The sequence below is a fragment of the Syngnathus floridae genome, unplaced genomic scaffold (genome assembly GCF_059516105.1).
Source record: "Syngnathus floridae isolate MCC-2025c unplaced genomic scaffold, RoL_Sflo_1.0 HiC_scaffold_60, whole genome shotgun sequence".
Lineage (NCBI taxonomy): Eukaryota > Metazoa > Chordata > Actinopteri > Syngnathiformes > Syngnathidae > Syngnathus > Syngnathus floridae.
In genome coordinates this window covers 174,087-245,694 of record NW_028284089.1, presented here as the reverse complement: position 1 = coordinate 245,694, position 71,608 = coordinate 174,087, and the positions used below count along the sequence as shown (strand labels likewise).

At 46.0% G+C, this 71,608-nt stretch overlaps 1 protein-coding gene and 1 long non-coding RNA gene across 2 annotated transcripts; both read right to left on the bottom strand.

The window, feature by feature from the left end:
• Nucleotides 1–48,366: 48,366 nt before the first annotated feature.
• LOC148378173 (janus kinase and microtubule-interacting protein 3-like) lies at nucleotides 48,367–53,634 on the bottom strand. Its single transcript, XM_088367990.1, has 4 exons — nucleotides 53,570–53,634; nucleotides 53,416–53,493; nucleotides 53,058–53,359; nucleotides 48,367–48,373 (listed from the first exon to the last, which is right to left on the bottom strand). The coding sequence occupies exons 1-4, from the start codon at nucleotides 53,591–53,593 to the stop codon at nucleotides 48,367–48,369; spliced, it is 411 nt and encodes a 136-aa protein (XP_088224116.1). The 5' UTR covers nucleotides 53,594–53,634.
• A 7,714-nt stretch (nucleotides 53,635–61,348) lies between these two features.
• LOC148378172 (uncharacterized) lies at nucleotides 61,349–69,289 on the bottom strand. The gene is made up of 4 exons (XR_015856124.1): nucleotides 69,219–69,289; nucleotides 67,286–67,374; nucleotides 61,695–61,724; nucleotides 61,349–61,504 (listed from the first exon to the last, which is right to left on the bottom strand). It is a non-coding gene; the product is annotated as an uncharacterized LOC148378172 (long non-coding RNA).
• Between the last annotated feature and the right edge of the window lie 2,319 nt (nucleotides 69,290–71,608).

Below are 71,608 nucleotides of genomic sequence, written 5' to 3'. Positions count from 1 at the left end.
TGAGTGCAGGGCCCTCGTTTTAAACTACTTTTTTGAAAAGGATTGGGAACAAGTAAGACGTATTTAATTTATTTAATGGGAAGTAGTAAGAGCTATTGAATTTAATCTATGTATTATATTCTATTGTATTGTATTCTGTTGTATTCTTTTGGATTGTATTCACACTAACCCCACTAAAACTTCAGCCCACAAAAACTCGCCTCTGGCGCCTAGCCTCTGGCACTTAGCCTCTAACACTTAGCCTTTAACACTTAGCCTTTAACACTTAGCCTTTAACACTTAGCCTAGAAGGTGAATAAATAGGGTTAAAGGTTGAGTGAAGGGACCTCGTTTTAAACTACTTTTTTGTAAAGGAGTGGGAACAAGTAAGACGTATTTAATTTATTTAATGGGAAGTAGTAAGACTTATTAAATTTATTTAATCTACTTTTCTTCCCAGGCAAAATTTGATGTGCTGCAATTCCAAATTTCCAAAGTGAATGAAGGAATGAAGTCCTTTAAATTATGATTTTGTATAAATACTAGGCATTAACACAAAATCGACGGCACAAAATGGGCAGACTTTACTTGTTTGAAAAGGACTGGTTACAAGACAGACTTTTTTAATTTATTTAATGGGAAGAAGACTTATTTAGTTTAATTGATCTATTTTTGTTCACTGCCAAAATTCGATTTGCTGCAATTCCAAATTTCCAAAGTGAATGAAGGAAAGAAGTCGTTTAAATTATGATTTTGTTTAAATACTAGGCATAGACACAAAATCTACGGCACAAAATGGGCAGACTTTACTTGTTTGAAGAGGACTGGTTACAAGACAGACTTTTCTGATTTATTTAATGGGAAGAAGACTTATTTAGTTTATTTAATCTATTTTTGTTCCCTGGCAAAATTGGATTTGCTGAAATTGTATTTTGCCAAATCTTGCCTTGAGACCTGATAGGAAGTATTAAACGCTTAGTTAAATCAATACAAGTTGGTAATAAGAGCGAGTAATGTTGGTTGAACCGATGAATGAAGGTTGAAAGCAATTTAAATTATGACTTTGTATAAATACTAGATATTAACAGAACATCTACTGCGCGAAATGGGCAGAGTTTACTTGTTTGAGAAGGAGTGGCTTATTCAAAACTAAGATTTATTTAATCTGTTTGTTCCCAGGCAAAATTGGATGTGATGCAATTCCAAATTTCACCACATGATGGTGCCCAATTTTGACTTCATAGGACATATTAAACACTTAGCTTGTTATTATGTTCAAGGTAATCAGATTTGTTTATTATTCTAATGGCCTCTTCAAAACTATTCTGGATTACTACTTTGGATCTATTCTACATTACTTGGCAACAACATACTCTGTAACAGATTAGGCAGTATAATCATATCTGTTAACTTGAGAGTGCCCACACTCAATCTACTTATCGTGATGTTTTAAATCAATTACTGTTAGACATTATTTGTCTGATAATCTACCAAATCTTTGAATTGAAGAATTTGTGATTTAATTAATAGCTTGTTGTTATGTTAAGGGTAATCAGACTTGTATATAATTCTAATGGCCTTCTTTTGAAAACTATTCTGAATTACAACTTTGGATCTTATATTACTTTGCAACAATCTACTCCGTGACAGATTAGGCAGTATAATCACATATGTTAACTTCAGTGCCCACACTGTATTTATTTATGGTTATTTGTTAAATCAAGTACTGTTAGACATGAAATAGGAAGTGTTTAACATAAATGTTATGGCTACTCACCATTGTAGCTCGCTCCTGGTCAATGATACGAGCCTCTTCTTGCAGTGGAAAACTTGCAGCCAACAAACACCGTGGAACCTAAAGGAATGAAATTAAACATTAACATTTCGCCTCGACCAATTTTCACACGTACAACGCAACGCGGCTACACTTCTGCTATTACAAACGTAAATCTCCTTAAACACAATGAGTGTTACTTACCGTGTACGCTCTAGACGGTCCAGTTGCAAGCAGAAAATAAAGATATTTCTGTTGATAATCGTCGCTGCTCAGTGGCTCACGGCCATCGCGCCAACAGATTTGAATTTTGGCGGAGGTTCGGGCAATTACGTCATATCCACGGCACATGACTGCGACGTAATACCCGCTTATCTGAAACGGCAGTTAAAAGTAGAGTTACATCAAGTTTTCTTGGAACCTAAACGAATGAAAGAAAACTATCATTTGGCCACAACCAACATTCACAGATACAACACAACGTGCGGGGTTGGGGTTAAAGATTGAGTGAAGGGCCCTCGTTTTAAACTACTGTTTTGAAAAGGAGTGGGAACAAGTAAGACGTATTTAATTTATTTAATGGGAAGTAGTAAGACTTATTAAATTTATTTAATCTACTTTTCTTCCCAGGCAAAATTTGATGTGCTGCAATTCCAAATTTCCAAAGTGAATGAAGGAATGAAGTCCTTTAAATTATGATTTTGTATAAATACTAGGCATTAACACAAAATCGACGGCACAAAATGGGCAGACTTTACTTGTTTGAAAAGGACTGGTTACAAGACAGACTTTTTTAATTTATTTAATGGGAAGAAGACTTATTTAGTTTAATTGATCTATTTTTGTTCCCTGCCAAAATTCGATTTGCTGCAATTCCAAATTTCCAAAGTGAATGAAGGAAAGAAGTCGTTTAAATTATGATTTTGTTTAAATACTAGGCATAGACACAAAATCTACGGCACAAAATGGGCAGACTTTACTTGTTTGAAGAGGACTGGTTACAAGACAGACTTTTCTGATTTATTTAATGGGAAGAGGACTTATTTAGTTTATTTAATCTATTTTTGTTCCCTGGCAAAATTGGATTTGCTGAAATTGTATTTTGCCAAATCTCGATTTGAGACCTGATAGGAAGTATTAAACGCTTAGTTAAATCAATACAAGTTGGTAATAAGAGCGAGTAATGTTGGTTGAACCGATGAATGAAGGTTGAAAGCAATTTAAATTATGACTTTGTATAAATACTAGATATTAACAGAACATCTACTGCGCAAAATGGGCAGAGTTTACTTGTTTGAGAAGGAGTGGCTTATTCAAAACTAAGATTTATGTAATCTGTTTGTTCCCAGGCAAAATTGGATGTGATGCAATTCCAAATTTCACCACATGATGGTGCCCAATTTTGACTTCATAGGACATATTAAACACTTAGCTTATTATGTTCAAGGTAATCAGATTTGTTTATCATTCTAATGGCCTCTTCAAAACTATTCTGGATTACTACTTTGGATCTATTCTACATTACTTGGCAACAACATACTCTGTAACAGATTAGGCAGTATAATCACATATGTTAACTTGAGAGTGCCCACACTCAATCTACTTATCGTGATGTGTTAAATCAATTACTGTTAGACATTATTTGTCTGATAATCTACCAAATCTTTGAATTGAAGAATTTGTGATTTAATTAATAGCTTGTTCAGGGTAATCAGACTTGTATATAATTCTAATGGCCTTCTTTTGAAAACTATTCTGAATTACAACTTTGGATCTTATATTACTTTGCAACAATCTACTCCGTGACAGATTAGGCAGTATAATCACATATGTTAACTTCAGTGCCCACACTGTATTTATTTATGGTTATTTGTTAAATCAAGTACTGTTAGACATGAAATAGGAAGTGTTTAACATAAATGTTATGGCTACTCACCATTGTAGCTCGCTCCTGGTCAATGATACGAGCCTCTTCTTGCAGTGGAAAACTTGCAGCCAACAAACACCGTGGAACCTAAAGGAATGAAATTAAACATTAACATTTCGCCTCGACCAATTTTCACACGTACAACGCAACGCGGCTACACTTCTGCTATTACAAACGTAAATCTCCTTAAACACAATGAGTGTTACTTACCGTGTACGCTCTAGACGGTCCAGTTGCAAGCAGAAAATAAAGATATTTCTGTTGATAATCGTCGCTGCTCAGTGGCTCACGGCCATCGCGCCAACAGATTTGAATTTTGGCGGAGGTTCGGGCAATTACGTCATATCCGCGGCATTTGACTGCGACGTAATACCCGCTTATCTGAAACGGCAGTTAAAAGTAGAGTTACATCAAGTTTTCTTGGAACCTAAACGAATGAAAGAAAACTATCATTTGGCCACAACCAACATTCACAGATACAACACAACGTGCGGGGTTGAGGTTAAAGATTGAGTGAAGGGCCCTCGTTTTAAACTACTGTTTTGAAAAGGAGTGGGAACAAGTAAGACGTATTTAATTTATTTAATGGGAAGTAGTAAGACTTATTAAATTTATTTAATCTACTTTTCTTCCCAGGCAAAATTTGATGTGCTGCAATTCCAAATTTCCAAAGTGAATGAAGGAATGAAGTCCTTTAAATTATGATTTTGTATAAATACTAGGCATTAACACAAAATCGACGGCACAAAATGGGCAGACTTTACTTGTTTGAAAAGGACTGGTTACAAGACAGACTTTTTTAATTTATTTAATGGGAAGAAGACTTATTTAGTTTAATTGATCTATTTTTGTTCCCTGCCAAAATTCGATTTGCTGCAATTCCAAATTTCCAAAGTGAATGAAGGAAAGAAGTCGTTTAAATTATGATTTTGTTTAAATACTAGGCATAGACACAAAATCTACGGCACAAAATGGGCAGACTTTACTTGTTTGAAGAGGACTGGTTACAAGACAGACTTTTCTGATTTATTTAATGGGAAGAGGACTTATTTAGTTTATTTAATCTATTTTTGTTCCCTGGCAAAATTGGATTTGCTGAAATTGTATTTTGCCAAATCTCGATTTGAGACCTGATAGGAAGTATTAAACGCTTAGTTAAATCAATACAAGTTGGTAATAAGAGCGAGTAATGTTGGTTGAACCGATGAATGAAGGTTGAAAGCAATTTAAATTATGACTTTGTATAAATACTAGATATTAACAGAACATCTACTGCGCAAAATGGGCAGAGTTTACTTGTTTGAGAAGGAGTGGCTTATTCAAAACTAAGATTTATGTAATCTGTTTGTTCCCAGGCAAAATTGGATGTGATGCAATTCCAAATTTCACCACATGATGGTGCCCAATTTTGACTTCATAGGACATATTAAACACTTAGCTTGTTATTATGTTCAAGGTAATCAGATTTGTTTATCATTCTAATGGCCTCTTCAAAACTATTCTGGATTACTACTTTGGATCTATTCTACATTACTTGGCAACAACATACTCTGTAACAGATTGGGCAGTATAATCACATATGTTAACTTGAGAGTGCCCACACTCAATCTACTTATCGTGATGTGTTAAATCAATTACTGTTAGACATTATTTGTCTGATAATCTACCAAATCTTTGAATTGAAGAATTTGTGATTTAATTAATAGCTTGTTCAGGGTAATCAGACTTGTATATAATTCTAATGGCCTTCTTTTGAAAACTATTCTGAATTACAACTTTGCCTCTTCTTGCAGTGGAAAACTTGCAGCCAACAAACACCGTGGAACCTAAAGGAATGAAATTAAACATTAACATTTCGCCCGGACCAACATTCACACGTACAACGCAACGCGGCTACACTTCTGCTATTACAAACGTAAATCTCCTTAAACACAACGAGTGTTACTTACCGTGTACGCTCTAGGCAAAATTGGATGTGATGCAATTCCAAATCTATCTGAAACGGCAGTTAAAAGTAGAGTTACATCAAGTTTTCTTTTTTAATCAACACAATCATTTACAACCGTTGACCAGAAAGAATCGTCGAAATTCGACGTCCCCCACAAACGCCACGCTCACTCGCTTTTCAGGGCAACAAAAGTACTTCTTTTTAAAAACGATGAGTTGTACTTACCGTGTACGCTCTGGACGGTCCAGTTGCAAGCAGAAAATAAAAATATTTCTCTTGTTAGTCGTATGTTACCATCCGCTGTGTCTTTGTCAACATCGCCGCCATTTTCCTACTTCCTGCTGCGAGCCACGCCCACGGATTTAAATTTGGGCGGAAGCTCTTTCCATTGGCGTCGTTTTCGCGTATAGCAAATCCGATTGGTTGGGAAGGGGGCACGGTTATGCAGCCGAGGAGTCCTGTGATCGGTGGGATGTAAAGTAGGCGTTGACGTCACGTCCGCGTCACCTGACCACGACGTGGCAGACGTCAAATAGCAACCGCTGTTTTGTTTAGTAGACTTACAGTTGTTATGCATTGACATAATGGCGCACACACCAAATAGATTTAAATAAATTAAATAATTCTTCTGCCCACTCTCTTTTAAACAAGTTAACTCTCCCCGCGGATTTGAATTCCGGCGAAAGTTACGCCCATCGACGTCACGTATGTCACGTGACCACGACGTGGCAGATGTCATATAGCAACCGCTGTTTTGTTTAGTAGATTTACAGTTGTTATGCATTGGCATAATGGTGTGCACTCAAAATAGATTTAAATAAATTAAATATTTCTTCTGCCTACTCCCTTTTAAACAAGTTAACTCTGCCCACGTCCATTGACGTCTTGTCTGCGTCACGTGACCACGACGTAGCGACGTCATATAGTAACCGCTGTTTTGACCAGTAGACTTAGTTATTATGCGTTGACATAATGGCGCACTGGTTAGCATGGCCACCTCTTAAGCATGATGATGCGGGTTCGACGCCTGATCAATGTTAGCATGGAGTGAGCTGAAGTGCAAGATTTGAATCTTTGAAATGCGCTGAGGTCTGACATATCAGGCAGAATGGTTTGCCATCACGTTCAACAAAAAATAGAAACTTTCCCACTCTGATTAAAACGTCCTGTGTTCATCTACGTATTTTCGTTTTGCTGTGCATCTTTTCCCTGCCATTTCGAGAGCCCAATTGACACTCATAGTTTAAAGAAATGTGTTTGCCCATCCTACTTTGTGGAATTTCACCACATGCGCTTTTGACCAAAATACCAAATTGAACTCAAGTGAAGCCAACACGCACAACCCCCCCCCCCCCCCCCACACACACACACACACACACACACACACACAAATGTTGATATGAACATAAAAGAGCCGCATGCGGTTCGGGAGTTGCGGCTTGGCCAAACCTGTACTATACAACTTTATTTGTATAAAATTTTCACAACAGCTGTCACACAAACAAAGCGGGAAAAACCGAAGACGTGCGTGTTCCGCCCACGCTGGATTTATTTGCACCTTTGAAAAGACACCGTATTGCCGCAGATGTGGCAAAGAGTACTTTTGGGCATCTGAGACGGAAGGATGTCCAAAGCATCACGTCACCTGCTCTGGTAGGCATGGTGGTGGGACGTTGAGGTCAACCGCTTTGGGGTTGGCTGACTCTTTGATCGCAGGATGCCACACACTTGAAGACAGAAGCAGAAAAGCAGAGCTAAATGCAAAATGTACTCACCGGTGATTCCAATTTTTTTCCCCCCTGAAGAAACAGCTGGACGGGTGGCCCCGGCTGGCCAGTGGGACTCTTGTTATTCTGACCCTTTTTAGTGCGCGTTTGGGGCAACAACCGTTTTTTGTGGCGCTCTCTTCTGGTTCAAAAGTGCCCTGCATGTGAATTTGCTTTTCCTGCCTTCTGATTGGATGAGCGCCGGTGTGACGCGGTGCCTCTGTCACCGTGGCGGGGGGTATACGTTGGCATCGGAGCGTCTGCCAACGTCTGAGACCGGCTGGCAGTGTATCGGAGGTGTCGAGTGCGGTGCCGCTGGAGCTCACTCACCAGCTGGTGTTAGGGCCACAGAATGAAGGCCAAGGAGAAGAATAGAAAGAGAAACAGAAACTTCTCCTCCAATTGTTTGATTTGTCTCTTCTGAGCTTCGATGAATTCTTTCAGCTCTTTGTTCCTCTAGGACGGACAAATGGAAAGTGGCATTCAAAAGCCAGTAAGCGTGCAAGTAAGTGCCGGGCTGGCTTTGGGCCCTTACCTGTTGCGCGCTGTGCAGCAGATCCATTCTCTCTTGGAGGATGCAAGCGTCGCGCTCCCTCAACTCGCACATCAGGGCTCGCTTCCATTGGTCCACGGCGCTCCTAAGCTCTTCTCTCTGATCCGCCGTCAGCACGTCATTCACGCCAGCGTGGCTGGCTTTTTCGCCGTCCGTGGCGGGGCAGTCCCGCTGCGGTAGCGCCTCGTACAACATGGCCTCCAGCTCCAGGATCCTCTGGGCCGCAATCCTCGTCCATCAGTGGTCCGGCGGGAGATTTGAGGGCGGCTTACCTTATGAGCCTGGTCCATGGAACACTTCCTGAAGTCCAACTCTTCATCCAGGTAGCCCTTCTGCTTGCAGAACATATCCTAGCACAGCTCAAGGTCAGAATTGTTGGGGCACATTGCCGGAGTTCCCCTTGGCTGATGTCGCGTGTCTGTCTACCTTCTCACTTTCAATGTCCAACATCTTCTGTTGAAGTGCTGACTTGGTCACTTTGATGTATTCTAACCACTGAGGAAAGGCTGCTGTCACATAAGCAGAATGCGAGAGCGTGCGTGGACGTGCGCGTTACCTTCTCGGCTAGGGTGAGAAGGGTCCTGGCGTGAATCACGACCACCTGCTCCTCGTTGGTGAGATTCTGCAAGAGCCCAAAGGCACAGCGTCAACAAGCTTCTTTCAGCGCAAAGCCTTCCAAAAGTCACATTTGAGCCGCCGAGTCTCGTGGAGTGCGAACATAAGGAGTTCGACATACACTTACGGCGTTATAGCCCAGGATGTCCAGCTTCTTCATCAGATCACTGATGACGATGTCCGGGGGAAAGGCGCAAGGAGCAATGTAAGGTGTTCTGGGACCTCGGGTTAAGGTTAGGGTTGCGAGGGACGCCTTACGTACGCTCACGCCCTCGGCCTCGCAGTAGATCTGCAAAGGGCTGAGGCCGTCTGGGAAACGGACTTGCAGAAACTTCAAGACGGGGGAGCGCCACTCCCTCTCCTGAAAGGCAGAGGCATGCATCCGTCCGTCCGTCCGTCCGTCCGTCACATCTCTGGCCTCAACACGCTTGTGCGAGTCTTCCCACCTCCAGCTCCAGGATGCGGAACTCAAGCAGTTCGTTTTGGTCTCGGATATCCTGGATGTGCTCTTTCAGACGCGCTTCTTCCGCCTCCATCCGCCTGACCTGAAAAGACAGTCAGACCTCATCTGCGGGGCTTCCCGACAGGTGTGACGCCAAGCGACTCCGCCCAGCGCCTTTCTTTCCGTCACCTTTTCGGCCAACTGCTGATTGCTCTGACGCAGCAGCTGCTTCTCCTCCACCCACTTGACATTCTAGAAGAGACAAACGCGTGGACAGCTTTGGAATGTTGTGTCATTTTCATCCACAAATTCTTTGGTTGACTGGAAAATGACATTTGCTTTTCTCCGCATTTTCCCAGCCACGTTCGGGGGGGGGGGGGGGGGGGGGGGTTGGTCCAGTAATGCCAGACGGATGAGTGACTGAAGAATGTAGCTATTTTGTCTGAGAAAAAGGTGTGCTCATTGATGAGCTTACCTGTCCTTGTTGCTTCAGCGCTGACTCCAGATCTGCTACTCTGCTTTGATAGTGACCCATTTCTACCATCAGCTTTTCTCTGGTCTGAAAGGAGGAGGAGGGAGGCTCCTCCTCCTCCTTTCAGACCAGAGAACACCCGAGGCTGGGTGAGAACGGGGAGGCTGCGACCCGGCCGGGGGTTGCGGGAAGGGGCGCCACCTTGATCTCCTTCTCGGCGTCGTAGTCCCCTTTCGCTGGTCTGGGCTAGCAGAGCGTAGGCTCGTTGCAGCGCTTGATATTCTTGCGTCAGCTGGCGGTAGCGAAGCTCCGCCTCTTCATGCACACACCAATGCAACACAGCACTAGTACCAGAATCAGTCAGACCGGCGACAAAGCACCCGCGACGCAAAGACGAGTCCGATTCCAGGCTGAAGAGGAATGTTTGGTGCCAATACGCTGGCAGAAATGGCGGGCTACCTCTTCGGGTTCCGTGTCGGGGGTTCTGTCGGTGTGAAAAGACAAGGACGATCCGTCCGAGTCCACCAACACGTCTTCGTCGTAGCCGTAAAATGTTTCGATGACCTGCGGGCGCGGAAGCAAACATCTCTCTGAACAAACTGAAGCGACACCTCACGATGAATCGACGAGAGGAACGATAGCGAGAAAAAGGCCATTTCATCTTGCGCAACACCAAGCAGCCGCAAACAAACAGACTCACCTTGCAGGACCTCACGCTTTGTTCCTCCTCAGAGATTCTCGACGTCGGTATCGTAGCAGCAAATCTCTCTCCTGTCGACACAAATAATCCGCCTTTGAGATTCTTTGGATGCAAAGGGAACGAACGGCTCCGGCGCAGAAACAAACGCGACTCACAATGACATTTCTGACATGAGCTCCTGTCTCCAGAGCCTGAAAAACACGTCACCGGCGATGATTGGAGGGACGCTCGTCTTTTCCAAAAGTGACAACTACAGGGTGTGTCAGGGTTTTCCAGATTATCTTTATCGTATCATTGTGTTGCTTTGACTTTGACTGCGACCTGTAATAAATAATATTATTTATCCCTTATTTATCCCTATCGCTTATCCCTTCCTACACAAAGTCGTAAAACACCCCTTGCTATGTTTTGACTAGAGGTCAAGGGCTTCCTCTATTCAATCCACTCTTACACCCACCCTGTTTCTCTTAATTAAAATGCTCGTGCAGGAGCCGAGAGTCAGACTTCATTCGTACAACGGATGGACTCTCCACCTGCAGGTGTCCAAAAGAACTTACTTGTCTCCCGTGTGGTTCTTGCAAAATAAGTTGGAGCGAGCGCAACTCTAACAGGGTGCATTTTGCCACTAGCTGCCTACGGACAATGACGTCGCGCTCGCGGCTCATGGTTGACGGGCTGAGCAGCCGGGCAAGTCCGTCGTTTTCAGCGCACAGCGAGTGGCAAAGGCGCTGACAAAACGGGAGCTTTGAGCTGCTGAAAACGGCAAAACAAGTCTAAAGCGTGTTCAAACGCGTGCGCACAATGCTCCTGCTTGAAAGGTCGGAATTTAAGGGGCCAATTTTTTGGATGGCGGCCGCCGGCCAAGCTTTGGACGGAAAAGGTTTCCTGGCGACAGCGAGCGAGCGCGGCGCTGCCGTACGTGCACCGAGTCGCCTGCCTGAAGACCTTGGACAAGTCGTCGATGATGTGCCGCTGCTCCACAACTTGAAGGAACTCCATTTCACCGTCCTGCTGGCCGCAACCGCGGTCCAGGTCATTGAGCGAACTAGGCCTTCTCTGTGGAACACAAATGCAGTGGACTCTGTTGGCACGCCGCCGTTGTCCGCGTCGACTTACCAAGCTTGCCATCTCCTCGTTCTCCTGGGTGACAAAGCGCACTTTGTTTTCAAGGCGACACAGCACCAGCGAGAGTTCTTCATTCTTCCTGCTCAGGCGTTTGTTTTTGTACAGGAGTGGCAGAAACTGGCTTTCTGTTTCTCTCAGTCGCTTTAGCTGCAAGCATGAAGTGCGGGATGTGAAAGACGCACAACACGCGGGCCAGAACGTATCCATTCCTTTTGCATCGGTTTGAACGGAATCGTGGCTTTGGCTCCCAATAAAAGACATCTACCAGGCAACCGACTCGCCGCGCCGCTCAACTAATAAGCAAGCGCAATGGGTGCCTCGCTGGATGGCGCGCATCAAACGTAGCGCAAACCTTCAAGCGTGCCGTCAATAAATTACCAGTTCATTGCGCTCTTCAGAAAGCAGGGCGTTTCGATCCTCCAGTTTCCTGATGACTGCGCTGAGCTCAGCGATTTTCAGATGAAACCGTCGCGTGTCCCGATCCTCCTGAGACTGAAAACGCCCCGCAACACACACACACAAGCACTCGTTCAAAGTTCAAAACTGTTTTTGTGCTACCTTCCTCCAGCAACGAACTAAGTCATGCGTACTGCAAGTGTGTGATGAGGTGGCTTACGCAATGAAGAGGATTGCTAGTAGCGGCGTTGACCCCACTTCCAGGGTAGTTTAGGCCCGCCCTTTGGGAATCCCTCAGGGCAGCGATCTGCTGCTCGGCAGCCTGAGTCTGCAGCTGAAGGCGGTGGACGTGGCCGGCCCCAGGGCTTCATCCAAAACACTAACCGCTCTGTCTTTCAGCTTGATCTCATCCGTCTGGATGTACAAACGGGGAGCGCTCAGGCAGGCGGGCAAACTCATTTGCCAGAATTGTGACAAAAACAAAGAGAGCAACCGGCCAATTTTTTTCTGGAATCGACTAGAACACCTTTGCTGTGACAAAAGCGAAGCGAGCAACCGGACATTTTCTTCTTGTGAAATAGAATAGAATAGAATGCCTTAGGTGTCATTGCACTGCAGGTATACAACGAAATTGGGAACATAGCCACGCACCGCGCATCTGATCAGTCCTACCAGTCGGCGGATCTCCCTCTCGCAGTCTCTCTTGGTTCGGCTCAGCTCCTCCCGATGCTGGTGATGAGCCGATCGGAGCTCGGCCGCTCGGGACTGCCAGGCCTGCTGGGCCGCTGCCAGGGCTTCTTCCGCGCTCCTGGTGGAGGCGACACCGCTCGGTCTCCCGACACCGCCGCGTCTCCTCCACCTCCGCCAGCAAAGCGCCCCCCCTCCTCACCTGAGCAGACATTGCGCCACACCGGGCCGTTGAGACCGCAACGGAGCGCCGCGACGCTTACTGGGGACAAGCTACACAATACGGTAGCGGCCGCATCGAAGCCCGACGTGGCGTGCGGATAGTCAGACACGGATAGAGCGGATCACCTTGTCCATGGAGCCGTCCCTCAGGCTGAGGACCAAGGCATTCAGTCGCTGGATCTCTCCATCTTTGATTTTGATCACTCTCATCAGCTCCATTTCATGCTGCCGCAGTAATGTCTCCCTGGTAATGGCTAACTCTTTCTGCTTCTCCTCATGGAGTTTGCTTTTGAGTTCCGTCATGGCGGCGGTGGCACGGTGGTGCTCCGCCCGCAGGTCCTGACTTCTCTCTCTCTCCAGACAGCTGACCTGACATGACTTAGACTTAGACAAACTTTATTGTCATCTTGTCTGCACATGGTGCATACAAAACGAAATTCCGTTGCATACGTCTTACAACAAAGTAGTGATATTGCAGTTGAATAGAAGTAACATATCCTATGAAAATATATATATATACATATATAATATATATATATATATATTAAAAATAAGTATAAAGTGCAGCAGTGATAATTATGCAATAGTGCAAGTAGGCAAAACAGTATTCAAGAGTGTGCAGAGGAATGCTAAACCATGTATTAAACTTCTATTTAAAGGGTTTATACAAGTTCAGTAAAGTTGGTAGTGCGAGATAGTGCAAGATAGAGGTCCGTAGTGTCATAAAGTACAGTTCTGTGAATGTGTGATGCAGAGTTCAGTTTAGAGCTCAACAGTTCTAGTGTTCAACAGTCTGATGACAGCAGGGAAAAAGCTGTTGCAGAACCTGGTGGACCTGCAGCGGATGCTGCAAACCTCTTCCCAGAGGGCAGCAGGGAGAACAGTCCATGGTGGGGGTGTGATGGGTCATTGATGATGTTACGGGCACGGGACATGCAGCGCTGAGATGAAATGTCCTGAATGGAGGGAAGAGGAGCCCCTATGATCCTCTCTGCTGTCCTCACCACTCTCCTCACGTTCTTCCAATCGGAGGCGGTGCAGCCTCCACACCACACAGAGAGACAGCTTGTCAGAATGCTCTCTATGGTGCTCCTGTAGAACGTCCTCATGATGGGTGGGGGCAGGTGGGCTCTCCTCATCCTCCGCAGGAAGTACAAGCGCTTCTGTGCCCTCTTGACCAGTGCCGTAGTGTTCATAGTCCAGGTGAGGTCTTCTGTGATGTGGACCCCCAGGAATTTGGTGGTGCTGACCACCTCCACAGCTGAGCTGTTGATGATCAGTGGAGCGTGGTGAGGCTGTTTTTTCCTGAAGTCGACGATGATCTCCTTCATCTTCTCCTCATTCAGGATCAGGCTGTTTTCTCTGCACCAGCCCACCAGCTGCTCCACCTCCTCTCTGTAGTCCAGGTCGTTGTTGTCTCTGATGAGCCCCACCACCGTTGTGTCGTCTGCTGACTTCACGATGTGATTGGTGGTGAACCTGAGGACGCAGTCGTGTGTCATCAGGGTGCACAGCAGGGGGCTCAGGACGCAGCCCTGAAGGGAGCCTGTGCTGAGGGTGATGACATCAGAGGTGTTCTGTCCGACCCGGACTGACTGAGGTCTGTTGGTGAGGAAGTCTAGCAGCCAGTTGCGAAGGGGGGTGTTGAAGCCCAGGTGTTCCAATTTTCCTACCAGATGCTGTGGGATGATGGTGTTAAACGCTGAGCTGAAGTCCAGGAACAGCCTCCGCACATGGGTGTTCTTCTCCTCCAGGTGAGCCAGGCTCAGGTGAAGAACGGAGGAGATGGCGTCCTGAGTGGAGCGGTTTTGCCGGTCGGCAAACTGGAACGGGTCAAATAATAGGGGGAGTCTGGAAACGATGTGACCTTTAAGCAGCCTTTCGAAGCACTTCATCATAACCGGAGTCAGTGCAACAGGCCGGTAATCATTAAATGAGGTGATTTGAGGTTTCTTCGGCACCGGAATGATGGAGGCAGTCTTAAAGCACGCCGGCACTGTGGCTTGGCCCAGCGAGGTGTTAAAAATGTCTGTGATGACCCCAGCCAGATGACTTGCACATTCCCTGAACACACGCCCAGGAATGTTGTCGGGGCCAGGGGCCTTACAGGGGTTGACTCTCCTCAGGGTCTTCAACACATCGGCGGAGTCAAGGCAGAGTACCTCCTCTTCCTGATGGGGGACAGTTTTAACTGCTGGAGTGCCGTTTAGTGCCTCGAACCTCCCAAAGAAGTTATTTAGACCATTTAGAAAGTCAGCATCAACTACACCCACCGGGGGGGGGGAGGGTGAGTTGTAGTCTGTAATCGCCCGTATGCCTTGCCACATACTCCTGATGTTTTTGACGTCGTGGAAACGATCTTGAAATTTTCGACTGCGGTCTCGCTTCGCTATCCTGATGGCACGGTTCAAGTTGGCTCTCGCTGTCCTCAGTGTCTCCTTGTCGCCAGACTTGAAGGCAGAGTTCCGCGCTCGTAGCGTTTGACGTACCTCCTCAGTCATCCAGGGTCGTTGGTTGCCCCGGGTGATGATATTCTTAGTGGTGCTGACGTCCTCGGTGCATTTGTTGATGTAGGCTGACACAGTCATGGCACACGCATGTCTAATCTACATCGGGAAAACTGGGAGGGAGGGAGGCAGGCAGGGAGGCAGGCAGGGAGGCAGGCAGGGAGGCAGGCAGTGTCTGTCTGTTGAGGTTTTCACCTTGTTCTTCTCCTGCTGAAGTTCTAACTGGACGTCCATCAGTTTGGTTCTCAGCTCGTCATTGGCGGCCTGAAGGGCGTCCGTTCGCTCCGCCTTGGCCCGCCCTGCCGGAGCTCGTTTGGACATCTCTTACTCGAGTCTCGCCCGGTCGTCAGTCAGAGATCACAACATTTGTACCTGGAGAGCACAAACGCAGCGCTGTTTTCCACTGGCTTCGAACTCAACTTCAATCGGTACCGTAACTTACAACATCATAAACATAGAACTAGCTTGACTTATTCATTGAATAAATGCATTTGGTTCTTCAAAACTGCATCACGCAACATAGCGTGACCGAGACGGCCGTTATCCACCTGCGTGAAGTTATTTGGTGAAATGAATGAGATGTTTAAGACACCATCGTTCTGTCTCTATGTAGATGAAGGGAAATAATCGATTGCTGAAGGTCCAAAGGTGTTGTGATAAACAAATAAACATATTAGTGATTAGTGACATATTTGTGATAAACATATTAGGCAGGATAATCACATATGTTAACGTGACTGCCCACACTGTATTTATTTATGGTTATTTGTTAAATCGAGTACTGTTAGACATGAAATAGGAAGTGTTTAACATAAATGGAAGACGAAAGGGGTACTCACCATTGTAGCTCCTGCTGGTCAATGATACGAGCCTCTTCTTGCAGTGGAAAACATACAGCCAACAAACACCGTGGAACCTAAAGGAATGAAATTAAACATTAACATTTAGCCTCAACCAACATTCACAGATACAACGCAACGCAAACTACACAAACGTAAATCTTTTTAAACACAATGAGTTGTACTTACCGTGTACGCTCTAGACGGTCCACTTGCAAGCAGAAAATAAAGATATTTCTGTTGATAATCGTCGTGTTTGTATCCGGTGTCTCGCTCAAGGCCATTGCGCCCACAGATTTGAATTTTGGCGAGAGTTCAGCCTATTGACGTCATTTCCGCGGTGTAATACCCGCATATCTGAAACGGCAAAGTTAAGAGTAGAGTTAAATAAAGTTTTTAGTCAACGCAATAATTTACAACCGTTGACCAGTCGAAATAATCGTCGAAATTTGGCGTCTGTGGCTGGAAGCAGACGCCGAGTTCGACATTCCTCCCAAACGCCACACTCCCTCGCTTTTCAGGGCTAAAAAAAAACAGTTGTAATTACCTTGTACGCTCTAGACGGTCAAGTTGCAAGCTGAAAACAAAAATATTTGCCTTGTTAGTCATCGTGTTACTAACCGCTGTGTCTTGTTTGCCAGAACTGCCGCTTTCCTACTTCCTGTTGCAAGCCACGCCCACGGATTATAATTTTGCCGTGAGTTCCGCCTATTGACGTCATGTCCGCGTCACATGACTGCGACGTAATATTATCTAAAACTGTTTGTGCGGTATTGTGTTGTTCTGTGCGGTATTGTGTTATTCTGTGCGGCGTCGTGTTGTTCTGTGCGGCGTCGTGTTGTTCAGTGCGACGTCGTGTTGTTCAGTGCGGCATGGTGTTGTTCAGTGCGGCATGGTGTTGTTCAGTGCGGCATGGTGTTGTTCAGTGCGGCATAATGTTGTTCAGTGCGGCATAATGTTGTTCAGTGCGGCATGGTGTTGTTCAGTGCGGCATGGTGTTGTTCAGTGCGGCATGGTGTTGTTCAGTGCGGCATAATGTTGTTCAGTGCGCCATAATGTTGTTCAGTGCGGCATGGTGTTGTTCAGTGCGGGATGGTGTTGTTCAGTGCAGGATGTTGTTGTTCAGTGCGGCATGGTGTTGTTCAATGCGGCATGGTGTTGTTCAGTGCGGGATGGTGTTGTTCAGTGCGGCATGGTGTTGTTCAGTGCGGCATAATGTTGTTCAGTGCGGCATGGTGTTGTTCAGTGCGGCATGGTGTTGTTCAGTGCGGCATGGTGTTGTTCAGTGCGGCATGGTGTTGTTCAGTGCGGAATGGTGTTGTTCAGTGCGGCATGGTGTTGTTCAGTCCGGGATGGTGTTGTTCAATGCGGGATCGTGTTGTTCAGTGCGGGGTGGTGTTGTTCAGTGCGGGATGGTGTTGTTCAGTGCGGCATGGTGTTGTTCAATGCGGCATGGTGTTGTTCAGTGCGGGATGGTGTTGTTCATTGCGGCATAGTGTTGTTCAGTGCGGCATGGTGTTGTTCAGTGCGGCATGGTGTTGTTCAGTGCGGCATGGTGTTGTTCACTGCGGCATAATGTTGTTCAGTGCGGCATGGTGTTGTTCAGTGTGGAAAGGTGTTGTTCAGTGCAGGATGGTGTTGTTCAGTGCGGCATGGTGTTGTTCAATGCAGGATCGTGTTGTTCAGTGCAGCATAATGTTGTTCAGTGCAGCATGGTGTTGTTCAGTGCGGCATGGTGTTGTTCAATGCGGCATGGTGTTGTTCACTGCGGGATGGTGTTGTTCAATGCGGGATCGTGTTGTTCAGTGCGGCATAATGTTGTTCAGTGCGGCATGGTGTTGTTCAGTGCGGGATGGTGTTGTTCAGTGCAGGATGTTGTTGTTCAGTGCGGCATGGTGTTGTTCAATGCGGCATGGTGTTGTTCAGTGCAGCATGGTGTTGTTCAGTGCGGCATGGTGTTGTTCAGTGCGACATAATGTTGTTTAGTGCGGCATAATGTTGTTCAGTGCGGCATAATGTTGTTCAGTGCGGCATGGTGTTGTTCAGTGCGGCATGGTGTTGTTCAGTGCGGCATGGTGTTGTTCAGTGCAGGATGGTGTTGTTCAGTGCGGCATGGTGTTGTTCAATGCGGCATGGTGTTGTTCAGTGCGGGATGGTGTTGTTCAGTGCAGGATGGTGTTGTTCAGTGCGGCATGGTGTTGTTCAGTGCGGAATGGTGTTGTTCAGTGCGGCATGGTGTTGTTCAGTGCGGCATGGTGTTGTTCAGTGCAGGATGGTGTTGTTCGATGCGGGATCGTGTTGTTCAGTGCGGCATGGTGTTGTTCAGTGCGGCATGGTGTTGTTCAGTGCGGCATAATGTTGTTCAGTGCGGCATGGTGTTGTTCAGTGCGGCATGGTGTTGTTCAGTGCGGCATGGTGTTGTTCAGTGCGGCATGGTGTTGTTCAGTGCGGCATAATGTTGTCCAGTTTGCCATAATGTTGTTCAGTGCGGCATGGTGTTGTTTACTGCGGGATGGTGTTGTTCAGTGCAGGATGGTGTTGTTCAGTGCGGCATGGTGTTGTTCAATGCGGCATGGTGTTGTTCAGTGCGGGATGGTGTTGTTCTGTGCGGCATGGTGTTGTTCAGTGCGGCATAATGTTGTTCAGTGCGGCATGGTGTTGTTCAGTGCGGCATGGTGTTGTTCAGTGCGGCATGGTGTTGTTCAGTGCGGCATGGTGTTGTTCAGTGCGGAATGGTGTTGTTCAGTGCGGCATGGTGTTGTTCAGTGCGGGATGGTGTTGTTCAATGCGGGATCATGTTGTTCAGTGCGGGGTGGTGTTGTTCAGTGCAGGATGGTGTTGTTCAGTGCAGGATGGTGTTGTTCAGTGTGGCATGGTGTTGTTCAATGCAGGATCGTGTTGTTCAGTGCAGCATAATGTTGTTCAGTGCAGCATGGTGTTGTTCAGTGCGGCATGGTGTTGTTCAATGCGGCATGGTGTTGTTCAGTGCGGGATGGTGTTGTTCAGTGCGGCATGGTGTTTTTCAGTGCGGCATAATGTTGTTCAGTGCGGCATGGTGTTGTTCAGTGCGGCATGGTGTTGTTCAGTGCAGGATGGTGTTGTTCAGTGCGGCATGGTGTTGTTCAATGCAGGATCGTGTTGTTCAGTGCAGCATAATGTTGTTCAGTGCAGCATGGTGTTGTTCAGTGCGGCATGGTGTTGTTCAATGCGGCATGGTGTTGTTCACTGCGGGATGGTGTTGTTCAATGCGGGATCGTGTTGTTCAGTGCGGCATAATGTTGTTCAGTGCAGCATGGTGTTGTTCAGTGCGGCATGGTGTTGTTCAGTGCGACATAATGTTGTTTAGTGCGGCATAATGTTGTTCAGTGCGGCATAATGTTGTTCAGTGCGGCATGGTGTTGTTCAGTGCGGCATGGTGTTGTTCAGTGCGGCATGGTGTTGTTCAGTGCAAGATGGTGTTGTTCAGTGCGGCATGGTGTTGTTTAATGCGGCATGGTGTTGTTCAGTGCGGGATGGTGTTGTTCAGTGCAGGATGGTGTTGTTCAGTGCGGCATGGTGTTGTTCAGTGCGGAATGGTGTTGTTCAGTGCGGCATGGTGTTGTTCAGTGCGGCATGGTGTTGTTCAGTGCAGGATGGTGTTGTTCAATGCGGGATCGTGTTGTTCAGTGCGGCATGGTGTTGTTCAGTGCAGCATGGTGTTGTTCAGTGCGGCATAATGTTGTTCAGTGCGGCATGGTGTTGTTCAGTGCGGCATGGTGTTGTTCAGTGCGGCATGGTGTTGTTCAGTGCGGCATGGTGTTGTTCAGTGCGGCATAATGTTGTCCAGTGCGCCATAATGTTGTTCAGTGCGGCATGGTGTTGTTTAGTGCGGGATGGTGTTGTTCAGTGCAGGATGGTGTTGTTCAGTGCGGCATGGTGTTGTTCAATGCGGCATGGTGTTGTTCAGTGCGGGATGGTGTTGTTCAGTGCGGCATGGTGTTGTTCAGTGCGGCATAATGTTGTTCAGTGCGGCATGGTGTTGTTCAGTGCGGCATGGTGTTGTTCAGTGCGGCATGGTGTTGTTCAGTGCGGCATGGTGTTGTTCAGTGCGGAGTGGTGTTGTTCAGTGCGGCATGGTGTTGTTCAGTGCGGGATGGTGTTGTTCAATGCGGGATCGTGTTGTTCAGTGCGGGGTGGTGTTGTTAAGTGCAGGATGGTGTTGTTCAGTGCAGGATGGTGTTGTTCAGTGCGGCATGGTGTTGTTCAATGCGGCATGGTGTTGTTCAGTGCAGGATGGTGTTGTTCAGTGCAGGATGGTGTTTTTCAGTGCGGCATAATGTTGTTCAGTGCGGCATGGTGTTGTTCAGTGCGGCATGGTGTTGTTCAGTGCAGGATGGTTTTGTTCAGTGCGGCATGGTGTTGTTCAGTGCAGCGTAATGTTGTTCAGTGCGGCATGGTGTTGTTCAGTGCGGAATGGTGTTGTTCAGTGCGGCATGGTGTTGTTCAGTGCGGGATGGTGTTGTTCAGTGCGGCATGGTGTTGCTCAGTGCGGCATGGTGTTGTTCAGTGCGGGATGGTGTTGTTCATTGCGGCATGGTGTTGTTCAGTGCGGCATGGTGTTGTTCAGTGCGGCATGGTGTTGTTCAGTGCGGCATAATGTTGTTCAGTGCGCCATAATGTTGTTCAGTGCGGCATGGTGTTGTTCAGTGCGGGATGGTGTTGTTCAGTGCAGGATGGTGTTGTTCAGTGCGGCATGGTGTTGTTCAATGCGGGATCGTGTTGTTCAGTGCGGCATGGTGTTGTTCAGTGCGGCATAATGTTGTTCAGTGCGGCATAATGTTGTTCAGTGCGGCATAATGTTGTTCAGTGCGGCATAATGTTGTTCAGTGCGGCATAATGTTGTTCAGTGCGGGATGGTGTTGTTCATTGCAGCATGGTGTTGTTCAGTGCGGCATGGTGTTGTTCAGTGCGGCATGGTGTTGTTCAGTGCGGGATGGTGTTGTTCAGTGCAGGATGGTGTTGTTCAGTGCGGCATGGTGTTGTTCAGTGCGGCATGGTGTTGTTCATTTCGGCATAATGTTGTTCAGTGCGGTATAATGTTGTTTAGTGCGGCATGGTGTTGTTCAGTGCGGGATGGTGTTGTTCAGTGCGTTATAATGTTGTTCAGTGCGGCATGGTGTTGTTCAGTGCGGCATGGTGTTGTTCAGTGCGGCATGGTGTTGTTCAGTGCGGCATAATGTTGTTCAGTGCGGCATAATGTTGTTCAGTGCGGCATGGTGTTGTTCAGTGCGGGATGGTGTTGTTCAGTGCGGGATGGTGTTGTTCAGTGCGGTATGGTGTTCAATGCGGAATGGTGTTGTTCAGTGCAGGATGGTGTTGTTCAGTGCGGCATGGTGTTGTTCAGTGCGGCATAATGTTGTTTAGTGCGGCATGGTGTTGTTCAGTGCGGGATGGTGTTGTTCAGTGCGTTATAATGTTGTTCAGTGCGGCATGGTGTTGTTCAGTGCAGCGTAATGTTGTTCAGTGCGGCATGGTGTTGTTCAGTGCGGAATGGTGTTGTTCAGTGCGGCATGGTGTTGTTCAGTGCGGCATGGTGTTGTTCAGTGCAGCGTAATGTTGTTCAGTGCGGGATGGTGTTGTTCAGTGCGGCATGGTGTTCAATGCGGAATGGTGTTGTTCAGTGCAGGATGGTGTTGTTCAGTGCGGCATGGTGTTGTTCAGTGCGGCATAATGTTGTTCAGTGCGGCATGGTGTTGTTCAGTGCGGCATGGTGTTGTTCAGTGCGGCATGGTGTTGTTCAGTGCGGCATAATGTTGTTCAGTGCGGCATGGTGTTGTTCAGTGCGGCATGGTGTTGTTCAGTGCGGCATAATGTTCAGTGCGGCATAATGTTGTTCAGTGCGGCATGGTGTTGTTCAGTGCGGGATGGTGTTGTTCAGTGCAGGATGGTGTTGTTCAGTGCGGCATGGTGTTCAGTGCGGGATGGTGTCTTTCAGTGCGGCATGGTGTCGTTCAGTGCGGCATGGTGTCTTTCAGTGCGGCATGGTGTCGTTCAGTGAGGCATGGTGTTGTTCAGTGCGGCATGGTGTTGTTTAGTGCGGCATGGTGTTGTTCAGTGCGGGATGGTGTTGTTCAGTGTGGCATGGTGTTCAGTGCGGCATGGTGTTGTTCAGTGCGGTATCGTGTTGTTCAGTGCGGTATCGTGTTTCTCAGTGCGGTATCGTGTTTTTCAGTGCAGTATCGTTGTGTTGTTCGTATTGTGTTTAACACTTAGCCTCTAACACTTAGCCTCTAACACTTAGCCTCTAGCATCTAGAAGGTAAATAAATAGGAAGGAAGGACTCACCGGTGACGTCTTCGCCCACGTCCAAGCGTTGTACTTTGTATTTTCATCCTTCTGACAGTGGAAAACATAGCCAACAAACACCGTGGAACCTAAACGAATGAAAGAAAACTATCATTTGGCCACAACCAACATTCACAGATACAACACAATGTGACGTGCGGGGTTGAGGTTAAAGGTTGAGTGCAGGGCCCTCGTTTTAAACTACTTTTTTGAAAAGGATTGGGAACAAGTAAGACGTATTTAATTTATTTAATGGGAAGTAGTAAGAGCTATTGAATTTAATCTATGTATTATATTCTATTGTATTGTATTCTGTTGTATTCTTTTGGATTGTATTCACACTAACCCCACTAAAACTTCAGCCCACAAAAACTCGCCTCTGGCGCCTAGCCTCTGGCACTTAGCCTCTAACACTTAGCCTTTAACACTTAGCCTTTAACACTTAGCCTTTAACACTTAGCCTAGAAGGTGAATAAATAGGGTTAAAGGTTGAGTGAAGGGACCTCGTTTTAAACTACTTTTTTGTAAAGGAGTGGGAACAAGTAAGACGTATTTAATTTATTTAATGGGAAGTAGTAAGACTTATTAAATTTATTTAATCTACTTTTCTTCCCAGGCAAAATTTGATGTGCTGCAATTCCAAATTTCCAAAGTGAATGAAGGAATGAAGTCCTTTAAATTATGATTTTGTATAAATACTAGGCATTAACACAAAATCGACGGCACAAAATGGGCAGACTTTACTTGTTTGAAAAGGACTGGTTACAAGACAGACTTTTTTAATTTATTTAATGGGAAGAAGACTTATTTAGTTTAATTGATCTATTTTTGTTCCCTGCCAAAATTCGATTTGCTGCAATTCCAAATTTCCAAAGTGAATGAAGGAAAGAAGTCGTTTAAATTATGATTTTGTTTAAATACTAGGCATAGACACAAAATCTACGGCACAAAATGGGCAGACTTTACTTGTTTGAAGAGGACTGGTTACAAGACAGACTTTTCTGATTTATTTAATGGGAAGAAGACTTATTTAGTTTATTTAATCTATTTTTGTTCCCTGGCAAAATTGGATTTGCTGAAATTGTATTTTGCCAAATCTTGCCTTGAGACCTGATAGGAAGTATTAAACGCTTAGTTAAATCAATACAAGTTGGTAATAAGAGCGAGTAATGTTGGTTGAACCGATGAATGAAGGTTGAAAGCAATTTAAATTATGACTTTGTATAAATACTAGATATTAACAGAACATCTACTGCGCGAAATGGGCAGAGTTTACTTGTTTGAGAAGGAGTGGCTTATTCAAAACTAAGATTTATTTAATCTGTTTGTTCCCAGGCAAAATTGGATGTGATGCAATTCCAAATTTCACCACATGATGGTGCCCAATTTTGACTTCATAGGACATATTAAACACTTAGCTTGTTATTATGTTCAAGGTAATCAGATTTGTTTATTATTCTAATGGCCTCTTCAAAACTATTCTGGATTACTACTTTGGATCTATTCTACATTACTTGGCAACAACATACTCTGTAACAGATTAGGCAGTATAATCATATCTGTTAACTTGAGAGTGCCCACACTCAATCTACTTATCGTGATGTTTTAAATCAATTACTGTTAGACATTATTTGTCTGATAATCTACCAAATCTTTGAATTGAAGAATTTGTGATTTAATTAATAGCTTGTTGTTATGTTAAGGGTAATCAGACTTGTATATAATTCTAATGGCCTTCTTTTGAAAACTATTCTGAATTACAACTTTGGATCTTATATTACTTTGCAACAATCTACTCCGTGACAGATTAGGCAGTATAATCACATATGTTAACTTCAGTGCCCACACTGTATTTATTTATGGTTATTTGTTAAATCAAGTACTGTTAGACATGAAATAGGAAGTGTTTAACATAAATGTTATGGCTACTCACCATTGTAGCTCGCTCCTGGTCAATGATACGAGCCTCTTCTTGCAGTGGAAAACTTGCAGCCAACAAACACCGTGGAACCTAAAGGAATGAAATTAAACATTAACATTTCGCCTCGACCAATTTTCACACGTACAACGCAACGCGGCTACACTTCTGCTATTACAAACGTAAATCTCCTTAAACACAATGAGTGTTACTTACCGTGTACGCTCTAGACGGTCCAGTTGCAAGCAGAAAATAAAGATATTTCTGTTGATAATCGTCGCTGCTCAGTGGCTCACGGCCATCGCGCCAACAGATTTGAATTTTGGCGGAGGTTCGGGCAATTACGTCATATCCACGGCACATGACTGCGACGTAATACCCGCTTATCTGAAACGGCAGTTAAAAGTAGAGTTACATCAAGTTTTCTTGGAACCTAAACGAATGAAAGAAAACTATCATTTGGCCACAACCAACATTCACAGATACAACACAACGTGCGGGGTTGGGGTTAAAGATTGAGTGAAGGGCCCTCGTTTTAAACTACTGTTTTGAAAAGGAGTGGGAACAAGTAAGACGTATTTAATTTATTTAATGGGAAGTAGTAAGACTTATTAAATTTATTTAATCTACTTTTCTTCCCAGGCAAAATTTGATGTGCTGCAATTCCAAATTTCCAAAGTGAATGAAGGAATGAAGTCCTTTAAATTATGATTTTGTATAAATACTAGGCATTAACACAAAATCGACGGCACAAAATGGGCAGACTTTACTTGTTTGAAAAGGACTGGTTACAAGACAGACTTTTTTAATTTATTTAATGGGAAGAAGACTTATTTAGTTTAATTGATCTATTTTTGTTCCCTGCCAAAATTCGATTTGCTGCAATTCCAAATTTCCAAAGTGAATGAAGGAAAGAAGTCGTTTAAATTATGATTTTGTTTAAATACTAGGCATAGACACAAAATCTACGGCACAAAATGGGCAGACTTTACTTGTTTGAAGAGGACTGGTTACAAGACAGACTTTTCTGATTTATTTAATGGGAAGAGGACTTATTTAGTTTATTTAATCTATTTTTGTTCCCTGGCAAAATTGGATTTGCTGAAATTGTATTTTGCCAAATCTCGATTTGAGACCTGATAGGAAGTATTAAACGCTTAGTTAAATCAATACAAGTTGGTAATAAGAGCGAGTAATGTTGGTTGAACCGATGAATGAAGGTTGAAAGCAATTTAAATTATGACTTTGTATAAATACTAGATATTAACAGAACATCTACTGCGCAAAATGGGCAGAGTTTACTTGTTTGAGAAGGAGTGGCTTATTCAAAACTAAGATTTATGTAATCTGTTTGTTCCCAGGCAAAATTGGATGTGATGCAATTCCAAATTTCACCACATGATGGTGCCCAATTTTGACTTCATAGGACATATTAAACACTTAGCTTGTTATTATGTTCAAGGTAATCAGATTTGTTTATCATTCTAATGGCCTCTTCAAAACTATTCTGGATTACTACTTTGGATCTATTCTACATTACTTGGCAACAACATACTCTGTAACAGATTAGGCAGTATAATCACATATGTTAACTTGAGAGTGCCCACACTCAATCTACTTATCGTGATGTGTTAAATCAATTACTGTTAGACATTATTTGTCTGATAATCTACCAAATCTTTGAATTGAAGAATTTGTGATTTAATTAATAGCTTGTTCAGGGTAATCAGACTTGTATATAATTCTAATGGCCTTCTTTTGAAAACTATTCTGAATTACAACTTTGGATCTTATATTACTTTGCAACAATCTACTCCGTGACAGATTAGGCAGTATAATCACATATGTTAACTTCAGTGCCCACACTGTATTTATTTATGGTTATTTGTTAAATCAAGTACTGTTAGACATGAAATAGGAAGTGTTTAACATAAATGTTATTGCTACTCACCATTGTAGCTCGCTCCTGGTCAATGATACGAGCCTCTTCTTGCAGTGGAAAACTTGCAGCCAACAAACACCGTGGAACCTAAAGGAATGAAATTAAACATTAACATTTCGCCTCGACCAATTTTCACACGTACAACGCAACGCGGCTACACTTCTGCTATTACAAACGTAAATCTCCTTAAACACAATGAGTGTTACTTACCGTGTACGCTCTAGACGGTCCAGTTGCAAGCAGAAAATAAAGATATTTCTGTTGATAATCGTCGCTGCTCAGTGGCTCACGGCCATCGCGCCAACAGATTTGAATTTTGGCGGAGGTTCGGGCAATTACGTCATATCCGCGGCATTTGACTGCGACGTAATACCCGCTTATCTGAAACGGCAGTTAAAAGTAGAGTTACATCAAGTTTTCTTGGAACCTAAACGAATGAAAGAAAACTATCATTTGGCCACAACCAACATTCACAGATACAACACAACGTGCGGGGTTGAGGTTAAAGATTGAGTGAAGGGCCCTCGTTTTAAACTACTGTTTTGAAAAGGAGTGGGAACAAGTAAGACGTATTTAATTTATTTAATGGGAAGTAGTAAGACTTATTAAATTTATTTAATCTACTTTTCTTCCCAGGCAAAATTTGATGTGCTGCAATTCCAAATTTCCAAAGTGAATGAAGGAATGAAGTCCTTTAAATTATGATTTTGTATAAATACTAGGCATTAACACAAAATCGACGGCACAAAATGGGCAGACTTTACTTGTTTGAAAAGGACTGGTTACAAGACAGACTTTTTTAATTTATTTAATGGGAAGAAGACTTATTTAGTTTAATTGATCTATTTTTGTTCCCTGCCAAAATTCGATTTGCTGCAATTCCAAATTTCCAAAGTGAATGAAGGAAAGAAGTCGTTTAAATTATGATTTTGTTTAAATACTAGGCATAGACACAAAATCTACGGCACAAAATGGGCAGACTTTACTTGTTTGAAGAGGACTGGTTACAAGACAGACTTTTCTGATTTATTTAATGGGAAGAGGACTTATTTAGTTTATTTAATCTATTTTTGTTCCCTGGCAAAATTGGATTTGCTGAAATTGTATTTTGCCAAATCTCGATTTGAGACCTGATAGGAAGTATTAAACGCTTAGTTAAATCAATACAAGTTGGTAATAAGAGCGAGTAATGTTGGTTGAACCGATGAATGAAGGTTGAAAGCAATTTAAATTATGACTTTGTATAAATACTAGATATTAACAGAACATCTACTGCGCAAAATGGGCAGAGTTTACTTGTTTGAGAAGGAGTGGCTTATTCAAAACTAAGATTTATGTAATCTGTTTGTTCCCAGGCAAAATTGGATGTGATGCAATTCCAAATTTCACCACATGATGGTGCCCAATTTTGACTTCATAGGACATATTAAACACTTAGCTTGTTATTATGTTCAAGGTAATCAGATTTGTTTATCATTCTAATGGCCTCTTCAAAACTATTCTGGATTACTACTTTGGATCTATTCTACATTACTTGGCAACAACATACTCTGTAACAGATTGGGCAGTATAATCACATATGTTAACTTGAGAGTGCCCACACTCAATCTACTTATCGTGATGTGTTAAATCAATTACTGTTAGACATTATTTGTCTGATAATCTACCAAATCTTTGAATTGAAGAATTTGTGATTTAATTAATAGCTTGTTCAGGGTAATCAGACTTGTATATAATTCTAATGGCCTTCTTTTGAAAACTATTCTGAATTACAACTTTGGATCTTATATTACTTTGCAACAATCTACTCGGTGACAGATTAGGCAGTATAATCACATATGTTAACTTCAGTGCCCACACTGTATTTATTTATGGTTATTTGTTAAATCAAGTACTGTTAGACATGAAATAGGAAGTGTTTAACATAAATGTTATGGCTACTCACCATTGTAGCTCGCTCCTGGTCAATGATATGAGCCTCTTCTTGCAGTGGAAAACTTGCAGCCAACAAACACCGTGGAACCTAAAGGAATGAAATTAAACATTAACATTTCGCCCGGACCAACATTCACACGTACAACGCAACGCGGCTACACTTCTGCTATTACAAACGTAAATCTCCTTAAACACAACGAGTGTTACTTACCGTGTACGCTCTAGGCAAAATTGGATGTGATGCAATTCCAAATCTATCTGAAACGGCAGTTAAAAGTAGAGTTACATCAAGTTTTCTTTTTTAATCAACACAATCATTTACAACCGTTGACCAGAAAGAATCGTCGAAATTCGACGTCCCCCACAAACGCCACGCTCACTCGCTTTTCAGGGCAACAAAAGTACTTCTTTTTAAAAACGATGAGTTGTACTTACCGTGTACGCTCTGGACGGTCCAGTTGCAAGCAGAAAATAAAAATATTTCTCTTGTTAGTCGTATGTTACCATCCGCTGTGTCTTTGTCAACATCGCCGCCATTTTCCTACTTCCTGCTGCGAGCCACGCCCACGGATTTAAATTTGGGCGGAAGCTCTTTCCATTGGCGTCGTTTTCGCGTATAGCAAATCCGATTGGTTGGGAAGGGGGCACGGTTATGCAGCCGAGGAGTCCTGTGATCGGTGGGATGTAAAGTAGGCGTCGACGTCACGTCCGCGTCACGTGACCACGACGTGGCAGACGTCAAATAGCAACCGCTGTTTTGTTTAGTAGACTTACAGTTGTTATGCATTGACATAATGGCGCACACACCAAATAGATTTAAATAAATTAAATAATTCTTCTGCCCACTCTCTTTTAAACAAGTTAACTCTCCCCGCGGATTTGAATTCCGGCGAAAGTTACGCCCATCGACGTCACGTATGTCACGTGACCACGACGTGGCAGATGTCATATAGCAACCGCTGTTTTGTTTAGTAGATTTACAGTTGTTATGCATTGGCATAATGGTGTGCACTCAAAATAGATTTAAATAAATTAAATATTTCTTCTGCCTACTCCCTTTTAAACAAGTTAACTCTGCCCACGTCCATTGACGTCTTGTCTGCGTCACGTGACCACGACGTAGCGACGTCATATAGTAACCGCTGTTTTGACCAGTAGACTTAGTTATTATGCGTTGACATAATGGCGCACTGGTTAGCATGGCCACCTCTTAAGCATGATGATGCGGGTTCGACGCCTGATCAATGTTAGCATGGAGTGAGCTGAAGTGCATGGCGCTGAAGATTTGAATCTTTGAAATGCGCTGAGGTCTGACATATCAGGCAGAATGGTTTGCCATCACGTTCAACAAAAAATAGAAACTTTCCCACTCTGATTAAAACGTCCTGTGTTCATCTACGTATTTTCGTTTTGCTGTGCATCTTTTCCCTGCCATTTCGAGAGCCCAATTGACACTCATAGTTTAAAGAAATGTGTTTGCCCATCCTACTTTGTGGAATTTCACCACATGCGCTTTTGACCAAAATACCAAATTGAACTCAAGTGAAGCCAACACGCACAACCCCCCCCCCCCCCCCCCCCCCCACACACACACACACACACACACAAATGTTGATATGAACATAAAAGAGCCGCATGCGGTTCGGGAGTTGCGGCTTGGCCAAACCTGTACTATACAACTTTATTTGTATAAAATTTTCACAACAGCTGTCACACAAACAAAGCGGGAAAAACCGAAGACGTGCGTGTTCCGCCCACGCTGGATTTATTTGCACCTTTGAAAAGACACCGTATTGCCGCAGATGTGGCAAAGAGTACTTTTGGGCATCTGAGACGGAAGGATGTCCAAAGCATCACGTCACCTGCTCTGGTAGGCATGGTGGTGGGACGTTGAGGTCAACCGCTTTGGGGTTGGCTGACTCTTTGATCGCAGGATGCCACACACTTGAAGACAGAAGCAGAAAAGCAGAGCTAAATGCAAAATGTACTCACCGGTGATTCCAATTTTTTTCCCCCCTGAAGAAACAGCTGGACGGGTGGCCCCGGCTGGCCAGTGGGACTCTTGTTATTCTGACCCTTTTTAGTGCGCGTTTGGGGCAACAACCGTTTTTTGTGGCGCTCTCTTCTGGTTCAAAAGTGCCCTGCATGTGAATTTGCTTTTCCTGCCTTCTGATTGGATGAGCGCCGGTGTGACGCGGTGCCTCTGTCACCGTGGCGGGGGGTATACGTTGGCATCGGAGCGTCTGCCAACGTCTGAGACCGGCTGGCAGTGTATCGGAGGTGTCGAGTGCGGTGCCGCTGGAGCTCACTCACCAGCTGGTGTTGGGGCCACAGAATGAAGGCCAAGGAGAAGAATAGAAAGAGAAACAGAAACTTCTCCTCCAATTGTTTGATTTGTCTCTTCTGAGCTTCGATGAATTCTTTCAGCTCTTTGTTCCTCTAGGACGGACAAATGGAAAGTGGCATTCAAAAGCCAGTAAGCGTGCAAGTAAGTGCCGGGCTGGCTTTGGGCCCTTACCTGTTGCGCGCTGTGCAGCAGATCCATTCTCTCTTGGAGGATGCAAGCGTCGCGCTCCCTCAACTCGCACATCAGGGCTCGCTTCCATTGGTCCACGGCGCTCCTAAGCTCTTCTCTCTGATCTGCCGTCAGCACGTCATTCACGCCAGCGTGGCTGGCTTTTTCGCCGTCCGTGGCGGGGCAGTCCCGCTGCGGTAGCGCCTCGTACAACATGGCCTCCAGCTCCAGGATCCTCTGGGCCGCAATCCTCGTCCATCAGTGGTCCGGCGGGAGATTTGAGGGCGGCTTACCTTATGAGCCTGGTCCATGGAACACTTCCTGAAGTCCAACTCTTCATCCAGGTAGCCCTTCTGCTTGCAGAACATATCCTAGCACAGCTCAAGGTCAGAATTGTTGGGGCACATTGCCGGAGTTCCCCTTGGCTGATGTCGCGTGTCTGTCTACCTTCTCACTTTCAATGTCCAACATCTTCTGTTGAAGTGCTGACTTGGTCACTTTGATGTATTCTAACCACTGAGGAAAGGCTGCTGTCACATAAGCAGAATGCGAGAGCGTGCGTGGACGTGCGCGTTACCTTCTCGGCTAGGGTGAGAAGGGTCCTGGCGTGAATCACGACCACCTGCTCCTCGTTGGTGAGATTCTGCAAGAGCCCAAAGGCACAGCGTCAACAAGCTTCTTTCAGCGCAAAGCCTTCCAAAAGTCACATTTGAGCCGCCGAGTCTCGTGGAGTGCGAACATAAGGAGTTCGACATACACTTACGGCGTTATAGCCCAGGATGTCCAGCTTCTTCATCAGATCACTGATGACGATGTCCGGGGGAAAGGCGCAAGGAGCAATGTAAGGTGTTCTGGGACCTCGGGTTAAGGTTAGGGTTGCGAGGGACGCCTTACGTACGCTCACGCCCTCGGCCTCGCAGTAGATCTGCAAAGGGCTGAGGCCGTCTGGGAAACGGACTTGCAGAAACTTCAAGACGGGGGAGCGCCACTCCCTCTCCTGAAAGGCAGAGGCATGCATCCGTCCGTCCGTCCGTCCGTCCGTCACATCTCTGGCCTCAACACGCTTGTGCGAGTCTTCCCACCTCCAGCTCCAGGATGCGGAACTCAAGCAGTTCGTTTTGGTCTCGGATATCCTGGATGTGCTCTTTCAGACGCGCTTCTTCCGCCTCCATCCGCCTGACCTGAAAAGACAGTCAGACCTCATCTGCGGGGCTTCCCGACAGGTGTGACGCCAAGCGACTCCGCCCAGCGCCTTTCTTTCCGTCACCTTTTCGGCCAACTGCTGATTGCTCTGACGCAGCAGCTGCTTCTCCTCCACCCACTTGACATTCTAGAAGAGACAAACGCGTGGACAGCTTTGGAATGTTGTGTCATTTTCATCCACAAATTCTTTGGTTGACTGGAAAATGACATTTGCTTTTCTCCGCATTTTCCCAGCCACGTTCGGGGGGGGGGGGGGGGGGGTTGGTCCAGTAATGCCAGACGGATGAGTGACTGAAGAATGTAGCTATTTTGTCTGAGAAAAAGGTGTGCTCATTGATGAGCTTACCTGTCCTTGTTGCTTCAGCGCTGACTCCAGATCTGCTACTCTGCTTTGATAGTGACCCATTTCTACCATCAGCTTTTCTCTGGTCTGAAAGGAGGAGGAGGGAGGCTCCTCCTCCTCCTTTCAGACCAGAGAACACCCGAGGCTGGGTGAGAACGGGGAGGCTGCGACCCGGCCGGGGGTTGCGGGAAGGGGCGCCACCTTGATCTCCTTCTCGGCGTCGTAGTCCCCTTTCGCTGGTCTGGGCTAGCAGAGCGTAGGCTCGTTGCAGCGCTTGATATTCTTGCGTCAGCTGGCGGTAGCGAAGCTCCGCCTCTTCATGCACACACCAATGCAACACAGCACTAGTACCAGAATCAGTCAGACCGGCGACAAAGCACCCGCGACGCAAAGACGAGTCCGATTCCAGGCTGAAGAGGAATGTTTGGTGCCAATACGCTGGCAGAAATGGCGGGCTACCTCTTCGGGTTCCGTGTCGGGGGTTCTGTCGGTGTGAAAAGACAAGGACGATCCGTCCGAGTCCACCAACACGTCTTCGTCGTAGCCGTAAAATGTTTCGATGACCTGCGGGCGCGGAAGCAAACATCTCTCTGAACAAACTGAAGCGACACCTCACGATGAATCGACGAGAGGAACGATAGCGAGAAAAAGGCCATTTCATCTTGCGCAACACCAAGCAGCCGCAAACAAACAGACTCACCTTGCAGGACCTCACGCTTTGTTCCTCCTCAGAGATTCTCGACGTCGGTATCGTAGCAGCAAATCTCTCTCCTGTCGACACAAATAATCCGCCTTTGAGATTCTTTGGATGCAAAGGGAACGAACGGCTCCGGCGCAGAAACAAACGCGACTCACAATGACATTTCTGACATGAGCTCCTGTCTCCAGAGCCTGAAAAACACGTCACCGGCGATGATTGGAGGGACGCTCGTCTTTTCCAAAAGTGACAACTACAGGGTGTGTCAGGGTTTTCCAGATTATCTTTATCGTATCATTGTGTTGCTTTGACTTTGACTGCGACCTGTAATAAATAATATTATTTATCCCTTATTTATCCCTATCGCTTATCCCTTCCTACACAAAGTCGTAAAACACCCCTTGCTATGTTTTGACTAGAGGTCAAGGGCTTCCTCTATTCAATCCACTCTTACACCCACCCTGTTTCTCTTAATTAAAATGCTCGTGCAGGAGCCGAGAGTCAGACTTCATTCGTACAACGGATGGACTCTCCACCTGCAGGTGTCCAAAAGAACTTACTTGTCTCCCGTGTGGTTCTTGCAAAATAAGTTGGAGCGAGCGCAACTCTAACAGGGTGCATTTTGCCACTAGCTGCCTACGGACAATGACGTCGCGCTCGCGGCTCATGGTTGACGGGCTGAGCAGCCGGGCAAGTCCGTCGTTTTCAGCGCACAGCGAGTGGCAAAGGCGCTGACAAAACGGGAGCTTTGAGCTGCTGAAAACGGCAAAACAAGTCTAAAGCGTGTTCAAACGCGTGCGCACAATGCTCCTGCTTGAAAGGTCGGAATTTAAGGGGCCAATTTTTTGGATGGCGGCCGCCGGCCAAGCTTTGGACGGAAAAGGTTTCCTGGCGACAGCGAGCGAGCGCGGCGCTGCCGTACGTGCACCGAGTCGCCTGCCTGAAGACCTTGGACAAGTCGTCGATGATGTGCCGCTGCTCCACAACTTGAAGGAACTCCATTTCACCGTCCTGCTGGCCGCAACCGCGGTCCAGGTCATTGAGCGAACTAGGCCTTCTCTGTGGAACACAAATGCAGTGGACTCTGTTGGCACGCCGCCGTTGTCCGCGTCGACTTACCAAGCTTGCCATCTCCTCGTTCTCCTGGGTGACAAAGCGCACTTTGTTTTCAAGGCGACACAGCACCAGCGAGAGTTCTTCATTCTTCCTGCTCAGGCGTTTGTTTTTGTACAGGAGTGGCAGAAACTGGCTTTCTGTTTCTCTCAGTCGCTTTAGCTGCAAGCATGAAGTGCGGGATGTGAAAGACGCACAACACGCGGGCCAGAACGTATCCATTCCTTTTGCATCGGTTTGAACGGAATCGTGGCTTTGGCTCCCAATAAAAGACATCTACCAGGCAACCGACTCGCCGCGCCGCTCAACTAATAAGCAAGCGCAATGGGTGCCTCGCTGGATGGCGCGCATCAAACGTAGCGCAAACCTTCAAGCGTGCCGTCAATAAATTACCAGTTCATTGCGCTCTTCAGAAAGCAGGGCGTTTCGATCCTCCAGTTTCCTGATGACTGCGCTGAGCTCAGCGATTTTCAGATGAAACCGTCGCGTGTCCCGATCCTCCTGAGACTGAAAACGCCCCGCAACACACACACACAAGCACTCGTTCAAAGTTCAAAACTGTTTTTGTGCTACCTTCCTCCAGCAACGAACTAAGTCATGCGTACTGCAAGTGTGTGATGAGGTGGCTTACGCAATGAAGAGGATTGCTAGTAGCGGCGTTGACCCCACTTCCAGGGTAGTTTAGGCCCGCCCTTTGGGAATCCCTCAGGGCAGCGATCTGCTGCTCGGCAGCCTGAGTCTGCAGCTGAAGGCGGTGGACGTGGCCGGCCCCAGGGCTTCATCCAAAACACTAACCGCTCTGTCTTTCAGCTTGATCTCATCCGTCTGGATGTACAAACGGGGAGCGCTCAGGCAGGCGGGCAAACTCATTTGCCAGAATTGTGACAAAAACAAAGAGAGCAACCGGCCAATTTTTTTCTGGAATCGACTAGAACACCTTTGCTGTGACAAAAGCGAAGCGAGCAACCGGACATTTTCTTCTTGTGAAATAGAATAGAATAGAATGCCTTAGGTGTCATTGCACTGCAGGTATACAACGAAATTGGGAACATAGCCACGCACCGCGCATCTGATCAGTCCTACCAGTCGGCGGATCTCCCTCTCGCAGTCTCTCTTGGTTCGGCTCAGCTCCTCCCGATGCTGGTGATGAGCCGATCGGAGCTCGGCCGCTCGGGACTGCCAGGCCTGCTGGGCCGCTGCCAGGGCTTCTTCCGCGCTCCTGGTGGAGGCGACACCGCTCGGTCTCCCGACACCGCCGCGTCTCCTCCACCTCCGCCAGCAAAGCGCCCCCCCTCCTCACCTGAGCAGACATTGCGCCACACCGGGCCGTTGAGACCGCAACGGAGCGCCGCGACGCTTACTGGGGACAAGCTACACAATACGGTAGCGGCCGCATCGAAGCCCGACGTGGCGTGCGGATAGTCAGACACGGATAGAGCGGATCACCTTGTCCATGGAGCCGTCCCTCAGGCTGAGGACCAAGGCATTCAGTCGCTGGATCTCTCCATCTTTGATTTTGATCACTCTCATCAGCTCCATTTCATGCTGCCGCAGTAATGTCTCCCTGGTAATGGCTAACTCTTTCTGCTTCTCCTCATGGAGTTTGCTTTTGAGTTCCGTCATGGCGGCGGTGGCACGGTGGTGCTCCGCCCGCAGGTCCTGACTTCTCTCTCTCTCCAGACAGCTGACCTGACATGACTTAGACTTAGACAAACTTTATTGTCATCTTGTCTGCACATGGTGCATACAAAACGAAATTCCGTTGCATACGTCTTACAACAAAGTAGTGATATTGCAGTTGAATAGAAGTAACATATCCTATGAAAATATATATATATACATATATAATATATATATATATATATTAAAAATAAGTATAAAGTGCAGCAGTGATAATTATGCAATAGTGCAAGTAGGCAAAACAGTATTCAAGAGTGTGCAGAGGAATGCTAAACCATGTATTAAACTTCTATTTAAAGGGTTTATACAAGTTCAGTAAAGTTGGTAGTGCGAGATAGTGCAAGATAGAGGTCCGTAGTGTCATAAAGTACAGTTCTGTGAATGTGTGATGCAGAGTTCAGTTTAGAGCTCAACAGTTCTAGTGTTCAACAGTCTGATGACAGCAGGGAAAAAGCTGTTGCAGAACCTGGTGGACCTGCAGCGGATGCTGCAAACCTCTTCCCAGAGGGCAGCAGGGAGAACAGTCCATGGTGGGGGTGTGATGGGTCATTGATGATGTTACGGGCACGGGACATGCAGCGCTGAGATGAAATGTCCTGAATGGAGGGAAGAGGAGCCCCTATGATCCTCTCTGCTGTCCTCACCACTCTCCTCACGTTCTTCCAATCGGAGGCGGTGCAGCCTCCACACCACACAGAGAGACAGCTTGTCAGAATGCTCTCTATGGTGCTCCTGTAGAACGTCCTCATGATGGGTGGGGGCAGGTGGGCTCTCCTCATCCTCCGCAGGAAGTACAAGCGCTTCTGTGCCCTCTTGACCAGTGCCGTAGTGTTCATAGTCCAGGTGAGGTCTTCTGTGATGTGGACCCCCAGGAATTTGGTGGTGCTGACCACCTCCACAGCTGAGCTGTTGATGATCAGTGGAGCGTGGTGAGGCTGTTTTTTCCTGAAGTCGACGATGATCTCCTTCATCTTCTCCTCATTCAGGATCAGGCTGTTTTCTCTGCACCAGCCCACCAGCTGCTCCACCTCCTCTCTGTAGTCCAGGTCGTTGTTGTCTCTGATGAGCCCCACCACCGTTGTGTCGTCTGCTGACTTCACGATGTGATTGGTGGTGAACCTGAGGACGCAGTCGTGTGTCATCAGGGTGCACAGCAGGGGGCTCAGGACGCAGCCCTGAAGGGAGCCTGTGCTGAGGGTGATGACATCAGAGGTGTTCTGTCCGACCCGGACTGACTGAGGTCTGTTGGTGAGGAAGTCTAGCAGCCAGTTGCGAAGGGGGGTGTTGAAGCCCAGGTGTTCCAATTTTCCTACCAGATGCTGTGGGATGATGGTGTTAAACGCTGAGCTGAAGTCCAGGAACAGCCTCCGCACATGGGTGTTCTTCTCCTCCAGGTGAGCCAGGCTCAGGTGAAGAACGGAGGAGATGGCGTCCTGAGTGGAGCGGTTTTGCCGGTCGGCAAACTGGAACGGGTCAAATAATAGGGGGAGTCTGGAAACGATGTGACCTTTAAGCAGCCTTTCGAAGCACTTCATCATAACCGGAGTCAGTGCAACAGGCCGGTAATCATTAAATGAGGTGATTTGAGGTTTCTTCGGCACCGGAATGATGGAGGCAGTCTTAAAGCACGCCGGCACTGTGGCTTGGCCCAGCGAGGTGTTAAAAATGTCTGTGATGACCCCAGCCAGATGACTTGCACATTCCCTGAACACACGCCCAGGAATGTTGTCGGGGCCAGGGGCCTTACAGGGGTTGACTCTCCTCAGGGTCTTCAACACATCGGCGGAGTCAAGGCAGAGTACCTCCTCTTCCTGATGGGGGACAGTTTTAACTGCTGGAGTGCCGTTTAGTGCCTCGAACCTCCCAAAGAAGTTATTTAGACCATTTAGAAAGTCAGCATCAACTACACCCACCGGGGGGGGGGAGGGTGAGTTGTAGTCTGTAATCGCCCGTATGCCTTGCCACATACTCCTGATGTTTTTGACGTCGTGGAAACGATCCTGAAATTTTCGACTGCGGTCTCGCTTCGCTATCCTGATGGCACGGTTCAAGTTGGCTCTCGCTGTCCTCAGTGTCTCCTTGTCGCCAGACTTGAAGGCAGAGTTCCGCGCTCGTAGCGTTTGACGTACCTCCTCAGTCATCCAGGGTCGTTGGTTGCCCCGGGTGATGATATTCTTAGTGGTGCTGACGTCCTCGGTGCATTTGTTGATGTAGGCTGACACAGTCATGGCACACGCATGTCTAATCTACATCGGGAAAACTGGGAGGGAGGGAGGCAGGCAGGGAGGCAGGCAGGGAGGCAGGCAGGGAGGCAGGCAGTGTCTGTCTGTTGAGGTTTTCACCTTGTTCTTCTCCTGCTGAAGTTCTAACTGGACGTCCATCAGTTTGGTTCTCAGCTCGTCATTGGCGGCCTGAAGGGCGTCCGTTCGCTCCGCCTTGGCCCGCCCTGCCGGAGCTCGTTTGGACATCTCTTACTCGAGTCTCGCCCGGTCGTCAGTCAGAGATCACAACATTTGTACCTGGAGAGCACAAACGCAGCGCTGTTTTCCACTGGCTTCGAACTCAACTTCAATCGGTACCGTAACTTACAACATCATAAACATAGAACTAGCTTGACTTATTCATTGAATAAATGCATTTGGTTCTTCAAAACTGCATCACGCAACATAGCGTGACCGAGACGGCCGTTATCCACCTGCGTGAAGTTATTTGGTGAAATGAATGAGATGTTTAAGACACCATCGTTCTGTCTCTATGTAGATGAAGGGAAATAATCGATTGCTGAAGGTCCAAAGGTGTTGTGATAAACAAATAAACATATTAGTGATTAGTGACATATTTGTGATAAACATATTAGGCAGGATAATCACATATGTTAACGTGACTGCCCACACTGTATTTATTTATGGTTATTTGTTAAATCGAGTACTGTTAGACATGAAATAGGAAGTGTTTAACATAAATGGAAGACGAAAGGGGTACTCACCATTGTAGCTCCTGCTGGTCAATGATACGAGCCTCTTCTTGCAGTGGAAAACATACAGCCAACAAACACCGTGGAACCTAAAGGAATGAAATTAAACATTAACATTTAGCCTCAACCAACATTCACAGATACAACGCAACGCAAACTACACAAACGTAAATCTTTTTAAACACAATGAGTTGTACTTACCGTGTACGCTCTAGACGGTCCACTTGCAAGCAGAAAATAAAGATATTTCTGTTGATAATCGTCGTGTTTGTATCCGGTGTCTCGCTCAAGGCCATTGCGCCCACAGATTTGAATTTTGGCGAGAGTTCAGCCTATTGACGTCATTTCCGCGGTGTAATACCCGCATATCTGAAACGGCAAAGTTAAGAGTAGAGTTAAATAAAGTTTTTAGTCAACGCAATAATTTACAACCGTTGACCAGTCGAAATAATCGTCGAAATTTGGCGTCTGTGGCTGGAAGCAGACGCCGAGTTCGACATTCCTCCCAAACGCCACACTCCCTCGCTTTTCAGGGCTAAAAAAAAACAGTTGTAATTACCTTGTACGCTCTAGACGGTCAAGTTGCAAGCTGAAAACAAAAATATTTGCCTTGTTAGTCATCGTGTTACTAACCGCTGTGTCTTGTTTGCCAGAACTGCCGCTTTCCTACTTCCTGTTGCAAGCCACGCCCACGGATTATAATTTTGCCGTGAGTTCCGCCTATTGACGTCATGTCCGCGTCACATGACTGCGACGTAATATTATCTAAAACTGTTTGTGCGGTATTGTGTTGTTCTGTGCGGTATTGTGTTATTCTGTGCGGCGTCGTGTTGTTCTGTGCGGCGTCGTGTTGTTCAGTGCGACGTCGTGTTGTTCAGTGCGGCATGGTGTTGTTCAGTGCGGCATGGTGTTGTTCAGTGCGGCATGGTGTTGTTCAGTGCGGCATGGTGTTGTTCAGTGCGGCATAATGTTGTTCAGTGCGGCATGGTGTTGTTCAGTGCGGCATGGTGTTGTTCAGTGCGGCATGGTGTTGTTCAGTGCGGCATAATGTTGTTCAGTGCGCCATAATGTTGTTCAGTGCGGCATGGTGTTGTTCAGTGCGGGATGGTGTTGTTCAGTGCAGGATGTTGTTGTTCAGTGCGGCATGGTGTTGTTCAATGCGGCATGGTGTTGTTCAGTGCGGGATGGTGTTGTTCAGTGCGGCATGGTGTTGTTCAGTGCGGCATAATGTTGTTCAGTGCGGCATGGTGTTGTTCAGTGCGGCATGGTGTTGTTCAGTGCGGCATGGTGTTGTTCAGTGCGGCATGGTGTTGTTCAGTGCGGAATGGTGTTGTTCAGTGCGGCATGGTGTTGTTCAGTCCGGGATGGTGTTGTTCAATGCGGGATCGTGTTGTTCAGTGCGGGGTGGTGTTGTTCAGTGCGGGATGGTGTTGTTCAGTGCGGCATGGTGTTGTTCAATGCGGCATGGTGTTGTTCAGTGCGGGATGGTGTTGTTCATTGCGGCATAGTGTTGTTCAGTGCGGCATGGTGTTGTTCAGTGCGGCATGGTGTTGTTCAGTGCGGCATGGTGTTGTTCACTGCGGCATAATGTTGTTCAGTGCGGCATGGTGTTGTTCAGTGTGGAAAGGTGTTGTTCAGTGCAGGATGGTGTTGTTCAGTGCGGCATGGTGTTGTTCAATGCAGGATCGTGTTGTTCAGTGCAGCATAATGTTGTTCAGTGCAGCATGGTGTTGTTCAGTGCGGCATGGTGTTGTTCAATGCGGCATGGTGTTGTTCACTGCGGGATGGTGTTGTTCAATGCGGGATCGTGTTGTTCAGTGCGGCATAATGTTGTTCAGTGCAGCATGGTGTTGTTCAGTGCGGCATGGTGTTGTTCAGTGCGACATAATGTTGTTTAGTGCGGCATAATGTTGTTCAGTGCGGCATAATGTTGTTCAGTGCGGCATGGTGTTGTTCAGTGCGGCATGGTGTTGTTCAGTGCGGCATGGTGTTGTTCAGTGCAGGATGGTGTTGTTCAGTGCGGCATGGTGTTGTTCAATGCGGCATGGTGTTGTTCAGTGCGGGATGGTGTTGTTCAGTGCAGGATGGTGTTGTTCAGTGCGGCATGGTGTTGTTCAGTGCGGAATGGTGTTGTTCAGTGCGGCATGGTGTTGTTCAGTGCGGCATGGTGTTGTTCAGTGCAGGATGGTGTTGTTCGATGCGGGATCGTGTTGTTCAGTGCGGCATGGTGTTGTTCAGTGCGGCATGGTGTTGTTCAGTGCGGCATAATGTTGTTCAGTGCGGCATGGTGTTGTTCAGTGCGGCATGGTGTTGTTCAGTGCGGCATGGTGTTGTTCAGTGCGGCATGGTGTTGTTCAGTGCGGCATAATGTTGTCCAGTTTGCCATAATGTTGTTCAGTGCGGCATGGTGTTGTTTACTGCGGGATGGTGTTGTTCAGTGCAGGATGGTGTTGTTCAGTGCGGCATGGTGTTGTTCAATGCGGCATGGTGTTGTTCAGTGCGGGATGGTGTTGTTCTGTGCGGCATGGTGTTGTTCAGTGCGGCATAATGTTGTTCAGTGCGGCATGGTGTTGTTCAGTGCGGCATGGTGTTGTTCAGTGCGGCATGGTGTTGTTCAGTGCGGCATGGTGTTGTTCAGTGCGGAATGGTGTTGTTCAGTGCGGCATGGTGTTGTTCAGTGCGGGATGGTGTTGTTCAATGCGGGATCATGTTGTTCAGTGCGGGGTGGTGTTGTTCAGTGCAGGATGGTGTTGTTCAGTGCAGGATGGTGTTGTTCAGTGCGGCATGGTGTTGTTCAATGCAGGATCGTGTTGTTCAGTGCAGCATAATGTTGTTCAGTGCAGCATGGTGTTGTTCAGTGCGGCATGGTGTTGTTCAATGCGGCATGGTGTTGTTCAGTGCGGGATGGTGTTGTTCAGTGCGGCATGGTGTTTTTCAGTGCGGCATAATGTTGTTCAGTGCGGCATGGTGTTGTTCAGTGCGGCATGGTGTTGTTCAGTGCAGGATGGTGTTGTTCAGTGCGGCATGGTGTTGTTCAATGCAGGATCGTGTTGTTCAGTGCAGCATAATGTTGTTCAGTGCAGCATGGTGTTGTTCAGTGCGGCATGGTGTTGTTCAATGCGGCATGGTGTTGTTCACTGCGGGATGGTGTTGTTCAATGCGGGATCGTGTTGTTCAGTGCGGCATAATGTTGTTCAGTGCAGCATGGTGTTGTTCAGTGCGGCATGGTGTTGTTCAGTGCGACATAATGTTGTTCAGTGCGGCATAATGTTGTTCAGTGCGGCATAATGTTGTTCAGTGCGGCATGGTGTTGTTCAGTGCGGCATGGTGTTGTTCAGTGCGGCATGGTGTTGTTCAGTGCAAGATGGTGTTGTTCAGTGCAGCATGGTGTTGTTTAATGCGGCATGGTGTTGTTCAGTGCGGGATGGTGTTGTTCAGTGCAGGATGGTGTTGTTCAGTGCGGCATGGTGTTGTTCAGTGCGGAATGGTGTTGTTCAGTGCGGCATGGTGTTGTTCAGTGCGGCATGGTGTTGTTCAGTGCAGGATGGTGTTGTTCAATGCGGGATCGTGTTGTTCAGTGCGGCATGGTGTTGTTCAGTGCAGCATGGTGTTGTTCAGTGCGGCATAATGTTGTTCAGTGCGGCATGGTGTTGTTCAGTGCGGCATGGTGTTGTTCAGTGCGGCATGGTGTTGTTCAGTGCGGCATAATGTTGTCCAGTGCGGCATAATGTTGTCCAGTGCGCCATAATGTTGTTTAGTGCGGGATGGTGTTGTTCAGTGCAGGATGGTGTTGTTCAGTGCGGCATGGTGTTGTTCAATGCGGCATGGTGTTGTTCAGTGCGGGATGGTGTTGTTCAGTGCGGCATGGTGTTGTTCAGTGCGGCATAATGTTGTTCAGTGCGGCATGGTGTTGTTCAGTGCGGCATGGTGTTGTTCAGTGCGGCATGGTGTTGTTCAGTGCGGCATGGTGTTGTTCAGTGCGGAATGGTGTTGTTCAGTGCGGCATGGTGTTGTTCAGTGCGGGATGGTGTTGTTCAATGCGGGATCGTGTTGTTCAGTGCGGGGTGGTGTTGTTAAGTGCAGGATGGTGTTGTTCAGTGCAGGATGGTGTTGTTCAGTGCGGCATGGTGTTGTTCAATGCGGCATGGTGTTGTTCAGTGCAGGATGGTGTTGTTCAGTGCAGGATGGTGTTTTTCAGTGCGGCATAATGTTGTTCAGTGCGGCATGGTGTTGTTCAGTGCGGCATGGTGTTGTTCAGTGCAGGATGGTGTTGTTCAGTGCGGCATGGTGTTGTTCAGTGCAGCGTAATGTTGTTCAGTGCGGCATGGTGTTGTTCAGTGCGGAATGGTGTTGTTCAGTGCGGCATGGTGTTGTTCAGTGCGGGATGGTGTTGTTCAGTGCCGCATGGTGTTGCTCAGTGCGGCATGGTGTTGTTCAGTGCGGGATGGTGTTGTTCATTGCGGCATGGTGTTGTTCAGTGCGGCATGGTGTTGTTCAGTGCGGCATGGTGTTGTTCAGTGCGGCATAATGTTGTTCAGTGCGCCATAATGTTGTTCAGTGCGGCATGGTGTTGTTCAGTGCGGGATGGTGTTGTTCAGTGCGGGATGGTGTTGTTCAGTGCGGCATGGTGTTGTTCAATGCGGGATCGTGTTGTTCAGTGCGGCATGGTGTTGTTCAGTGCGGCATAATGTTGTTCAGTGCGGCATAATGTTGTTCAGTGCGGCATAATGTTGTTCAGTGCGGCATAATGTTGTTCAGTGCGGCATAATGTTGTTCAGTGCGGGATGGTGTTGTTCATTGCAGCATGGTGTTGTTCAGTGCGGCATGGTGTTGTTCAGTGCGGCATGGTGTTGTTCAGTGCGGGATGGTGTTGTTCAGTGCAGGATGGTGTTGTTCAGTGCGGCATGGTGTTGTTCAGTGCGGCATGGTGTTGTTCATTTCGGCATAATGTTGTTCAGTGCGGTATAATGTTGTTTAGTGCGGCATGGTGTTGTTCAGTGCGGGATGGTGTTGTTCAGTGCGTTATAATGTTGTTCAGTGCGGCATGGTGTTGTTCAGTGCGGCATGGTGTTGTTCAGTGCGGCATGGTGTTGTTCAGTGCGGCATAATGTTGTTCAGTGCGGCATAATGTTGTTCAGTGCGGCATGGTGTTGTTCAGTGCGGGATGGTGTTGTTCAGTGCGGGATGGTGTTGTTCAGTGCGGTATGGTGTTCAATGCGGAATGGTGTTGTTCAGTGCAGGATGGTGTTGTTCAGTGCGGCATGGTGTTGTTCAGTGCGGCATAATGTTGTTTAGTGCGGCATGGTGTTGTTCAGTGCGGGATGGTGTTGTTCAGTGCGTTATAATGTTGTTCAGTGCGGCATGGTGTTGTTCAGTGCAGCGTAATGTTGTTCAGTGCGGCATGGTGTTGTTCAGTGCGGAATGGTGTTGTTCAGTGCAGCATGGTGTTGTTCAGTGCGGCATGGTGTTGTTCAGTGCAGCGTAATGTTGTTCAGTGCGGGATGGTGTTGTTCAGTGCGGCATGGTGTTCAATGCGGAATGGTGTTGTTCAGTGCAGGATGGTGTTGTTCAGTGCGGCATGGTGTTGTTCAGTGCGGCATAATGTTGTTCAGTGCGGCATGGTGTTGTTCAGTGCGGCATGGTGTTGTTCAGTGCGGCATGGTGTTGTTCAGTGCGGCATAATGTTGTTCAGTGCGGCATGGTGTTGTTCAGTGCGGCATGGTGTTGTTCAGTGCGGCATAATGTTCAGTGCGGCATAATGTTGTTCAGTGCGGCATGGTGTTGTTCAGTGCGGGATGGTGTTGTTCAGTGCAGGATGGTGTTGTTCAGTGCGGCATGGTGTTCAGTGCGGGATGGTGTCTTTCAGTGCGGCATGGTGTCGTTCAGTGCGGCATGGTGTCTTTCAGTGCGGCATGGTGTCGTTCAGTGAGGCATGGTGTTGTTCAGTGCGGCATGGTGTTGTTTAGTGCGGCATGGTGTTGTTCAGTGCGGGATGGTGTTGTTCAGTGTGGCATGGTGTTCAGTGCGGCATGGTGTTGTTCAGTGCGGTATCGTGTTGTTCAGTGCGGTATCGTGTTTCTCAGTGCGGTATCGTGTTTTTCAGTGCAGTATCGTTGTGTTGTTCGTATTGTGTTTAACACTTAGCCTCTAACACTTAGCCTCTAACACTTAGCCTCTAGCATCTAGAAGGTAAATAAATAGGAAGGAAGGACTCACCGGTGACGTCTTCGCCCACGTCCAAGCGTTGTACTTTGTATTTTCATCCTTCTGACAGTGGAAAACATAGCCAACAAACACCGTGGAACCTAAACGAATGAAAGAAAACTATCATTTGGCCACAACCAACATTCACAGATACAACACAATGTGACGTGCGGGGTTGAGGTTAAAGGTTGAGTGCAGGGCCCTCGTTTTAAACTACTTTTTTGAAAAGGATTGGGAACAAGTAAGACGTATTTAATTTATTTAATGGGAAGTAGTAAGAGCTATTGAATTTAATCTATGTATTATATTCTATTGTATTGTATTCTGTTGTATTCTTTTGGATTGTATTCACACTAACCCCACTAAAACTTCAGCCCACAAAAACTCGCCTCTGGCGCCTAGCCTCTGGCACTTAGCCTCTAACACTTAGCCTTTAACACTTAGCCTTTAACACTTAGCCTTTAACACTTAGCCTAGAAGGTGAATAAATAGGGTTAAAGGTTGAGTGAAGGGACCTCGTTTTAAACTACTTTTTTGTAAAGGAGTGGGAACAAGTAAGACGTATTTAATTTATTTAATGGGAAGTAGTAAGACTTATCAAATTTATTTAATCTACTTTTCTTCCCAGGCAAAATTTGATGTGCTGCAATTCCAAATTTCCAAAGTGAATGAAGGAATGAAGTCCTTTAAATTATGATTTTGTATAAATACTAGGCATTAACACAAAATCGACGGCACAAAATGGGCAGACTTTACTTGTTTGAAAAGGACTGGTTACAAGACAGACTTTTTTAATTTATTTAATGGGAAGAAGACTTATTTAGTTTAATTGATCTATTTTTGTTCCCTGCCAAAATTCGATTTGCTGCAATTCCAAATTTCCAAAGTGAATGAAGGAAAGAAGTCGTTTAAATTATGATTTTGTTTAAATACTAGGCATAGACACAAAATCTACGGCACAAAATGGGCAGACTTTACTTGTTTGAAGAGGACTGGTTACAAGACAGACTTTTCTGATTTATTTAATGGGAAGAAGACTTATTTAGTTTATTTAATCTATTTTTGTTCCCTGGCAAAATTGGATTTGCTGAAATTGTATTTTGCCAAATCTTGCCTTGAGACCTGATAGGAAGTATTAAACGCTTAGTTAAATCAATACAAGTTGGTAATAAGAGCGAGTAATGTTGGTTGAACCGATGAATGAAGGTTGAAAGCAATTTAAATTATGACTTTGTATAAATACTAGATATTAACAGAACATCTACTGCGCGAAATGGGCAGAGTTTACTTGTTTGAGAAGGAGTGGCTTATTCAAAACTAAGATTTATTTAATCTGTTTGTTCCCAGGCAAAATTGGATGTGATGCAATTCCAAATTTCACCACATGATGGTGCCCAATTTTGACTTCATAGGACATATTAAACACTTAGCTTGTTATTATGTTCAAGGTAATCAGATTTGTTTATTATTCTAATGGCCTCTTCAAAACTATTCTGGATTACTACTTTGGATCTATTCTACATTACTTGGCAACAACATACTCTGTAACAGATTAGGCAGTATAATCATATCTGTTAACTTGAGAGTGCCCACACTCAATCTACTTATCGTGATGTTTTAAATCAATTACTGTTAGACATTATTTGTCTGATAATCTACCAAATCTTTGAATTGAAGAATTTGTGATTTAATTAATAGCTTGTTGTTATGTTAAGGGTAATCAGACTTGTATATAATTCTAATGGCCTTCTTTTGAAAACTATTCTGAATTACAACTTTGGATCTTATATTACTTTGCAACAATCTACTCCGTGACAGATTAGGCAGTATAATCACATATGTTAACTTCAGTGCCCACACTGTATTTATTTATGGTTATTTGTTAAATCAAGTACTGTTAGACATGAAATAGGAAGTGTTTAACATAAATGTTATGGCTACTCACCATTGTAGCTCGCTCCTGGTCAATGATACGAGCCTCTTCTTGCAGTGGAAAACTTGCAGCCAACAAACACCGTGGAACCTAAAGGAATGAAATTAAACATTAACATTTCGCCTCGACCAATTTTCACACGTACAACGCAACGCGGCTACACTTCTGCTATTACAAACGTAAATCTCCTTAAACACAATGAGTGTTACTTACCGTGTACGCTCTAGACGGTCCAGTTGCAAGCAGAAAATAAAGATATTTCTGTTGATAATCGTCGCTGCTCAGTGGCTCACGGCCATCGCGCCAACAGATTTGAATTTTGGCGGAGGTTCGGGCAATTACGTCATATCCACGGCACATGACTGCGACGTAATACCCGCTTATCTGAAACGGCAGTTAAAAGTAGAGTTACATCAAGTTTTCTTGGAACCTAAACGAATGAAAGAAAACTATCATTTGGCCACAACCAACATTCACAGATACAACACAACGTGCGGGGTTGGGGTTAAAGATTGAGTGAAGGGCCCTCGTTTTAAACTACTGTTTTGAAAAGGAGTGGGAACAAGTAAGACGTATTTAATTTATTTAATGGGAAGTAGTAAGACTTATTAAATTTATTTAATCTACTTTTCTTCCCAGGCAAAATTTGATGTGCTGCAATTCCAAATTTCCAAAGTGAATGAAGGAATGAAGTCCTTTAAATTATGATTTTGTATAAATACTAGGCATTAACACAAAATCGACGGCACAAAATGGGCAGACTTTACTTGTTTGAAAAGGACTGGTTACAAGACAGACTTTTTTAATTTATTTAATGGGAAGAAGACTTATTTAGTTTAATTGATCTATTTTTGTTCCCTGCCAAAATTCGATTTGCTGCAATTCCAAATTTCCAAAGTGAATGAAGGAAAGAAGTCGTTTAAATTATGATTTTGTTTAAATACTAGGCATAGACACAAAATCTACGGCACAAAATGGGCAGACTTTACTTGTTTGAAGAGGACTGGTTACAAGACAGACTTTTCTGATTTATTTAATGGGAAGAGGACTTATTTAGTTTATTTAATCTATTTTTGTTCCCTGGCAAAATTGGATTTGCTGAAATTGTATTTTGCCAAATCTCGATTTGAGACCTGATAGGAAGTATTAAACGCTTAGTTAAATCAATACAAGTTGGTAATAAGAGCGAGTAATGTTGGTTGAACCGATGAATGAAGGTTGAAAGCAATTTAAATTATGACTTTGTATAAATACTAGATATTAACAGAACATCTACTGCGCAAAATGGGCAGAGTTTACTTGTTTGAGAAGGAGTGGCTTATTCAAAACTAAGATTTATGTAATCTGTTTGTTCCCAGGCAAAATTGGATGTGATGCAATTCCAAATTTCACCACATGATGGTGCCCAATTTTGACTTCATAGGACATATTAAACACTTAGCTTGTTATTATGTTCAAGGTAATCAGATTTGTTTATCATTCTAATGGCCTCTTCAAAACTATTCTGGATTACTACTTTGGATCTATTCTACATTACTTGGCAACAACATACTCTGTAACAGATTAGGCAGTATAATCACATATGTTAACTTGAGAGTGCCCACACTCAATCTACTTATCGTGATGTGTTAAATCAATTACTGTTAGACATTATTTGTCTGATAATCTACCAAATCTTTGAATTGAAGAATTTGTGATTTAATTAATAGCTTGTTCAGGGTAATCAGACTTGTATATAATTCTAATGGCCTTCTTTTGAAAACTATTCTGAATTACAACTTTGGATCTTATATTACTTTGCAACAATCTACTCCGTGACAGATTAGGCAGTATAATCACATATGTTAACTTCAGTGCCCACACTGTATTTATTTATGGTTATTTGTTAAATCAAGTACTGTTAGACATGAAATAGGAAGTGTTTAACATAAATGTTATTGCTACTCACCATTGTAGCTCGCTCCTGGTCAATGATACGAGCCTCTTCTTGCAGTGGAAAACTTGCAGCCAACAAACACCGTGGAACCTAAAGGAATGAAATTAAACATTAACATTTCGCCTCGACCAATTTTCACACGTACAACGCAACGCGGCTACACTTCTGCTATTACAAACGTAAATCTCCTTAAACACAATGAGTGTTACTTACCGTGTACGCTCTAGACGGTCCAGTTGCAAGCAGAAAATAAAGATATTTCTGTTGATAATCGTCGCTGCTCAGTGGCTCACGGCCATCGCGCCAACAGATTTGAATTTTGGCGGAGGTTCGGGCAATTACGTCATATCCGCGGCATTTGACTGCGACGTAATACCCGCTTATCTGAAACGGCAGTTAAAAGTAGAGTTACATCAAGTTTTCTTGGAACCTAAACGAATGAAAGAAAACTATCATTTGGCCACAACCAACATTCACAGATACAACACAACGTGCGGGGTTGAGGTTAAAGATTGAGTGAAGGGCCCTCGTTTTAAACTACTGTTTTGAAAAGGAGTGGGAACAAGTAAGACGTATTTAATTTATTTAATGGGAAGTAGTAAGACTTATTAAATTTATTTAATCTACTTTTCTTCCCAGGCAAAATTTGATGTGCTGCAATTCCAAATTTCCAAAGTGAATGAAGGAATGAAGTCCTTTAAATTATGATTTTGTATAAATACTAGGCATTAACACAAAATCGACGGCACAAAATGGGCAGACTTTACTTGTTTGAAAAGGACTGGTTACAAGACAGACTTTTTTAATTTATTTAATGGGAAGAAGACTTATTTAGTTTAATTGATCTATTTTTGTTCCCTGCCAAAATTCGATTTGCTGCAATTCCAAATTTCCAAAGTGAATGAAGGAAAGAAGTCGTTTAAATTATGATTTTGTTTAAATACTAGGCATAGACACAAAATCTACGGCACAAAATGGGCAGACTTTACTTGTTTGAAGAGGACTGGTTACAAGACAGACTTTTCTGATTTATTTAATGGGAAGAGGACTTATTTAGTTTATTTAATCTATTTTTGTTCCCTGGCAAAATTGGATTTGCTGAAATTGTATTTTGCCAAATCTCGATTTGAGACCTGATAGGAAGTATTAAACGCTTAGTTAAATCAATACAAGTTGGTAATAAGAGCGAGTAATGTTGGTTGAACCGATGAATGAAGGTTGAAAGCAATTTAAATTATGACTTTGTATAAATACTAGATATTAACAGAACATCTACTGCGCAAAATGGGCAGAGTTTACTTGTTTGAGAAGGAGTGGCTTATTCAAAACTAAGATTTATGTAATCTGTTTGTTCCCAGGCAAAATTGGATGTGATGCAATTCCAAATTTCACCACATGATGGTGCCCAATTTTGACTTCATAGGACATATTAAACACTTAGCTTGTTATTATGTTCAAGGTAATCAGATTTGTTTATCATTCTAATGGCCTCTTCAAAACTATTCTGGATTACTACTTTGGATCTATTCTACATTACTTGGCAACAACATACTCTGTAACAGATTGGGCAGTATAATCACATATGTTAACTTGAGAGTGCCCACACTCAATCTACTTATCGTGATGTGTTAAATCAATTACTGTTAGACATTATTTGTCTGATAATCTACCAAATCTTTGAATTGAAGAATTTGTGATTTAATTAATAGCTTGTTCAGGGTAATCAGACTTGTATATAATTCTAATGGCCTTCTTTTGAAAACTATTCTGAATTACAACTTTGGATCTTATATTACTTTGCAACAATCTACTCGGTGACAGATTAGGCAGTATAATCACATATGTTAACTTCAGTGCCCACACTGTATTTATTTATGGTTATTTGTTAAATCAAGTACTGTTAGACATGAAATAGGAAGTGTTTAACATAAATGTTATGGCTACTCACCATTGTAGCTCGCTCCTGGTCAATGATATGAGCCTCTTCTTGCAGTGGAAAACTTGCAGCCAACAAACACCGTGGAACCTAAAGGAATGAAATTAAACATTAACATTTCGCCCGGACCAACATTCACACGTACAACGCAACGCGGCTACACTTCTGCTATTACAAACGTAAATCTCCTTAAACACAACGAGTGTTACTTACCGTGTACGCTCTAGGCAAAATTGGATGTGATGCAATTCCAAATCTATCTGAAACGGCAGTTAAAAGTAGAGTTACATCAAGTTTTCTTTTTTAATCAACACAATCATTTACAACCGTTGACCAGAAAGAATCGTCGAAATTCGACGTCCCCCACAAACGCCACGCTCACTCGCTTTTCAGGGCAACAAAAGTACTTCTTTTTAAAAACGATGAGTTGTACTTACCGTGTACGCTCTGGACGGTCCAGTTGCAAGCAGAAAATAAAAATATTTCTCTTGTTAGTCGTATGTTACCATCCGCTGTGTCTTTGTCAACATCGCCGCCATTTTCCTACTTCCTGCTGCGAGCCACGCCCACGGATTTAAATTTGGGCGGAAGCTCTTTCCATTGGCGTCGTTTTCGCGTATAGCAAATCCGATTGGTTGGGAAGGGGGCACGGTTATGCAGCCGAGGAGTCCTGTGATCGGTGGGATGTAAAGTAGGCGTCGACGTCACGTCCGCGTCACGTGACCACGACGTGGCAGACGTCAAATAGCAACCGCTGTTTTGTTTAGTAGACTTACAGTTGTTATGCATTGACATAATGGCGCACACACCAAATAGATTTAAATAAATTAAATAATTCTTCTGCCCACTCTCTTTTAAACAAGTTAACTCTCCCCGCGGATTTGAATTCCGGCGAAAGTTACGCCCATCGACGTCACGTATGTCACGTGACCACGACGTGGCAGATGTCATATAGCAACCGCTGTTTTGTTTAGTAGATTTACAGTTGTTATGCATTGGCATAATGGTGTGCACTCAAAATAGATTTAAATAAATTAAATATTTCTTCTGCCTACTCCCTTTTAAACAAGTTAACTCTGCCCACGTCCATTGACGTCTTGTCTGCGTCACGTGACCACGACGTAGCGACGTCATATAGTAACCGCTGTTTTGACCAGTAGACTTAGTTATTATGCGTTGACATAATGGCGCACTGGTTAGCATGGCCACCTCTTAAGCATGATGATGCGGGTTCGACGCCTGATCAATGTTAGCATGGAGTGAGCTGAAGTGCATGGCGCTGAAGATTTGAATCTTTGAAATGCGCTGAGGTCTGACATATCAGGCAGAATGGTTTGCCATCACGTTCAACAAAAAATAGAAACTTTCCCACTCTGATTAAAACGTCCTGTGTTCATCTACGTATTTTCGTTTTGCTGTGCATCTTTTCCCTGCCATTTCGAGAGCCCAATTGACACTCATAGTTTAAAGAAATGTGTTTGCCCATCCTACTTTGTGGAATTTCACCACATGCGCTTTTGACCAAAATACCAAATTGAACTCAAGTGAAGCCAACACGCACAACCCCCCCCCCCCCCCCCCCCCCCACACACACACACACACACACACAAATGTTGATATGAACATAAAAGAGCCGCATGCGGTTCGGGAGTTGCGGCTTGGCCAAACCTGTACTATACAACTTTATTTGTATAAAATTTTCACAACAGCTGTCACACAAACAAAGCGGGAAAAACCGAAGACGTGCGTGTTCCGCCCACGCTGGATTTATTTGCACCTTTGAAAAGACACCGTATTGCCGCAGATGTGGCAAAGAGTACTTTTGGGCATCTGAGACGGAAGGATGTCCAAAGCATCACGTCACCTGCTCTGGTAGGCATGGTGGTGGGACGTTGAGGTCAACCGCTTTGGGGTTGGCTGACTCTTTGATCGCAGGATGCCACACACTTGAAGACAGAAGCAGAAAAGCAGAGCTAAATGCAAAATGTACTCACCGGTGATTCCAATTTTTTTCCCCCCTGAAGAAACAGCTGGACGGGTGGCCCCGGCTGGCCAGTGGGACTCTTGTTATTCTGACCCTTTTTAGTGCGCGTTTGGGGCAACAACCGTTTTTTGTGGCGCTCTCTTCTGGTTCAAAAGTGCCCTGCATGTGAATTTGCTTTTCCTGCCTTCTGATTGGATGAGCGCCGGTGTGACGCGGTGCCTCTGTCACCGTGGCGGGGGGTATACGTTGGCATCGGAGCGTCTGCCAACGTCTGAGACCGGCTGGCAGTGTATCGGAGGTGTCGAGTGCGGTGCCGCTGGAGCTCACTCACCAGCTGGTGTTGGGGCCACAGAATGAAGGCCAAGGAGAAGAATAGAAAGAGAAACAGAAACTTCTCCTCCAATTGTTTGATTTGTCTCTTCTGAGCTTCGATGAATTCTTTCAGCTCTTTGTTCCTCTAGGACGGACAAATGGAAAGTGGCATTCAAAAGCCAGTAAGCGTGCAAGTAAGTGCCGGGCTGGCTTTGGGCCCTTACCTGTTGCGCGCTGTGCAGCAGATCCATTCTCTCTTGGAGGATGCAAGCGTCGCGCTCCCTCAACTCGCACATCAGGGCTCGCTTCCATTGGTCCACGGCGCTCCTAAGCTCTTCTCTCTGATCTGCCGTCAGCACGTCATTCACGCCAGCGTGGCTGGCTTTTTCGCCGTCCGTGGCGGGGCAGTCCCGCTGCGGTAGCGCCTCGTACAACATGGCCTCCAGCTCCAGGATCCTCTGGGCCGCAATCCTCGTCCATCAGTGGTCCGGCGGGAGATTTGAGGGCGGCTTACCTTATGAGCCTGGTCCATGGAACACTTCCTGAAGTCCAACTCTTCATCCAGGTAGCCCTTCTGCTTGCAGAACATATCCTAGCACAGCTCAAGGTCAGAATTGTTGGGGCACATTGCCGGAGTTCCCCTTGGCTGATGTCGCGTGTCTGTCTACCTTCTCACTTTCAATGTCCAACATCTTCTGTTGAAGTGCTGACTTGGTCACTTTGATGTATTCTAACCACTGAGGAAAGGCTGCTGTCACATAAGCAGAATGCGAGAGCGTGCGTGGACGTGCGCGTTACCTTCTCGGCTAGGGTGAGAAGGGTCCTGGCGTGAATCACGACCACCTGCTCCTCGTTGGTGAGATTCTGCAAGAGCCCAAAGGCACAGCGTCAACAAGCTTCTTTCAGCGCAAAGCCTTCCAAAAGTCACATTTGAGCCGCCGAGTCTCGTGGAGTGCGAACATAAGGAGTTCGACATACACTTACGGCGTTATAGCCCAGGATGTCCAGCTTCTTCATCAGATCACTGATGACGATGTCCGGGGGAAAGGCGCAAGGAGCAATGTAAGGTGTTCTGGGACCTCGGGTTAAGGTTAGGGTTGCGAGGGACGCCTTACGTACGCTCACGCCCTCGGCCTCGCAGTAGATCTGCAAAGGGCTGAGGCCGTCTGGGAAACGGACTTGCAGAAACTTCAAGACGGGGGAGCGCCACTCCCTCTCCTGAAAGGCAGAGGCATGCATCCGTCCGTCCGTCCGTCCGTCCGTCACATCTCTGGCCTCAACACGCTTGTGCGAGTCTTCCCACCTCCAGCTCCAGGATGCGGAACTCAAGCAGTTCGTTTTGGTCTCGGATATCCTGGATGTGCTCTTTCAGACGCGCTTCTTCCGCCTCCATCCGCCTGACCTGAAAAGACAGTCAGACCTCATCTGCGGGGCTTCCCGACAGGTGTGACGCCAAGCGACTCCGCCCAGCGCCTTTCTTTCCGTCACCTTTTCGGCCAACTGCTGATTGCTCTGACGCAGCAGCTGCTTCTCCTCCACCCACTTGACATTCTAGAAGAGACAAACGCGTGGACAGCTTTGGAATGTTGTGTCATTTTCATCCACAAATTCTTTGGTTGACTGGAAAATGACATTTGCTTTTCTCCGCATTTTCCCAGCCACGTTCGGGGGGGGGGGGGGGGGGTTGGTCCAGTAATGCCAGACGGATGAGTGACTGAAGAATGTAGCTATTTTGTCTGAGAAAAAGGTGTGCTCATTGATGAGCTTACCTGTCCTTGTTGCTTCAGCGCTGACTCCAGATCTGCTACTCTGCTTTGATAGTGACCCATTTCTACCATCAGCTTTTCTCTGGTCTGAAAGGAGGAGGAGGGAGGCTCCTCCTCCTCCTTTCAGACCAGAGAACACCCGAGGCTGGGTGAGAACGGGGAGGCTGCGACCCGGCCGGGGGTTGCGGGAAGGGGCGCCACCTTGATCTCCTTCTCGGCGTCGTAGTCCCCTTTCGCTGGTCTGGGCTAGCAGAGCGTAGGCTCGTTGCAGCGCTTGATATTCTTGCGTCAGCTGGCGGTAGCGAAGCTCCGCCTCTTCATGCACACACCAATGCAACACAGCACTAGTACCAGAATCAGTCAGACCGGCGACAAAGCACCCGCGACGCAAAGACGAGTCCGATTCCAGGCTGAAGAGGAATGTTTGGTGCCAATACGCTGGCAGAAATGGCGGGCTACCTCTTCGGGTTCCGTGTCGGGGGTTCTGTCGGTGTGAAAAGACAAGGACGATCCGTCCGAGTCCACCAACACGTCTTCGTCGTAGCCGTAAAATGTTTCGATGACCTGCGGGCGCGGAAGCAAACATCTCTCTGAACAAACTGAAGCGACACCTCACGATGAATCGACGAGAGGAACGATAGCGAGAAAAAGGCCATTTCATCTTGCGCAACACCAAGCAGCCGCAAACAAACAGACTCACCTTGCAGGACCTCACGCTTTGTTCCTCCTCAGAGATTCTCGACGTCGGTATCGTAGCAGCAAATCTCTCTCCTGTCGACACAATCCGCCTTTGAGATTCTTTGGATGCAAAGGGAACGAACGGCTCCGGCGCAGAAACAAACGCGACTCACAATGACATTTCTGACATGAGCTCCTGTCTCCAGAGCCTGAAAAACACGTCACCGGCGATGATTGGAGGGACGCTCGTCTTTTCCAAAAGTGACAACTACAGGGTGTGTCAGGGTTTTCCAGATTATCTTTATCGTATCATTGTGTTGCTTTGACTTTGACTGCGACCTGTAATAAATAATATTATTTATCCCTTATTTATCCCTATCGCTTATCCCTTCCTACACAAAGTCGTAAAACACCCCTTGCTATGTTTTGACTAGAGGTCAAGGGCTTCCTCTATTCAATCCACTCTTACACCCACCCTGTTTCTCTTAATTAAAATGCTCGTGCAGGAGCCGAGAGTCAGACTTCATTCGTACAACGGATGGACTCTCCACCTGCAGGTGTCCAAAAGAACTTACTTGTCTCCCGTGTGGTTCTTGCAAAATAAGTTGGAGCGAGCGCAACTCTAACAGGGTGCATTTTGCCACTAGCTGCCTACGGACAATGACGTCGCGCTCGCGGCTCATGGTTGACGGGCTGAGCAGCCGGGCAAGTCCGTCGTTTTCAGCGCACAGCGAGTGGCAAAGGCGCTGACAAAACGGGAGCTTTGAGCTGCTGAAAACGGCAAAACAAGTCTAAAGCGTGTTCAAACGCGTGCGCACAATGCTCCTGCTTGAAAGGTCGGAATTTAAGGGGCCAATTTTTTGGATGGCGGCCGCCGGCCAAGCTTTGGACGGAAAAGGTTTCCTGGCGACAGCGAGCGAGCGCGGCGCTGCCGTACGTGCACCGAGTCGCCTGCCTGAAGACCTTGGACAAGTCGTCGATGATGTGCCGCTGCTCCACAACTTGAAGGAACTCCATTTCACCGTCCTGCTGGCCGCAACCGCGGTCCAGGTCATTGAGCGAACTAGGCCTTCTCTGTGGAACACAAATGCAGTGGACTCTGTTGGCACGCCGCCGTTGTCCGCGTCGACTTACCAAGCTTGCCATCTCCTCGTTCTCCTGGGTGACAAAGCGCACTTTGTTTTCAAGGCGACACAGCACCAGCGAGAGTTCTTCATTCTTCCTGCTCAGGCGTTTGTTTTTGTACAGGAGTGGCAGAAACTGGCTTTCTGTTTCTCTCAGTCGCTTTAGCTGCAAGCATGAAGTGCGGGATGTGAAAGACGCACAACACGCGGGCCAGAACGTATCCATTCCTTTTGCATCGGTTTGAACGGAATCGTGGCTTTGGCTCCCAATAAAAGACATCTACCAGGCAACCGACTCGCCGCGCCGCTCAACTAATAAGCAAGCGCAATGGGTGCCTCGCTGGATGGCGCGCATCAAACGTAGCGCAAACCTTCAAGCGTGCCGTCAATAAATTACCAGTTCATTGCGCTCTTCAGAAAGCAGGGCGTTTCGATCCTCCAGTTTCCTGATGACTGCGCTGAGCTCAGCGATTTTCAGATGAAACCGTCGCGTGTCCCGATCCTCCTGAGACTGAAAACGCCCCGCAACACACACACACAAGCACTCGTTCAAAGTTCAAAACTGTTTTTGTGCTACCTTCCTCCAGCAACGAACTAAGTCATGCGTACTGCAAGTGTGTGATGAGGTGGCTTACGCAATGAAGAGGATTGCTAGTAGCGGCGTTGACCCCACTTCCAGGGTAGTTTAGGCCCGCCCTTTGGGAATCCCTCAGGGCAGCGATCTGCTGCTCGGCAGCCTGAGTCTGCAGCTGAAGGCGGTGGACGTGGCCGGCCCCAGGGCTTCATCCAAAACACTAACCGCTCTGTCTTTCAGCTTGATCTCATCCGTCTGGATGTACAAACGGGGAGCGCTCAGGCAGGCGGGCAAACTCATTTGCCAGAATTGTGACAAAAACAAAGAGAGCAACCGGCCAATTTTTTTCTGGAATCGACTAGAACACCTTTGCTGTGACAAAAGCGAAGCGAGCAACCGGACATTTTCTTCTTGTGAAATAGAATAGAATAGAATGCCTTAGGTGTCATTGCACTGCAGGTATACAACGAAATTGGGAACATAGCCACGCACCGCGCATCTGATCAGTCCTACCAGTCGGCGGATCTCCCTCTCGCAGTCTCTCTTGGTTCGGCTCAGCTCCTCCCGATGCTGGTGATGAGCCGATCGGAGCTCGGCCGCTCGGGACTGCCAGGCCTGCTGGGCCGCTGCCAGGGCTTCTTCCGCGCTCCTGGTGGAGGCGACACCGCTCGGTCTCCCGACACCGCCGCGTCTCCTCCACCTCCGCCAGCAAAGCGCCCCCCCTCCTCACCTGAGCAGACATTGCGCCACACCGGGCCGTTGAGACCGCAACGGAGCGCCGCGACGCTTACTGGGGACAAGCTACACAATACGGTAGCGGCCGCATCGAAGCCCGACGTGGCGTGCGGATAGTCAGACACGGATAGAGCGGATCACCTTGTCCATGGAGCCGTCCCTCAGGCTGAGGACCAAGGCATTCAGTCGCTGGATCTCTCCATCTTTGATTTTGATCACTCTCATCAGCTCCATTTCATGCTGCCGCAGTAATGTCTCCCTGGTAATGGCTAACTCTTTCTGCTTCTCCTCATGGAGTTTGCTTTTGAGTTCCGTCATGGCGGCGGTGGCACGGTGGTGCTCCGCCCGCAGGTCCTGACTTCTCTCTCTCTCCAGACAGCTGACCTGACATGACTTAGACTTAGACAAACTTTATTGTCATCTTGTCTGCACATGGTGCATACAAAACGAAATTCCGTTGCATACGTCTTACAACAAAGTAGTGATATTGCAGTTGAATAGAAGTAACATATCCTATGAAAATATATATATATACATATATACTATATATATATATATATATATATATTAAAAATAAGTATAAAGTGCAGCAGTGATAATTATGCAATAGTGCAAGTAGGCAAAACAGTATTCAAGAGTGTGCAGAGGAATGCTAAACCATGTATTAAACTTCTATTTAAAGGGTTTATACAAGTTCAGTAAAGTTGGTAGTGCGAGATAGTGCAAGATAGAGGTCCGTAGTGTCATAAAGTACAGTTCTGTGAATGTGTGATGCAGAGTTCAGTTTAGAGCTCAACAGTTCTAGTGTTCAACAGTCTGATGACAGCAGGGAAAAAGCTGTTGCAGAACCTGGTGGACCTGCAGCGGATGCTGCAAACCTCTTCCCAGAGGGCAGCAGGGAGAACAGTCCATGGTGGGGGTGTGATGGGTCATTGATGATGTTACGGGCACGGGACATGCAGCGCTGAGATGAAATGTCCTGAATGGAGGGAAGAGGAGCCCCTATGATCCTCTCTGCTGTCCTCACCACTCTCCTCACGTTCTTCCAATCGGAGGCGGTGCAGCCTCCACACCACACAGAGAGACAGCTTGTCAGAATGCTCTCTATGGTGCTCCTGTAGAACGTCCTCATGATGGGTGGGGGCAGGTGGGCTCTCCTCATCCTCCGCAGGAAGTACAAGCGCTTCTGTGCCCTCTTGACCAGTGCCGTAGTGTTCATAGTCCAGGTGAGGTCTTCTGTGATGTGGACCCCCAGGAATTTGGTGGTGCTGACCACCTCCACAGCTGAGCTGTTGATGATCAGTGGAGCGTGGTGAGGCTGTTTTTTCCTGAAGTCGACGATGATCTCCTTCATCTTCTCCTCATTCAGGATCAGGCTGTTTTCTCTGCACCAGCCCACCAGCTGCTCCACCTCCTCTCTGTAGTCCAGGTCGTTGTTGTCTCTGATGAGCCCCACCACCGTTGTGTCGTCTGCTGACTTCACGATGTGATTGGTGGTGAACCTGAGGACGCAGTCGTGTGTCATCAGGGTGCACAGCAGGGGGCTCAGGACGCAGCCCTGAAGGGAGCCTGTGCTGAGGGTGATGACATCAGAGGTGTTCTGTCCGACCCGGACTGACTGAGGTCTGTTGGTGAGGAAGTCTAGCAGCCAGTTGCGAAGGGGGGTGTTGAAGCCCAGGTGTTCCAATTTTCCTACCAGATGCTGTGGGATGATGGTGTTAAACGCTGAGCTGAAGTCCAGGAACAGCCTCCGCACATGGGTGTTCTTCTCCTCCAGGTGAGCCAGGCTCAGGTGAAGAACGGAGGAGATGGCGTCCTGAGTGGAGCGGTTTTGCCGGTCGGCAAACTGGAACGGGTCAAATAATAGGGGGAGTCTGGAAACGATGTGACCTTTAAGCAGCCTTTCGAAGCACTTCATCATAACCGGAGTCAGTGCAACAGGCCGGTAATCATTAAATGAGGTGATTTGAGGTTTCTTCGGCACCGGAATGATGGAGGCAGTCTTAAAGCACGCCGGCACTGTGGCTTGGCCCAGCGAGGTGTTAAAAATGTCTGTGATGACCCCAGCCAGATGACTTGCACATTCCCTGAACACACGCCCAGGAATGTTGTCGGGGCCAGGGGCCTTACAGGGGTTGACTCTCCTCAGGGTCTTCAACACATTGGCGGAGTCAAGGCAGAGTACCTCCTCTTCCTGATGGGGGACAGTTTTAACTGCTGGAGTGCCGTTTAGTGCCTCGAACCTCCCAAAGAAATTATTTAGACCATTTAGAAAGTCAGCATCAACTACACCCACCGGGGGGGGGGAGGGTGAGTTGTAGTCTGTAATCGCCCGTATGCCTTGCCACATACTCCTGATGTTTTTGACGTCGTGGAAACGATCCTGAAATTTTCGACTGCGGTCTCGCTTCGCTATCCTGATGGCACGGTTCAAGTTGGCTCTCGCTGTCCTCAGTGTCTCCTTGTCGCCAGACTTGAAGGCAGAGTTCCGCGCTCGTAGCGTTTGACGTACCTCCTCAGTCATCCAGGGTCGTTGGTTGCCCCGGGTGATGATATTCTTAGTGGTGCTGACGTCCTCGGTGCATTTGTTGATGTAGGCTGACACAGTCATGGCACACGCATGTCTAATCTACATCGGGAAAACTGGGAGGGAGGGAGGCAGGCAGGGAGGCAGGCAGGGAGGCAGGCAGGGAGGCAGGCAGTGTCTGTCTGTTGAGGTTTTCACCTTGTTCTTCTCCTGCTGAAGTTCTAACTGGACGTCCATCAGTTTGGTTCTCAGCTCGTCATTGGCGGCCTGAAGGGCGTCCGTTCGCTCCGCCTTGGCCCGCCCTGCCGGAGCTCGTTTGGACATCTCTTACTCGAGTCTCGCCCGGTCGTCAGTCAGAGATCACAACATTTGTACCTGGAGAGCACAAACGCAGCGCTGTTTTCCACTGGCTTCGAACTCAACTTCAATCGGTACCGTAACTTACAACATCATAAACATAGAACTAGCTTGACTTATTCATTGAATAAATGCATTTGGTTCTTCAAAACTGCATCACGCAACATAGCGTGACCGAGACGGCCGTTATCCACCTGCGTGAAGTTATTTGGTGAAATGAATGAGATGTTTAAGACACCATCGTTCTGTCTCTATGTAGATGAAGGGAAATAATCGATTGCTGAAGGTCCAAAGGTGTTGTGATAAACAAATAAACATATTAGTGATTAGTGACATATTTGTGATAAACATATTAGGCAGGATAATCACATATGTTAACGTGACTGCCCACACTGTATTTATTTATGGTTATTTGTTAAATCGAGTACTGTTAGACATGAAATAGGAAGTGTTTAACATAAATGGAAGACGAAAGGGGTACTCACCATTGTAGCTCCTGCTGGTCAATGATACGAGCCTCTTCTTGCAGTGGAAAACATACAGCCAACAAACACCGTGGAACCTAAAGGAATGAAATTAAACATTAACATTTAGCCTCAACCAACATTCACAGATACAACGCAACGCAAACTACACAAACGTAAATCTTTTTAAACACAATGAGTTGTACTTACCGTGTACGCTCTAGACGGTCCACTTGCAAGCAGAAAATAAAGATATTTCTGTTGATAATCGTCGTGTTTGTATCCGGTGTCTCGCTCAAGGCCATTGCGCCCACAGATTTGAATTTTGGCGAGAGTTCAGCCTATTGACGTCATTTCCGCGGTGTAATACCCACATATCTGAAACGGCAAAGTTAAGAGTAGAGTTAAATAAAGTTTTTAGTCAACGCAATAATTTACAACCGTTGACCAGTCGAAATAATCGTCGAAATTTGGCGTCTGTGGCTGGAAGCAGACGCCGAGTTCGACATTCCTCCCAAACGCCACACTCCCTCGCTTTTCAGGGCTAAAAAAAAACAGTTGTAATTACCTTGTACGCTCTAGACGGTCAAGTTGCAAGCTGAAAACAAAAATATTTGCCTTGTTAGTCATCGTGTTACTAACCGCTGTGTCTTGTTTGCCAGAACTGCCGCTTTCCTACTTCCTGTTGCAAGCCACGCCCACGGATTATAATTTTGCCGTGAGTTCCGCCTATTGACGTCATGTCCGCGTCACATGACTGCGACGTAATATTATCTAAAACTGTTTGTGCGGTATTGTGTTGTTCTGTGCGGTATTGTGTTATTCTGTGCGGCGTCGTGTTGTTCTGTGCGGCGTCGTGTTGTTCAGTGCGACGTCGTGTTGTTCAGTGCGGCATGGTGTTGTTCAGTGCGGCATGGTGTTGTTCAGTGCGGCATGGTGTTGTTCAGTGCGGCATAATGTTGTTCAGTGCGGCATAATGTTGTTCAGTGCGGCATGGTGTTGTTCAGTGCGGCATGGTGTTGTTCAGTGCGGCATGGTGTTGTTCAGTGCGGCATAATGTTGTTCAGTGCGCCATAATGTTGTTCAGTGCGGCATGGTGTTGTTCAGTGCGGGATGGTGTTGTTCAGTGCAGGATGGTGTTGTTCAGTGCGGCATGGTGTTGTTCAATGCGGCATGGTGTTGTTCAGTGCGGGATGGTGTTGTTCAGTGCGGCATGGTGTTGTTCAGTGTGGCATAATGTTGTTCAGTGCGGCATGGTGTTGTTCAGTGCGGCATGGTGTTGTTCAGTGCGGCATGGTGTTGTTCAGTGCGGCATGGTGTTGTTCAGTGCGGAATGGTGTTGTTCAGTGCGGCATGGTGTTGTTCAGTCCGGGATGGTGTTGTTCAATGCGGGATCGTGTTGTTCAGTGCGGGGTGGTGTTGTTCAGTGCGGGATGGTGTTGTTCAGTGCGGCATGGTGTTGTTCAATGCGGCATGGTGTTGTTCAGTGCGGGATGGTGTTGTTCATTGCGGCATAGTGTTGTTCAGTGCGGCATGGTGTTGTTCAGTGCGGCATGGTGTTGTTCAGTGCGGCATGGTGTTGTTCACTGCGGCATAATGTTGTTCAGTGCGGCATGGTGTTGTTCAGTGTGGAAAGGTGTTGTTCAGTGCAGGATGGTGTTGTTCAGTGCGGCATGGTGTTGTTCAATGCAGGATCGTGTTGTTCAGTGCAGCATAATGTTGTTCAGTGCAGCATGGTGTTGTTCAGTGCGGCATGGTGTTGTTCAATGCGGCATGGTGTTGTTCACTGCGGGATGGTGTTGTTCAATGCGGGATCGTGTTGTTCAGTGCGGCATAATGTTGTTCAGTGCAGCATGGTGTTGTTCAGTGCGGCATGGTGTTGTTCAGTGCGACATAATGTTGTTCAGTGCGGCATAATGTTGTTCAGTGCGGCATGGTGTTGTTCAGTGCGGCATGGTGTTGTTCAGTGCGGCATGGTGTTGTTCAGTGCAGGATGGTGTTGTTCAGTGCGGCATGGTGTTGTTCAATGCGGCATGGTGTTGTTCAGTGCGGGATGGTGTTGTTCAGTGCAGGATGGTGTTGTTCAGTGCGGCATGGTGTTGTTCAGTGCGGAATGGTGTTGTTCAGTGCGGCATGGTGTTGTTCAGTGCGGCATGGTGTTGTTCAGTGCAGGATGGTGTTGTTCGATGCGGGATCGTGTTGTTCAGTGCGGCATGGTGTTGTTCAGTGCGGCATGGTGTTGTTCAGTGCGGCATAATGTTGTTCAGTGCGGCATGGTGTTGTTCAGTGCGGCATGGTGTTGTTCAGTGCGGCATGGTGTTGTTCAGTGCGGCATGGTGTTGTTCAGTGCGGCATAATGTTGTCCAGTTTGCCATAATGTTGTTCAGTGCGGCATGGTGTTGTTTAGTGCGGGATGGTGTTGTTCAGTGCAGGATGGTGTTGTTCAGTGCGGCATGGTGTTGTTCAATGCGGCATGGTGTTGTTCAGTGCGGGATGGTGTTGTTCTGTGCGGCATGGTGTTGTTCAGTGCGGCATAATGTTGTTCAGTGCGGCATGGTGTTGTTCAGTGCGGCATGGTGTTGTTCAGTGCGGCATGGTGTTGTTCAGTGCGGCATGGTGTTGTTCAGTGCGGAATGGTGTTGTTCAGTGCGGCATGGTGTTGTTCAGTGCGGGATGGTGTTGTTCAATGCGGGATCATGTTGTTCAGTGCGGGGTGGTGTTGTTCAGTGCAGGATGGTGTTGTTCAGTGCAGGATGGTGTTGTTCAGTGCGGCATGGTGTTGTTCAATGCAGGATCGTGTTGTTCAGTGCAGCATAATGTTGTTCAGTGCAGCATGGTGTTGTTCAGTGCGGCATGGTGTTGTTCAATGCGGCATGGTGTTGTTCAGTGCGGGATGGTGTTGTTCAGTGCGGCATGGTGTTTTTCAGTGCGGCATAATGTTGTTCAGTGCGGCATGGTGTTGTTCAGTGCGGCATGGTGTTGTTCAGTGCAGGATGGTGTTGTTCAGTGCGGCATGGTGTTGTTCAATGCAGGATCGTGTTGTTCAGTGCAGCATAATGTTGTTCAGTGCAGCATGGTGTTGTTCAGTGCGGCATGGTGTTGTTCAATGCGGCATGGTGTTGTTCACTGCGGGATGGTGTTGTTCAATGCGGGATCGTGTTGTTCAGTGCGGCATAATGTTGTTCAGTGCAGCATGGTGTTGTTCAGTGCGGCATGGTGTTGTTCAGTGCGACATAATGTTGTTTAGTGCGGCATAATGTTGTTCAGTGCGGCATAATGTTGTTCAGTGCGGCATGGTGTTGTTCAGTGCGGCATGGTGTTGTTCAGTGCGGCATGGTGTTGTTCAGTGCAAGATGGTGTTGTTCAGTGCGGCATGGTGTTTAATGCGGCATGGTGTTGTTCAGTGCGGGATGGTGTTGTTCAGTGCAGGATGGTGTTGTTCAGTGCGGCATGGTGTTGTTCAGTGCGGAATGGTGTTGTTCAGTGCGGCATGGTGTTGTTCAGTGCGGCATGGTGTTGTTCAGTGCAGGATGGTGTTGTTCAATGCGGGATCGTGTTGTTCAGTGCGGCATGGTGTTGTTCAGTGCAGCATGGTGTTGTTCAGTGCGGCATAATGTTGTTCAGTGCGGCATGGTGTTGTTCAGTGCGGCATGGTGTTGTTCAGTGCGGCATGGTGTTGTTCAGTGCGGCATGGTGTTGTTCAGTGCGGCATAATGTTGTCCAGTGCGCCATAATGTTGTTCAGTGCGGCATGGTGTTGTTTAGTGCGGGATGGTGTTGTTCAGTGCAGGATGGTGTTGTTCAGTGCGGCATGGTGTTGTTCAATGCGGCATGGTGTTGTTCAGTGCGGGATGGTGTTGTTCAGTGCGGCATGGTGTTGTTCAGTGCGGCATAATGTTGTTCAGTGCGGCATGGTGTTGTTCAGTGCGGCATGGTGTTGTTCAGTGCGGCATGGTGTTGTTCAGTGCGGCATGGTGTTGTTCAGTGCGGAATGGTGTTGTTCAGTGCGGCATGGTGTTGTTCAGTGCGGGATGGTGTTGTTCAATGCGGGATCGTGTTGTTCAGTGCGGGGTGGTGTTGTTAAGTGCAGGATGGTGTTGTTCAGTGCAGGATGGTGTTGTTCAGTGCGGCATGGTGTTGTTCAATGCGGCATGGTGTTGTTCAGTGCAGGATGGTGTTGTTCAGTGCGGGATGGTGTTGTTCAGTGCGTTATAATGTTGTTCAGTGCGGCATGGTGTTGTTCAGTGCAGCGTAATGTTGTTCAGTGCGGCATGGTGTTGTTCAGTGCGGAATGGTGTTGTTCAGTGCGGCATGGTGTTGTTCAGTGCGGGATGGTGTTGTTCAGTGCGGCATGGTGTTGCTCAGTGCGGCATGGTGTTGTTCAGTGCGGGATGGTGTTGTTCATTGCGGCATGGTGTTGTTCAGTGCGGCATGGTGTTGTTCAGTGCGGCATGGTGTTGTTCAGTGCGGCATAATGTTGTTCAGTGCGCCATAATGTTGTTCAGTGCGGCATGGTGTTGTTCAGTGCGGGATGGTGTTGTTCAGTGCAGGATGGTGTTGTTCAGTGCGGCATGGTGTTGTTCAATGCGGGATCGTGTTGTTCAGTGCGGCATGGTGTTGTTCAGTGCGGCATAATGTTGTTCAGTGCGGCATAATGTTCAGTGCGGCATAATGTTGTTCAGTGCGGCATAATGTTGTTCAGTGCGGCATAATGTTGTTCAGTGCGGGATGGTGTTGTTCATTGCAGCATGGTGTTGTTCAGTGCGGCATGGTGTTGTTCAGTGCGGCATGGTGTTGTTCAGTGCGGGATGGTGTTGTTCAGTGCGGGATGGTGTTGTTCAGTGCGGCATGGTGTTGTTCAGTGCGGCATGGTGTTGTTCATTTCGGCATAATGTTGTTCAGTGCGGTATAATGTTGTTTAGTGCGGCATGGTGTTGTTCAGTGCGGGATGGTGTTGTTCAGTGCGTTATAATGTTGTTCAGTGCGGCATGGTGTTGTTCAGTGTGGCATGGTGTTGTTCAGTGCGGCATGGTGTTGTTCAGTGCGGCATAATGTTGTTCAGTGCGGCATAATGTTGTTCAGTGCGGCATGGTGTTGTTCAGTGCGGGATGGTGTTGTTCAGTGCGGGATGGTGTTGTTCAGTGCGGTATGGTGTTCAATGCGGAATGGTGTTGTTCAGTGCAGGATGGTGTTGTTCAGTGCGGCATGGTGTTGTTCAGTGCGGCATAATGTTGTTTAGTGCGGCATGGTGTTGTTCAGTGCGGGATGGTGTTGTTCAGTGCGTTATAATGTTGTTCAGTGCGGCATGGTGTTGTTCAGTGCAGCGTAATGTTGTTCAGTGCGGCATGGTGTTGTTCAGTGCGGCATGGTGTTGTTCAGTGCGGCATGGTGTTGTTCAGTGCGGCATGGTGTTGTTCAGTGCAGCGTAATGTTGTTCAGTGCGGGATGGTGTTGTTCAGTGCGGCATGGTGTTCAATGCGGAATGGTGTTGTTCAGTGCAGGATGGTGTTGTTCAGTGCGGCATGGTGTTGTTCAGTGCGGCATAATGTTGTTCAGTGCGGCATGGTGTTGTTCAGTGCGGCATGGTGTTGTTCAGTGCGGCATGGTGTTGTTCAGTGCGGCATAATGTTGTTCAGTGCGGCATGGTGTTGTTCAGTGCGGCATGGTGTTGTTCAGTGCGGCATAATGTTCAGTGCGGCATAATGTTGTTCAGTGCGGCATGGTGTTGTTCAGTGCGGGATGGTGTTGTTCAGTGCAGGATGGTGTTGTTCAGTGCGGCATGGTGTTCAGTGCGGGATGGTGTCTTTCAGTGCGGCATGGTGTCGTTCAGTGCGGCATGGTGTCTTTCAGTGCGGCATGGTGTCGTTCAGTGAGGCATGGTGTTGTTCAGTGCGGCATGGTGTTGTTTAGTGCGGCATGGTGTTGTTCAGTGCGGGATGGTGTTGTTCAGTGTGGCATGGTGTTCAGTGCGGCATGGTGTTGTTCAGTGCGGTATCGTGTTGTTCAGTGCGGTATCGTGTTTCTCAGTGCGGTATCGTGTTTTTCAGTGCAGTATCGTTGTGTTGTTCGTATTGTGTTTAACACTTAGCCTCTAACACTTAGCCTCTAACACTTAGCCTCTAGCATCTAGAAGGTAAATAAATAGGAAGGAAGGACTCACCGGTGACGTCTTCGCCCACGTCCAAGCGTTGTACTTTGTATTTTCATCCTTCTGACAGTGGAAAACATAGCCAACAAACACCGTGGAACCTAAACGAATGAAAGAAAACTATCATTTGGCCACAACCAACATTCACAGATACAACACAATGTGACGTGCGGGGTTGAGGTTAAAGGTTGAGTGCAGGGCCCTCGTTTTAAACTACTTTTTTGAAAAGGATTGGGAACAAGTAAGACGTATTTAATTTATTTAATGGGAAGTAGTAAGAGCTATTGAATTTAATCTATGTATTATATTCTATTGTATTGTATTCTGTTGTATTCTTTTGGATTGTATTCACACTAACCCCACTAAAACTTCAGCCCACAAAAACTCGCCTCTGGCGCCTAGCCTCTGGCACTTAGCCTCTAACACTTAGCCTTTAACACTTAGCCTTTAACACTTAGCCTTTAACACTTAGCCTAGAAGGTGAATAAATAGGGTTAAAGGTTGAGTGAAGGGACCTCGTTTTAAACTACTTTTTTGTAAAGGAGTGGGAACAAGTAAGACGTATTTAATTTATTTAATGGGAAGTAGTAAGACTTATTAAATTTATTTAATCTACTTTTCTTCCCAGGCAAAATTTGATGTGCTGCAATTCCAAATTTCCAAAGTGAATGAAGGAATGAAGTCCTTTAAATTATGATTTTGTATAAATACTAGGCATTAACACAAAATCGACGGCACAAAATGGGCAGACTTTACTTGTTTGAAAAGGACTGGTTACAAGACAGACTTTTTTAATTTATTTAATGGGAAGAAGACTTATTTAGTTTAATTGATCTATTTTTGTTCCCTGCCAAAATTCGATTTGCTGCAATTCCAAATTTCCAAAGTGAATGAAGGAAAGAAGTCGTTTAAATTATGATTTTGTTTAAATACTAGGCATAGACACAAAATCTACGGCACAAAATGGGCAGACTTTACTTGTTTGAAGAGGACTGGTTACAAGACAGACTTTTCTGATTTATTTAATGGGAAGAAGACTTATTTAGTTTATTTAATCTATTTTTGTTCCCTGGCAAAATTGGATTTGCTGAAATTGTATTTTGCCAAATCTTGCCTTGAGACCTGATAGGAAGTATTAAACGCTTAGTTAAATCAATACAAGTTGGTAATAAGAGCGAGTAATGTTGGTTGAACCGATGAATGAAGGTTGAAAGCAATTTAAATTATGACTTTGTATAAATACTAGATATTAACAGAACATCTACTGCGCGAAATGGGCAGAGTTTACTTGTTTGAGAAGGAGTGGCTTATTCAAAACTAAGATTTATTTAATCTGTTTGTTCCCAGGCAAAATTGGATGTGATGCAATTCCAAATTTCACCACATGATGGTGCCCAATTTTGACTTCATAGGACATATTAAACACTTAGCTTGTTATTATGTTCAAGGTAATCAGATTTGTTTATTATTCTAATGGCCTCTTCAAAACTATTCTGGATTACTACTTTGGATCTATTCTACATTACTTGGCAACAACATACTCTGTAACAGATTAGGCAGTATAATCATATCTGTTAACTTGAGAGTGCCCACACTCAATCTACTTATCGTGATGTTTTAAATCAATTACTGTTAGACATTATTTGTCTGATAATCTACCAAATCTTTGAATTGAAGAATTTGTGATTTAATTAATAGCTTGTTGTTATGTTAAGGGTAATCAGACTTGTATATAATTCTAATGGCCTTCTTTTGAAAACTATTCTGAATTACAACTTTGGATCTTATATTACTTTGCAACAATCTACTCCGTGACAGATTAGGCAGTATAATCACATATGTTAACTTCAGTGCCCACACTGTATTTATTTATGGTTATTTGTTAAATCAAGTACTGTTAGACATGAAATAGGAAGTGTTTAACATAAATGTTATGGCTACTCACCATTGTAGCTCGCTCCTGGTCAATGATACGAGCCTCTTCTTGCAGTGGAAAACTTGCAGCCAACAAACACCGTGGAACCTAAAGGAATGAAATTAAACATTAACATTTCGCCTCGACCAATTTTCACACGTACAACGCAACGCGGCTACACTTCTGCTATTACAAACGTAAATCTCCTTAAACACAATGAGTGTTACTTACCGTGTACGCTCTAGACGGTCCAGTTGCAAGCAGAAAATAAAGATATTTCTGTTGATAATCGTCGCTGCTCAGTGGCTCACGGCCATCGCGCCAACAGATTTGAATTTTGGCGGAGGTTCGGGCAATTACGTCATATCCACGGCACATGACTGCGACGTAATACCCGCTTATCTGAAACGGCAGTTAAAAGTAGAGTTACATCAAGTTTTCTTGGAACCTAAACGAATGAAAGAAAACTATCATTTGGCCACAACCAACATTCACAGATACAACACAACGTGCGGGGTTGGGGTTAAAGATTGAGTGAAGGGCCCTCGTTTTAAACTACTGTTTTGAAAAGGAGTGGGAACAAGTAAGACGTATTTAATTTATTTAATGGGAAGTAGTAAGACTTATTAAATTTATTTAATCTACTTTTCTTCCCAGGCAAAATTTTATGTGCTGCAATTCCAAATTTCCAAAGTGAATGAAGGAATGAAGTCCTTTAAATTATGATTTTGTATAAATACTAGGCATTAACACAAAATCGACGGCACAAAATGGGCAGACTTTACTTGTTTGAAAAGGACTGGTTACAAGACAGACTTTTTTAATTTATTTAATGGGAAGAAGACTTATTTAGTTTAATTGATCTATTTTTGTTCCCTGCCAAAATTCGATTTGCTGCAATTCCAAATTTCCAAAGTGAATGAAGGAAAGAAGTCGTTTAAATTATGATTTTGTTTAAATACTAGGCATAGACACAAAATCTACGGCACAAAATGGGCAGACTTTACTTGTTTGAAGAGGACTGGTTACAAGACAGACTTTTCTGATTTATTTAATGGGAAGAGGACTTATTTAGTTTATTTAATCTATTTTTGTTCCCTGGCAAAATTGGATTTGCTGAAATTGTATTTTGCCAAATCTCGATTTGAGACCTGATAGGAAGTATTAAACGCTTAGTTAAATCAATACAAGTTGGTAATAAGAGCGAGTAATGTTGGTTGAACCGATGAATGAAGGTTGAAAGCAATTTAAATTATGACTTTGTATAAATACTAGATATTAACAGAACATCTACTGCGCAAAATGGGCAGAGTTTACTTGTTTGAGAAGGAGTGGCTTATTCAAAACTAAGATTTATGTAATCTGTTTGTTCCCAGGCAAAATTGGATGTGATGCAATTCCAAATTTCACCACATGATGGTGCCCAATTTTGACTTCATAGGACATATTAAACACTTAGCTTGTTATTATGTTCAAGGTAATCAGATTTGTTTATCATTCTAATGGCCTCTTCAAAACTATTCTGGATTACTACTTTGGATCTATTCTACATTACTTGGCAACAACATACTCTGTAACAGATTGGGCAGTATAATCACATATGTTAACTTGAGAGTGCCCACACTCAATCTACTTATCGTGATGTGTTAAATCAATTACTGTTAGACATTATTTGTCTGATAATCTACCAAATCTTTGAATTGAAGAATTTGTGATTTAATTAATAGCTTGTTCAGGGTAATCAGACTTGTATATAATTCTAATGGCCTTCTTTTGAAAACTATTCTGAATTACAACTTTGGATCTTATATTACTTTGCAACAATCTACTCGGTGACAGATTAGGCAGTATAATCACATATGTTAACTTCAGTGCCCACACTGTATTTATTTATGGTTATTTGTTAAATCAAGTACTGTTAGACATGAAATAGGAAGTGTTTAACATAAATGTTATGGCTACTCACCATTGTAGCTCGCTCCTGGTCAATGATATGAGCCTCTTCTTGCAGTGGAAAACTTGCAGCCAACAAACACCGTGGAACCTAAAGGAATGAAATTAAACATTAACATTTCGCCCGGACCAACATTCACACGTACAACGCAACGCGGCTACACTTCTGCTATTACAAACGTAAATCTCCTTAAACACAACGAGTGTTACTTACCGTGTACGCTCTAGGCAAAATTGGATGTGATGCAATTCCAAATCTATCTGAAACGGCAGTTAAAAGTAGAGTTACATCAAGTTTTCTTTTTTAATCAACACAATCATTTACAACCGTTGACCAGAAAGAATCGTCGAAATTCGACGTCCCCCACAAACGCCACGCTCACTCGCTTTTCAGGGCAACAAAAGTACTTCTTTTTAAAAACGATGAGTTGTACTTACCGTGTACGCTCTGGACGGTCCAGTTGCAA

What these genes read in the sequence shown, in the direction of transcription:
- LOC148378173 (XM_088367990.1), bottom strand. Translation starts at nt 53,593, where the DNA reads ATGTTGGACATTGAAAGTGAGAAG. An exon ending in TGGACATTGAAAGTGAGAAG is followed by an intron (nt 53,494 to 53,569) that starts GTAGACAGACAC and finishes GAGCTGTGCTAG; the next exon opens with GATATGTTCTGCAAGCAGAA. An exon ending in CCATGGACCAGGCTCATAAG is followed by an intron (nt 53,360 to 53,415) that starts GTAAGCCGCCCT and finishes ATTGCGGCCCAG; the next exon opens with AGGATCCTGGAGCTGGAGGC.